This window comes from Semicossyphus pulcher, unplaced genomic scaffold, assembly GCF_022749685.1.
Source record: "Semicossyphus pulcher isolate SPU_LCO1_2020_fin unplaced genomic scaffold, fSemPul1.0.p SCAF_8, whole genome shotgun sequence".
Lineage (NCBI taxonomy): Eukaryota > Metazoa > Chordata > Actinopteri > Labriformes > Labridae > Semicossyphus > Semicossyphus pulcher.
In genome coordinates, this window is record NW_027211759.1 from 9,117,618 (window position 1) to 9,189,706 (window position 72,089).

Genomic DNA, 72,089 nt, shown 5'->3' on the forward strand with positions numbered 1-72,089 from the left:
AAGGTACAACAAAAACATTAATAAATGTTTATTATGCATTTTAACGGGCCAAAACATTCAAAACACTGTTATGGTCTATTAAAATGTGGTCTTAGAGGAAGACTGTAAACAGAGCAATAACCAACAGAAAGCGCAGACTGTGGTGGACCGGGGAGCGCAGAGATTGAGACACCACTCGTCACACAGTGCACTTTAACAGACCAGTTACCCATTTATAACTGCCATATACTTGTGGGCTTTCCTGTATGTCTGTGGTGTCCTGATATCGAGTCTTTGGTGATGTTTCTAGACCGGCTAGACCGGTGGTGGAGACATATGGCTCTGATTAGACGATCATTTAACCTCTCTCTGTCACCATGCCCAGAGTCAGCAGACTGATTGAATTTGCAGAGGGCCTTAGTTGGTACAAAATGTTTATAATGCAGTCTAGCAATTATTTCTGCACTTCTTGCCAACTCTGGTAGACTCGTGTGTGTGCGTCTGTGGCTTGTTTATACCCAGCACCCTTCTCACAGTTCATGATCACTTTGGCTGATGGTGAGCCCACATCTGTGGCAGTGTTACAAAAGCTTTAATTCATTAACTTTGCGGGAAAATGCCTCATTTTCTTTGGTGCAGCTGCAAGCTTTAGTAACCTAAGAGAAAAATAGGCTCAGAAGTGGGACCTTTACGGTAATGCCACTGTGCAGAAACAGTATAAATGGATATATTTGAAGATAGTAGTAAGTAAACAAAGTTAGTTGCAGACAGTGGCAGAGAAAATATCTTTGTTTTGTTTCCCCATATTTCCTGTAACTGAGATATCCAAAAGGTCTCGATGCTTATACAGTCTGGACATAGCCACAACAGATTTTTAAAATACCCCAAAACTGGCTCCAGATGTTGAGTAATCAGCACAGTCATTAGTCACAGACAGAAAAAGTCCATTTTGCCACTCATGGGAAGACAATTTCCATGTGTGCATGCATACCTTACAGCACAGTAGCCTGAAGACACTTCAAGTCCTCCTGCAGCCAGCAATAAAAATGATGGCAGCCCACATCTCCCAAGGTAGTATTTCAGGTCTTACACTTTCCAACACGCATAAATGAATCAATCATATCAAATATTTTAGAAGGATAGGCCCTCTGTATAAACATTCCTGTCAGAGTTATAGGAATAAAATAAAGTATAAAGTCCCCTCTGGTGTATTATAACTTATAATATTTAAGTCCTCATATAAATGTCAGCCATGTTATATTCTTAATTATAACAAACTGCAAATGAGCTCATGATTAATGACTTTCATTTGGAGTTCATTATGAAAAAAAGCTGATTTGATTAGCATTAAGTCGTCGGTGTCTGTGGCCTCAGCCCGCCCCTCACTGTGCCATAATTAGACGCTCATTCCTGCAGTCACGCTGCAACTGCGACTCACTCAACTCCATCACATCCACCTCCCTGCCTCGGACTCCGGTTTTGTTTTTCAAAGGAGCTCTGCTGTTTATTCACACCTCCTGCAGATTAACCAGCATCGCAAGGCTGAAAACTTTTCGTGTTTTTTTCAGTTTGTAGTTGAATCTCCTTTCATTCAATGGGTCCGTGTGTGGTGCTGCTCTGCTCTCTGTTCGGAGTTGTCCTTGGCCAAGGTAAGTTACCTTCTTTGCGAGAACTCTACTGCGTTACGATTTTAGTTAGGTTAGCCGAATAATGCTGGTGAAAGTGAGACTAAACGATCAGTTTTACATGAATGTATTTAAGATGTTTCCATGAGTGAAACTGGCAAAGAGTGAGACCCAGGGAGGTGATGAATCTGCCATAGGACTAGTTGGGGCATGTGATGAAAGCACAGTGTAACGAGCTGAGTGCTTCAAAGTGTTGCAGGTCTGACTTGAAATGAAGTAGGGCTCAAATTTCCCATTATTTCATGACAATGCATGTAATAACACATCACAATGACCTATTTAGAAGCGTTTTATTATTGTGTCTGTAGCAAGACGTAATTTCGCTGCTATAAACTGCTAAAACTAACTAAACTATAAACTGCACATTGCATGTGTTAGGACAAAATGCAGATAGCTGATTTAACTTGAAAATGTCATATCATAAGGTAAACTGTGTCCTAAGTTCTCTCTTTAATTCATTTAATTTAGTGTATGCCGTCAGAGGTGAAAGAAAGGCTTACATGACATTAAAATAGCCTACTCACTTGATTTGTAAGTAAGAGTTCTTACCGCCCATGGCGTCTTACTTTCTGCAAGTCAAAGGCCAAGTGCCCTGGTATGCTGTGATGCTATGGCAGAACGACCAGCATCTCACCAGGAGAGACAGAGAGGTGTGATTTATACTCAAGTGTCCACAGCAGGGTCACCCAGGCATGGTATGAGCCATGTCTAAACCCTCATGGTCCCCTGGTCACACATGGGGCAGTTTTCACAGTCAGTGGGGGTACGTTTCTTTAAGCTGCCTTCTATGGTGGGGGTTATGTCACAGGTCAAGTAACAACTCAAACTCCCAGAAGTACCCTTCTGTGTCATGTAGACATAGCGAGGTAGTTAGCTAGATAGATATTGTATCGTCATTCGATACAGCCTAAAATGCTGTTTTGGGTATCGTGAGTATGTCAATCAATGCACCATTATGATACCATACCCAAATAATCCCCCAAACAATCAACTGTTTTACGGTAGATTATCCTGTGACAATAACAAATAAGTGCAGGGCTAGACGAGAGTGTAATGTAAATCAAAGCTAGAAAAATGTCTGCAAAAAGTGTTTTATCTATACCGCTTATCCTGTTCAGGGTCGCAGGGGGGGCTGGATCCCAGCTGTCATTGGGCGAGAGGCTGGATTACACCCTGGACTGATCACCAGTCAATCACAGGGCTTCACCAGTTTTATGTAGATTATTTTAATCGCACTAGTATCAGAGGTTCTAGGTATCTAGTCTAGGTATCAGAATTGTTATCAAGGTAGATGATAGATAGATAGAAAGATAGAGACAGACTGAAAACAGCTTTTTTGTACCATTGAGATTGACGGAACCCTCTAAATACACACTGTTGTTGTGATGTCTGGCTAGGGCCATCTACTCGGTCTAGGCGGAGCTCCACCAGTGGGATCATTAAGCCTTGTTTACATGAGGCGTCTAGACGCAGGCAAGCCATGCGCTGCTCTGCCAAGACAGAATGGCCCTCACAACCAGCAGCGCCATCCAAGATGGAAATCAGCCCCCTCCACATAGACAATGCATCACAGAGAACCATGGCTGCGGCTGGTTTGCCTCTTTTGATAAAACAGCTCACAGAGTTTTTAAAGCACTTCTGGTCTTTCAATTTAGGTTTTCAGAGCAGCAGACAGTGGTGGCGTCTGTGATGCCTAGTGGGTTAGAGTTAGTTATCAGCTAGCAGAGAGCAGCAGAGGAGAGAAAGCTAAAGCACAGAGAAGTGGGAGCCGTTATGGTTTGAGACCTGTCATTTAAAAACACGTGCTGCGTCCCTGGAGAGAAAATGTTTTTGAGATTAGTTTTTTGTGAATCCAGAGAGGTGCTCTTTATGCCTTTCCAGTATCAATACAAATGTGGCATTTAGACAAGTGGATGTCAGTAGAGTTGTTCCGAAACCAGCTTTCAAAATCCCTCGGGTACGACCTGAAATGTGGCTGTCAGCAAGTACTCCTGTACCACTGATCCAACACCGTGGTTACTAGCCTCCCACAAAATATACTTGTTTCCTCTTCTCCAAAACAGTAGCCTAGACAGCAATAATATATATTCCGGCTGTAACTAACAACTCCTGTTTTAGAGCAGCAAAGCAAAAAGTTACAACGTCTTTGCTAGCAGCTAGCAAAGACGTTTGTCAAAGCTAGCACAAAGTCTGATTTCACCGTATCCAAGTTGCACATCTTGAGGCTGTATTTCTTTTAAAATCTGTAGTGATGATAATTAAAACTTTTTTAAACACAGAAAAAAGAAGTTTTATGATAAAAATCAACAATTGTCAACAGACACATGACGTCAGGAGAGGCTACAAGCCTAGCTTCTGTTAACGTTAGCTAAACAAGCACGTTAGCTTGTTTTTAGCACTCATGACATTCATGCATGGTTAGTCGTATAGTCGACAGCTGATAGTTAATAATATTATACTACAAATTTTCATTGGAACTTTTTTTTGATGTTAGCTACAGGTAAAAGTCAAAATCAAAAACTCTGACAACTTGCACAGAGTTGGGAGCTGGAAGAACTGCTCTCCATGTCATTAACACCTTTATATGAGGCTCTCACTGCAATAATTTATCCATATTATTAAGCAACTATTTTCATTGCAGTCTCGTTGGAACAGCCTATTCAAACTTGTTGTCTTTAACATTTAGAGACAGGCAGAGACTTTGAGAGGACCTACTTGGTAGTCCCATGTGAAAAGCTATTAAAATGCCATCTCATTTCATCCAGCTGCTACAAGGTTTATTGGCCAGAGCATTCTGGGATATGCCAGACTTCCACAAGAAGTGAGTCAGCTAATGTGTCTCATAATAAATCCTCAGCCCATATCTACTCTTTCTGCCAGGTGGATCATCTTACGTGTAGTAGCAATGCTCACAAAGATTTGATTATGTGCTTTGTTTTCCTGTAGATATGACTCACTTTCTTTAGCACACTGTTATACTTAGTTCTGGGTTTATAGAGGTCTGCAAACAATTCTGAGAAATTGAAAGTTTTATAGCACTGCTTGCATAGAGTTTTTACGTTCACCAATGCAGAAAACTGTTTGTAATGATGACTATTCCTGCTCTTGTGTCATATTTGATTTAATGGTTATTATAAAATTCCTCCTGTCCCTCTGGGAGAAGGCAGCAAATTTACGAAACTGAGTACTGCTCTTCCAGACACTTGTCCTCCCCACCTAATCTACATTTTATCTGACGTTGTAGATCCTTGCGAGACTTCTCACGGCAGACGCTCTGTCTCTAACACATGGATTTGTTCAGGGCATTTCACAATCACTATTCCCTGTTAATTCAGAGAATTCAGTTTAACCAGCAACAAGCGGTATTCCATTACAATGAATCAACAAAATGTCTTTCACAGGGACTTTGTTTCTCTTTTTTCTCTCCAAGGACTATTTGTTAATAACAAATTGACGCACTGATCCCGGTTTGAGCCGAAGGCAAAAAATGTCTAAGGAACCGATCTGCCAAAGCCATTTCACGTTTGGCAAATCACACAGAAACCACAGACGGATGAATGCACTTTATGTGATTGTGACGGTTGATTGTTTACAGAGTCGAGACATTCCACGCTCTCTAATCCACATGAATAAACAGCCAGATTACCACAGAGCTGGTCGTGCTCCAGGCAAATAGCTCGTCTTGTGTCTGCGACAACATATCTATCATTCACTGTCTTTGGCAAAAATAATGCCTACAGGCAGTTAAATTTGTCAGACGGATCATGAAATTAGTTTTTTCCATCTTAAGAACGGTTTATCTCAGAGGACAAAGCAACGGTGTGTCGGTCGTCATGATTTATTTTTGCCAAATTAAAACGTGTTTGTCAAGGAAATAATGGCCATAACCACAGACTGTGTAAAAGAAGTGGACGTAGCCACCTTGAAGTCACCAATTGGTTTTTGAACTTCTGTTCTGAAGCCTGAAGTTCTGCATTTGTGCCATCGCCATCTTGTTTTTTTGGGGTCAGAAGTGACAATATTCTTACGACAACGTGGATATGATGATATGATTTGCTACATCTTTATCCTGGTTTAAAGGGAGCTGTGGGACTTGTCAGTCACAGGTAGCCAGGCAATAAAGCATATGCTGCTTTATACTCAATTTTACTCAACATGAATGTCATGCTGCGATGAAAAAAACTGGCAATTAAAATTAGACCACAAGCCCATCAGGAAAACGTTTTCGGAGGTAATAAATCAACTAAGAAGTTGGGTTGTTTTCTCATCTGGTTTCATGTAATTGGGCGTGGCAACCTGAGAAGTCGCCCCCTACTGGGGGAATTAGAAAAGTGCAGGTTCAAGCAACATCCACATGGGCTTCACTTCTAAAGCCAAGAAGCTACGTCTACTCCTTTTATACAGAACACACTTATTACATTATGCTTATAACTAGTATGCCATGATATATATTCAACTATTCATGTTCAGCTTAAAGGGCAAGACAAGTCTCAAGATGAGTGTGTGAAAGTTATAATCGCAAAGATCTCAGTTTCATTCTCTTTGGCGGCACCTATGGTGGTAAACGGTAATTGCAGGAGCACACTTGGCTCCGGTTGTAACTCTTGATTTTCCTCGCTGACGGTCGCTTTCCTTTTTAGACTGTTTGTCTTCATCTGAGCATCGAATTTGTTTCTTTTTCTTTGGATTTTCACTTATTGTTGAAGTTGTATCTGTAGTCATCAATCTTTCCTTTGTTTGTTCAGCCATAGTAGACTACTGTTTACTTGCAACACCTGCAGAGACTGGAAAAGCAGCCGCTTAGCTCCGCCTACCCTCTCTGACAGACCAACCACTGCTGGGTGATGGAAAACATCGTCACTAACTGTGCGCTGCTTGTTATTTTTTTCTGCAGAAGTCGCCACAGACCCCCAGTCTATTCTGCGATAGATTATCAAACATTTATTTAATTTAAAATCTTCAAGATTATTACTGTAATCATCTTGAGTGCATGCAGGTGTGTTAAATTCAATTGCTGCATCTGGGGTCAACACAGTGATGATGTAAGAGTGGGTCCCCTCACTGCTTCAAAACAGAAACAACCAGATTAGAAAATGTTCTTTTGGCAGTCCACAGTAATCAGGATGTGCACTTTTTCATCAACATGCTCTGTGTGGTTCTTGTCCCTAGGAGCAGTGAAAATCTCGACAGAGGACTGCTGTAAGGATGGACAAAAGCGGGCCAATGAAAACCAAGACTGTGCGTCCGCCCCTCTCATCTCGGAGTCATCCACATGCATGTAAGCAGGTGTCATCTGCCACTTTGCTCTCATTGATTGAAAATCTATACGTCATCTACATCAAGATTTGCCTGGGGCTTAGTCAGATCTGTGGGTCCTTAATATAAGATTGCTTTACCTCACTCCCATAAATCTCCAGGCACATTATACACTTCACGTGAGAGCAGGAAGCAGTAATTGTGATGGGATAATAACAGGTCTGCTGGTAACACTAGAAGGTGTGCTGCCACAGGTTCAGGTCCCTTAAGCTGGTGAGATCTGCTGCTGTGAATGCTGATGGCAAACACATTCACCATAGCCACCCTCAGTGATCCCAAATTTGTCTAAATTATAGTGGTGAGGGGAAGAGAGGAAAAGGGCAGAGGTTTGTGGAGGGAAAGTTGAAGGGGGGGTCCAAAGAGAGGATGTTTCGAAACCCAGGAAATACCTCAGAGGTGAAACGCGACATAGAGGGACGATGGGGAGACGCAATAACAGGAAATCTGAACGATTACTTCAGACACCAAGGGGGAAAAGAATGAGAGAGAAAGAGTAGGTAGAGAAAAGAGAAGGAAAACAGGAGAGAGACTTTGCCCTTAAAAGGTTCTGCAGAGGAGGCGTGCGCCTTGACGTGAATTTGAGATCCCCAGTAGTTTATGTGGAAAGAGATTTCTGGTAAGAGTTGATAAAGAGGCTTGTTGGAAATGAGGGAGGAGAGGCGGAGAGGTACAATTCCAGTGAGACGGATCGAGGCCAGACAGAAACAGTCATACACGCTTAACTGATTGGACTGCATTAAGAGACAGCAAGTGCTGGACAACACAATGGAATCTGATCAAAAAGCTACAATAAATAACGGATATTTTCATAATCCTGCGCACATGTGAGGGCGTGTGCTTGTTCCAGATATTGCTTTTGACATTTAAACAGCCATGTTGGTAATAAGCAGTAATGTATTGATCCCTGTGGAGTTATAAATGTTATGATCTGTGTTCCCAAGGAGCTCAGAGGTCAAGGTGAGCTGCAATCCCTTAATTCTTATAGCAATGTTCTAAATAACATGTCAACACTCATTCCTAAGGAAAAACTGGTTCTCCAGTGATGTCACTGACCCCACGCAAACTGTTTATACTGGCAACTGTTAGTCACCCAGCTGTTCTCGCAGGACACAGCGTGCTTATTTTCAGGGAGTGGTTTGTTTTGGTGGTATTATTATACGAGTTATGCCTTCAAAAAGCCACCATGAAAACGGAGATGTGGAGGTGGACATCCTGGGACTGAAATCCTGGATAAACGAGGGTCTAAAACAGCAGAACAAAGGCCTCCGGGAGGGCTGCTCAACCCAGTTTCAATCCAGTGATGTCAGTGTTGCAAATCACAATAAACCTCCAGTGCCCACCTCTGAATTCACACAGGACCGACTCAGCCCACTCACACGCATTTTTAGTGTGACACCTCTGAGATCCCCATCAGGCGTGCCTCAGGCTGATTTTAATAGGCTACCCTTTAAGGCAGAGTTGTTCTGCACAGTGGAGGTTGCGGCTGGAGCTGGGAATAAATGCGGCGCCTGTGTTTTGTGTTTTCTTCTTGCTGACAGGATAGTGCAGGAGCAGTGCTGTGTGGCGGTGTTAGAGGATAACATGTGCACCACTGGCATCAACATGGCCAAATACACAGGAGCCTGCGATTCTTTGTTCACCAACACCTGCGAGACCAAGACGACAAAGGTGTGTTTGTACCTGCACATACATACACATACGTTTGAATGCAAGAGCAAAACGAATCGTCTTGTGCGCAGAAAATCTCCCTTTACTCAATCATATTACAGTATATCACTCTGCTGGACAGCCACTTTGCAGGCAAATGATTGATGAGAGCGATTGTGTGTGTGCGCGTGAGCAGGATGAGGCATGTCACTCTAGGGAGGAGCGGAGCTTGTTGCTGTCAGACAAATTATAAATTCACCTCTTGCTCCAGAATTTGGCAGGCACACATCCGAGCACTTTTCGGCTTTCTATGTTTTTTCTCTTTCCCTGAATGTGCCCCTTTATTCTCTAACATACTTCATATCAACACGTCGCAGAGATGAATGCTTGGCAGAATATGGAACGGAAAGGGATGCAAGTCGGTGCACTTTCTCGAATGGATGAGATAATTGTCAATGGGTGGCTTGTCTTCACTTGATTGGCTGTAAAGTGTGGGTGGTGGCTCATGCTGAAATATAAAGTAAATAAGACAAAAAGATCAAGTGAGAAGGAGATGACTTCATCTACTGGATCAAATAATAGCCAAGTTGTGTTTATTTCTACATTGCTTCACTACAGTATCAAAGGGTTTTACAACATTACAAGAAATATAAATCATTCCCCACCATGCTCAGAAATTCTCACAAAACTGGAAGTTGTTTATCTGTAACATTAGAACAAAAAGTTTAAAAAAACTGAGCTACAGCCAGGAGATGGTTAGCTTAGCTTTGCATGACGACAAGACGCAGAGGGAAATGACCCTGCCATGAAAAAGTCATGCACAAATACACTTTAAAAGTACCAGTAAACAAACAAACAAGATATATGATTGTAATTATCAAAGGTTTAGAGATGCTAGTAATCCGATTTTGCTATCTTTGCACAGAGCCAGGCTAGCTATTCCCCCTGCTTGCCCCCTGTACTAAGCTAAGCTAACCGTCTCCTGGCTCCAGCTTGATACTAGACAAGACAAGAGTGTTACTTATCAAAGTCTTTTGATAAAATACAAAACCAAAATGTTAAAGACCCCCTCCAGTGAAAATCCAGTGTTTAACCTTCTAAACATCTCCATGTGGTGTTCTTCATGTGCTACAAGACATATCAGGGACAACATCAGCAGTCATCTCCATGGCTGGGCCTGTCTGCTTTTAAACTGTAGTGTACCAAGGACAGGCTGAACAACACGTTTTCAGATTGGCAGGTTTGAGACGTCACAAACCTAAGGAGCCAATCCCGTTAATGGACGGGGTGACGCTATGCATATCATTATGTGCAGCCTATGGCAACCACTTTGGAGATGCACGAGCCAGCTGTAACCGCCATCGTAATTTTTGCAAACTCACTACTGACTACTAACGTTAACGTTACTACTGCTAATGACTACATTTCAAGCTAGCTAAGTTTATCTGAAGCCTTTTTTACACTGCGGTTCCGCCTCTGTGCCGTAATGAAGCTCCGTCCTCATGCCACCTTTGTCATTTCACATTGGACCAAGCAACGCTGGCACAAAGCTGCCCCAGTGTGTGTTTTTAAATAGCGTTCTGGCGTTGGGGAAAACGTGCAGTGTAAACAAACAGCGCCTCTGTTACGCCTCTGAAGCGACTTCGCCCCACCTTTCCGCCTCCGTGTGTTTTACAGAGAAGACAAATGTATCAATCTGGGTCCAATACTTACAGGGGTTTAAATGCCAGTTTGCTGTTTTCACTCACTCCTGTGGGATATATTTGGCTAAAGGATATGTCTGATGTTTAGTTCAAGGCAGGTGGGTTTTTGGAGCTTTGCCAAAAACACCTGCCCTCTGTAACTGAAACCAAGAGACAAGTGAGAGGGAACGAAAACCAAAACAGCGAGCTGAAAGATGCTTTAAATCTCTGTAGAGAGGAACTACAGAATCGGATGATAATTCTCCCGAGGTTCATCACTACAGCACCTTAAATCAGTTTTAAACCACTTTACTAGAATTAACAAGTTGTGACCAAACGTGACCTGCCCTGATTAAGGAACCCTGCTGATATGGTATTTTAAGCAGATTAAAACCGCTCTCTGTGTTTAGGAAATTTCATACATACCAAACCCTAAAATACATCCAGCTTTTCCCATCCAGAAGTTGCTTGTAAGCCTGAAAGTTTTCTAAGACTTTGTCAAGGTCACACAGAAACACACGCAGACAGAGAAGCATTAGCAGTCTAATATGTCACAGACTGAAGGCATGCATCCGCTTGTGCTGTCACCATCAAACACAGATTCACCACATATTGTTATATTTCATTTGAAACACAAACACACCCATCCTCCCCTTCTGCACCTTTCATCTTCCCCCTCCCTGACTGACATCACCAGGCTGCCAGAATGATTGATAGAGTTTGCTTCAGCTGTAGGGGATGATGTCATCGCATCACAGTCTGTCAGTCCGTCTTCTGACTGACTTACTGCTTCTCTTCTGTCTGTCAGTCTGTCTCAGGCCTGTCAGTCAGCTTGTCCTCTCAATCAAACTCCTTTCTGCCTGTCTGCTTGATTGAGAGCCTGGATTTGTGTCTGAATCACACCTCCCCCATTTTTCAGTGTTAAAGCCTGCAGTATTTAGCAAGCAGCAGCAGCATCCTAAAATCTGGTTAGTGTGATAATAATTATCTGTGACAGTCTCTCTTTTCTTTGCAAATGTATTAGATTTCACTTTAAGTTTGTATTATGCACCTTATTATGTTGTATTCTCTCCTGTGTTCTGCAGATGTGCTGTGACTGTTGTCTCCTGGGGAAGGCCGCCCAGGAGCAGGGCCTCCCCTGTGACCACAACCTGTCGGTGGGCTACCAGTGTGGTCTGGTATCCAGGGCCTGCTGCGAGTATGGAGCCCCAGACAACCAGACCACACCCACTGGACAAACTGAATGTGGGTGGGAAAATAATACAAGGATGAAGTAGGCTAAATATTTAATATTCCTAAAAGAAAACAAGTAGCTCAACGCCGGAAGAGCTGTGCCCAAACACATTATAATGCTCCAAATAATGGAGGAGGAACATAAGGAGGAAGCACTATTTGGTATCAAAGAGCCAATGGTGTTGTAAAAGTAGTTTAACACTGCCTCCTGTTGGATGTAATCGGTCAGTGCGTTTTTTGTCATCGGGTCGAGTTATTAAAGGAGTATAAAATAAGAAACATATTTCATGGCCTTAATGTAAAATAGAGGCGTTAATTGTAGATCAAAGCGCCACTGTTGTTGTCAAAAACAGGGTAAAACAGCCTCCTGTTTGATGTGTACAGTCATTGCTTTGAATTTTTTGAATGAGGTAAATATTAGCAACACATTTGAGGGTCTTAGGGCTGCTTCTTATACCCCCTTTTCCAACAAAATTAGTGCGTTGACGCAGGTTTTTTAGACCTGCTAATAAATGCTCATTGCCTTTTTTCCCATTGCCAGTGAAGTATAGTCTTTTCAGCTGCATCACCGTCTGATGTCACAAACACGCCGGACACAGGGTTAGTAAACAGTGAAGATGTTACAGTGGTTAGGTCTTTATTGTATCTATTACTCATTCAGTCTGTTTATCAAACTCGGCGCCAACAAATTTGGAACCATGTTCGAGCGCTGCCCGGACGGAGACAGGCGGAATTTGTAGCTGAGATGACGAGGAGTCGCGGAAGTTACTGACGGAGCATGGCATCGTGCCGGAAAGGGGGCGGAGATTAGCGTGTCGACACAGGTTTTGTGTTCCCATCAATGTCGATCGGAGCTGAGGCAAGAATTACCCAGGTCTACTGCAGAGTCATTTAACCCGGGTTTGAATGCTGATTGAAGCATTTACCACTAAGCCAAAAAGCCAGGTGTTAGCGGGATTTTTGATCAGTGGGAAGAGGTGCTTTACAGTAAAAAAGAGGAATTTAGTGTGGATATAAAAGCACCACTAGTGTTTCAAACATTGGGCAACACTGCCCCCTGTTGGATGTACATATTCATTGCTTTTCGGGCAAGACATATTTAAAAGTCTAATGGCTGCTATTTAATGTGAGATAGAGGCAGAAAGGGTTAAGGTATGAGACATAAATTGTACATATAAACATATAAGCCATGTTTTTCTCTCTCATAGTACCAAACCAGGATGAAAACACAGAAATTGGAGATAATTCAGTATTAAGTGATGATTGCAAAGGTATAGTATGAGGCGACAGAAAACAAGCTTTTCTACACCAAAATAATTTAGCCTTCATTGATCAATTATTAACATATTTGTGATTTGTTAGGGAAATGCGCTCATGTCTGTGTGGGCAATGACACCTGCGCCTGCAACAAAGGCTACAAACTCAAACCAGATGGAAAGAGCTGTGAGGGTAAGCGGTCCCCTTCCTCGTCTTAAACTTTGAATCTAATTGTTTTATTTGCCGACTTTTCAAAGAATCTCTGCTCTCAAACACTCACAGACATAAACGAGTGCTTGCTGGGAGCCAGTAACTGTCGTGCAGGAGAGCGTTGTATCAACACGGAGGGATCTTTCCGCTGCCAGAGAGAGGTCAGCTGCGGGACTGGCTATGAACTCGCTGACAACAACAACTGTAACGGTCAGTCACACTGTCCCCTGTTTCATTCTCTTACTGTGTATTCCAGACATGTATTCTCTATTGCAAATTTTTTGTGATTTCTTTACCTAGATATTGATGAGTGTGAGACCAACATCCATAACTGTGGCACAGAGTTTGCGTGCCAGAACACTCAGGGCTCGTTCCGTTGTCAGCCTAAGGTGAAGTGTGGTGATGGTTATATCCAGGATGCCCTCGGCAAATGCATTGGTAAGCACCGAATTACAACAGCCTTTGAAAGCAACGGCAAGAGCATACAAAAAAGTTAATCTTAAGTGATGCTTCTGTTGGTCAGCAGGAGTTTTTGCATAGTGGTGCATACATAGGTGCAGACTGCAGAATCTGGACGAGTGTTCAAAAGTGTTTGGTTACGAGAGAATGGCTGCTCATGATTTCCCCTGACCTTTTCTCTGAATGAAAGTATCCAAATGAAGAGTTCATCACTATATGACATCTTACATTTTTTGAGCACCCTGACCTTTCTTCTAGGTCTAAAATGTGGCCAAAATTTTCACTTAAACACAAGAAATAATTCAATATGATTGCCAAATTACAAGTTACAGTTACAATCAATTACATGATTAACAAATGTGGATCCTCAAGGATGGACCCTTTACACTACAGATACTTTGTAAACTTCCTTGTGTCTCCCTCAGGCCAAAATATCTGGTTCAAAGCATAATTAACTGTTAATAAGCGCATAATAAAAAATGTAATAACCTTAATAAGAAACTGTTCTCGCGTTATAAACAGCTATAAGAAACTTAAACTTTTATTAATGCTTTTAAAGGGCCAGTTCGCCGATTTTCAACCTCAGTCCTATCATGCTATTATGGGGAGCTGACGCCATTATGGTAGAAATAAAATGCACTTTCGCTCTGTGCCTTTGGAGGACGCTATCCGCTTCTCCAATGTGCCCTGGAAAACCTCCGCCAGAGTACGTCCGCCGGAGCTTGCTAAACTACACTTCCTCAATCTAGGACGTCCGCCTCCGATGTTGTGTCTTGTTCAAAATCGTCAGGTTTGAAATGTCGACTGCAGACCCGTTTTTTTGGAAGATCCACCGGTATATTCTCGTCGTAGTTCTGATTCTGTACCGCTTTGTGCCATTGCCTGCAGCGAAAATGGTAGGATATCACTCCAGCGTCTCTTGCCGGGCCGTTCCTTTCAGAGGGAGGGGCGCAATGCATGCTGGGTGTTGTAGGAATGTAGAATGGGCGAAACCACGAGCTGTACAACTTTCTCCACAGCTATGGCGCCAATTTCAAATATTATTACTTCTATCGACTTTGACTGACAGCGGCGAATTGCTCCTTTAAGCATTATATAAATTAATTTTCTTATAAGTGCTCATAAATGTTTTATAATCAAACAATGTACAAGATTCTGATACTATTATTAACACTTATATAGTCTTATTAACATCTATTTAATGTTAATAAGCATCTATAAGGACTTCTAAGGGCCTCATTACCTATTAACAAACGCTTATTACAAGGACCTTAATATCAATCGTTACCAAATATCTCTTTGCTAATATAAATAATCTACTAGTGAGACTAACAGATTCCCTAGATTATAATGTCATCTTTGTTAAAAGCCACCTTTAGGACAAAATTTACTTTTACAAATTGTTTATTCCAGTTTTTGTGTAACCAGTACAATGTTTTCATAATGTAATGTGTGTGTTTTCAGATATCAATGAATGTGTCACCAAGGAAATTCCGTGCAATCGAGGGCAGATCTGTATCAACACAGTGGGTTCCTACACCTGCCAGAGGAACTCTGTGAACTGTGGTCGAGGCTACCACCTCAACGACGAGGGCACGCGCTGTGTTGGTGCGGCTGAAATAAAAAGACCAATCCCAGATAACAAAGCTCACTGCAAAAATTATCAAACAATAATTAAAAAAGATCATGCTATGAGTAACAGAAGAATTGAAGAAATAAGATGTAAAGTGAAGAAGTAAAAATATAGTAATAGAATAATACTGTAGTAAACATGTAGACAAATATGGAAAGAAAGGAACAACATATTAGAAAGGCGCTGCACTAATAAATAAATATACTATTATGGTTTAACAGCTTGTAAAAAGAGAGTGAATAAATTTAGTAATATAATAATGTATAGTATATTTAGACTGTGATGCATGCAGGTATGAACAGCCGAAATACACACATATAAATGGGGATGTAAATGAGGTTCACATCATGGTGTTTACTGATGTGTGCATCCTTCTCTGCAGATATTGATGAGTGTAAGGGTCCTGAAAAGGTCTGTTCAGGTCACGGTTGTATCAACCTGGTGGGCTCCTACCGCTGCGAGTGTGAGCCCGGCTACATCTTCAACAGCATCACCAGGATTTGTGAGGGTAAGTTCTCCCTGGATGATTTAATCTAAGTGTCTGTGCAGTTTAATAGAACATAGTTTATTTATCTCTACTAGTGCTGGTCGAAATGTGTACAAGGTGTTTCTGTCATCATTTCAGCTTCTTACTGTGGTGTATTTGTGTTTTAGATATCAATGAATGCAGGCACTATCCGGGCCGCCTGTGTGCTCATAAGTGTGAGAACACTCTGGGATCCTTTAAGTGTAGCTGCACCACCGGCTTCAAGCTCATGGCTGATGGCAGGAATTGTGATGGTAGGACAAAAATCTCAGTCGAGATAATTGACATGTTTATACGCTATGTGTTGTGTATACTCTAGGGCAGTGGTTCTCACCTGATCTAGCCTCAGGACCCACCACCACCTCCTTAAAGGGGGTTAGGGTTAGGGTATTATGCTAATTTCAAGCTTCATATTTCACTCTGTGATACCAGTGGAGTAGCTTAGCATAATTTACAGTTAAAAAACTCCTCATTTTTCTCATACTGGTGCTCTGTGCAGGCCCTCATACAGCCTCTGCCTGAAACGACTCGAGTCGGCTCTGTCCCTTTAAGAAACCCCGCCCATACAAGCCCAATTTCCTTTGATTGGCCAGCTCTCTGAAGCCTGCTGAGGTCACAAAGTGCAACATGTAGACAAAACTATGTGAAACCTGGCGTTCATAGCAGCCTGCAGACTGAGCTGAGAAGCCTGGGGATTACTCCAACATACTTTTACCTACAGATATATGTCTTAAAATGTGAAACAGCATAATACCCGCTCTTTAATGAAAAATCTCGACCCAAATTTTTTAACATTTTCAACCACTTAAATTTATTTAATCAAAAATGGTGCAGTTTGGACCTGAGAATATCACAGTAAGTCAGCTTCACAAAACACAACAGTGTAATAGTCAAGCAAAATGAGCAGCAGGTGGTCCCGCATAAGAGGAAAATATTCATTTTACAGCTTTTTCTAACAGAAATAAACTAAAATAGTGAAATAATAAAACAGAAATGCAACTACAGTCAGGTTCATCAAGCTTCATGAATGTAAATGTAACTGTAGCCAATCAGTGGATACATGCAGTGTGAATAAACTACACTACTACTGCACGCAAGTCATATGAAACCCATATCCTTCAAAATAAAAGCGCAGCACTTTTTCTTAAGCACACATCTGCGACCCACTGAAAACAGTTCTGCGACCCAGTTTTGGGTCCCGACCCACCCGTTGAGAACCACTGCTCTAGGTCTTACTGTGCATATGCTGTATTCCCAGTGACTAAATCAATAGAAAGCCCTGTGCACTTCTGAGGTCGACAACCTTTTTGGCTTTGATCACAGCTGACACGTGTTTTTTACTTCCTGCTATGGCTCCAAGCTTGGTTGGTTAATTCAGAACATCCTATAATATTTATAAAACACAACTTAATTAAAAATGTAACTTAATTAATGATTTGCAAGGTTAATGCCTTTTATTAAGATGGAAACTGGCATTCAAGTCTGACTTAAATAATGCACGACTGTACCTTAACAGAGCAGACAGCATATGACTGATCCTTGTGGTAAAACTTACAATTGCCAGCCACCCCTTAATGTAGAAAAACAACCATAAGGCACTTATGATCATGCTCTATTCATAATCTAATAGATTTCAGCCCATTCCATGTAACCAGTTTGCATGAAAACCAAGTGTTAAAGTAGTATGTATTATAATAGACAACAGAGTATCCACCTCTCTGCAGGTACAGGGTCATTTCATGTCAACTCTGAGGTGTACTTGTAAATAAACCATTATCTTTTACTTCCTTATGGTCCTTAAGCATTTCTGTCTTTGTGTAGATTTGAATGAATGTGAGACAAATCCATGCAGCCAAGAGTGTGCTAACGTGTACGGCTCCTACCAGTGCTACTGTCGCCGTGGCTTCCAGCTCAGTGACATCGATGGCATGACTTGTGAAGGTAAAATGAAACCACTTTGATAACAGGAGCTTCAAGGAGTACAGAACAAAAATATCTCACCTTTTTCTCTGTGTTTCAAAGAGTCAGACAGTTTGTCTTATTCAGCTCTAGGTTTGTATTTTTTAGCAAGAGTGTGAAACAGAAGAAACTTCTGTTTTCAAGCAGATAAAGTACCCGTTTGGTTTGACTTGTCTGTATCTGTCTCTGTGACATTTTTAGATATAGACGAGTGCGCTCTGCCCACTGGAGGTCATATTTGCTCTTATCGCTGTCACAACACTCCCGGCAGCTTCCACTGTTCCTGTCCCGTCAGTGGCTACACCTTGGCTTCTAATGGGCGCAGCTGTCAGGGTAATTTTACACATCATGACCTATGTCATTCCTAAAATAAGTATTTTTTTAATGTTCTGAAACATTATCCCGCTTCTTTTTTTTGTCTCCCAGATGTTGATGAATGTGTGACAGGAACACACACATGCACAGAGAGTCAGAGCTGCTTTAATGTACAGGGAGGATTCAGATGCTTGTCCTTTGACTGTCCTAGCAACTTCCGACGTGTTGGAGAGACGTGAGTATCTCAATTTGCACAGGACGCACAGACACAAGTTAAATGTGTCGCCTATCTTTATAGCAATATGTACGGTGGCCGACTAGGGCAAATGCAATGTAAGGCCCAGAAGTTTTTCATGAGGAGAGACAGATTCAGAAGCTGTTTTTCCTGATGGAAATCTTTTGGGCTGTTGCAGTGAGTTTGCACTTGTTGGCTAACCTAAATATTACAACAATACTGATCAATTAAAAATACAAACATGCACAGAAAACACTCACAGAGCTCAGTCTCAATGATCCTTCTATCAATGCTCTGAAACTTTAAACACTGTCAGGCCTTTTAAACTGACCCTCATTCATAAGTATGGATCAATGCTCTGCATGTCCAGTTTGCACAAAGCTGCAATGACCTCAGAAGAGATTTGGCTGTAGCATGTTGTTTTAGAATGATGAAGTGCACATGGATATTTTCTCATCGGCTCAGTTTGAGTAGAGGCTGTGTATGATCACCCAGTGACAGAACTCTTTGCATGAGGACACCACGACTGGCCTGTGAAGTTTTACGCTGCAGACGGATGTTCCCTCCACTGCATGCCATGCACGGCAAATGAAATTTACACCTGGTCTCTCTTTCTCTTTCTCTCTGTGCCTGTTTTGTTCTGTCTTGTCTCGTCCTGTCCTGTCCTGCCCCCCCCCTCCACACCTTTTTCTCTTTGCAGTCGATGCGAACGCTTGCTTTGCAATGGGTCTCTTGAGTGCCTGGCCATGCCCATGAGAATAACCTACTACTACCTCACCTTCCCCACCAACATCCCCGTCTTCACCAACATCTTCCGCATGGGCCCCTCCCATACCATTCCCGGTGATGACATCCAGATAGCTATCGTCGACGGCAATGACGGAAGTTTCTTCAAGACGGAGCGGGTGCCCACCGGCGGCGTGATGTCGGTGGCGAAGCTCATCAGCCAGCCGCAGGACTTTGATCTGTCTCTGGAGCTAAGGCTGCGTCGCTACGGCATGCTTAGTACTTACCTTGCTAAAGTGCTGGTGTTTGTTACCCAGGATGAGCCCAGAGTTCCTTACAATCCTCTATTAGAATAAAGACAGGAGTTATAAAGGGTTAAATGAGCTACTACACTCTTAAAAATGATGTGTCATTTTAAAAGCACCAAAAAGTTATTGAAAAATCTGCACAAAATGCTGACAGTAAAGTAGAGTTCTGTTTGTTTTTACAAAGGAAAATGTATAGTTTACACTTTTTCACCTGAATAGATGGTAATGGCAGGTATATATAAATGATGATATCCTGTTAGTGATCATTATAACACCAGTATTTAACTAATTAACACTTATATTTCTTTCACTCATGGATTTATGCGATTATATTGTGAGTAAACTGTCTCGACCACTGGCCTGATTATCGTGTTAAAGATGACACATCATTTTTAAGAGTGCTTATACAAAAATCTAATCAACACACAAAATCAGAAGCGCAATTCTTTAGTATGTTAACATCGACATAATCAACCTTTTAACACTAGAATTAAGGATCATTGTTCAGCAGTATAAATGAGGTCCAACTGAATGTATCGTCTTGGAGGTAAGGCATCGTGATAGCCGCTAGGTGGCGTTCTAGGTCAGGGTAAACACTACAGTGGTAAAGTCCCGAGTCTGCCTACAACTGAGTGTAATCTGATGATGGTCGCATGATAAAGTCTGACGTTTTGCAGTATTTTATGGTTTATGTGTTGGATGAACAGTTTTCTATTAAAACTGAAATAGAAATAACACATGTTCAAGTCAAATCCAGTTCTTGATCATGGTGCATTGTGGGGTTTAATCAAATGCAGCAAAGGCAGCAGCTGGAATGTGAGGGCGAGATCACAGATGGAGGGATGAACATTTTCTCACATGGTTTTATATTACTATTATTCCAGCAGCGTGGATGAAGGGGGAATCAAATGGTGCATGCTTTTAAAGTTTTATTTACAGTCTTTGATCATCTGAGTATAAAAACATTAACTAAATGTCTTTTAAAAACCTGCACACAAGGTCTTTAAACCCACATACTAGCATCTTTATTGATAACATTATTAGTTATTATTGGTTGGTAAAGTTTCCTGATGATTTTAAAGTTTTTTCAATCTGCGGAGTAACCAACAAATGTAACATCTACAAGCCAAACCCTTTAGTTTGAGACTGTTTGTGCGGATACCAAGAATTTCACTACTTTTTAAGTCCATAAAGTAGCTCCACGCTTCCAAAGTCAAGTCAAAATGACCCCGATTGGGCTTTTTATTGCTTCTTACTTCCACTTCCCAAACATCGGTTACCTTGCACCGCAAATACATCTTCCTGTGGCAGTTATTTTCGTGCACATCTCTCTACCTCCTGTTATATTTTGGGCTTAATGTAAAATGCACAGATTTCCACTGCATGCTGCGGGTGTAAACCCCAAAGCAGACAGATAATCCAAATGAAGGCTGAGTAAGTGACATGCGATGGGATGCAGTGGCAAAGAAGAGGGAAATGTGCACCAGCAGGAGCGAGTATAAATAGTCTGACATGCTGTGAGGCTGCTGCCCGAGGGCTGCGGCTTATAATAACTGTAAATTCAGATGTCCTAGGTTCCTCCTGTCCTGAGCTGTCATGGCCAGTAAGGATGCACTCGGTCCCTGGTGGGGATATCCTTAAAATAAGAACATAGTGGCGCGCAGAAGGTTTTTTCCTCCCCTCTGACATTGAGTTATGGGGCTCTGGGCTCTGGCCGGTGGTCTGAACAATTTGTGGTGCAGCAACATCACCGCGCACAGAATGAATGATGCCCTGCAGTGTTTGTGTTGGGGCGTTATCAATGTGCCGACTATAAATAATAATTACCAAAAAAATAAAAGGCCTTACGCTTGACCAGAAGACTTTCATCCAAAAAGTCTGTTTTTCTTTCTGGTCTGAAAGTATTGGGGTTTTTCTCCTGGGCTGGGCCACGTGAGGCATGGCGAGATGAAGAAGACATGCATTTGTGCATGCACACGCACAAACGCACATACAGAAGCATGTTTGCATGCACAGAAGCGCACATGCACATGTGGTTACACACAAGCACAGATAGGCATTTTTATGTGTAGAGATACATATGCATGAACGCACACATGAAGTTGTAATTAGCTCCACTTGCTGCCCCTGCTTTGAAGTGACCATCTGTGTGTAAAGGGGCAGTTCACCCTGGGTCATTATCTTCTCGTAAATTTGCTCTCTACCCCAGCAGAGCTTTCACCTCGTCCCCTAGAGCCCCGCTCGGGCCTTTCTGCAGCTCAGGCCGCAGTATTTTAAACTAGAAGAACATTTTGTGGGTTTGGCCTGGGCCAAAGCAAAACTTGGACCCACCCGCTAATTGCTAATTACAAGCCCCTACCCAGCGGTGGCTTGACTTTTTGTCAGGGGCTTCTCTCCTCGCTCTCCGTGGAAGGAGCCCTGCAACCCAAGCCGGGCCTGTGCTTTGAGCTGCAGGATATAGGTCCCCTGAGGAGCTCCAGAGATCCACGGCTCACATGACTCACAATGTGGCTATAAGGCTGCCATACACATTAACTGGTCTTATACATGGCAACTTGCTGTTTTTATAACCCAATATAACCGTGTACTGACTTGTCTCCTCTGCAAAGACAAAGCTTCAATTTAAGACCCTGGATGTCAAAGTCAGGGCTTTTATTTTGTTTCAATAGCGCTCTTATGATTACAAGTTCCTCCTGGTTTCAAAGACAAACTGCTGATTTATGAGCCTGTTAATGCCTTCAAAACCTCTCTCAGAGTCTTATGCAGCAGACAGGTAGTGAATAGTGATACTTCAGGTGGCGTTAGCTTTAGGAGCCAGCAGGGGCCCTCCATTCCCTCCGACCTGTCAGTGATTAGTCTGTGGAATAAACAAAGCCCTAAATAATAGGATGAGAGCTGCCCCGGGGAGAGGCTGGGGAGTTGTCTAGTCATGTTGCTCACAATTTAGGAGTCTTTTAGAACACTCCCTCGCCCCATAAATCCTCCTCAAGAGATTATCTGATGTGAAGCCGGGGATGTTCGGCAAATCCAAATATTTTCCTGAGCAGGTTGTGGATCATTCTCTGCGAGTGTAGTAATTCATTTCCCACAATGCTTGAAAAAAGTGCATCAGAAACGCATCAATGGCAGCGCTTGTCTCCACGGGTTACAAAAGTTTGGCATCAGCCTGAGCTTTTTGGCCATTGTTGGTTTATTATTCCTCCAAGCCACATATAATACGAGTGTTTTTGATGTTGACTGCTATATTGAGGGTACATAAAGGCCATTGGAGTTCTTGATTACGCAATGGGCTGCTCCCAAAGATGCCCTGTTATTGTGAGCTTTGGAAACCAAAGGCGGTTAACTCTCAAGTCTTTATATAGGCATTTCCTAAAGGTCAGAGGCCATGTGTGTGTGTTTGTGTTCTTTTGTGGGCGTGTGTGTTTGTTCTCTCCTTTAGAGTGACGAGGCTTGAACGCTCTGACACCATCCGCTGTATAAAGACCTGTCAGCCCAATGACGTCGCCTGCGTCCTGGACCCCACGCACTCCATGTCCCACACCTTCATTTCCCTGCCCACCTTCAGGGAGTTCACAAGGCCTGAGGGTAGGTGCAAGTCATTTCTTCCTGTGATTAGATAGATAGATTAGTTTTAACAAGACTAGGTCAAAACCTAGTATGTGGCTGACCGCATCAGGTCAATGTGCACTTTTGTGGGCAATGTGTTACAAGGACTGTCCTTATGAGGCCGATGACGACGTGTTTGAAAGCAGGTGCGCGCCGCTGCGGACATAGGTGAGGATAGTGGACGAGCAGCAGAGGAGCAGCCCCGCCTACTCCCCGAACAAAGTATCCAGAGCCGTGTAGACAGAGAGTCGCGTCAGTGGAGGTCCAATATGCTCCATGATCCGCCATTGAGATGTAACAACTCTCTCCGTCAGTCAGTCAGTCACATACAGACCCGTGTGTAGGGCTGACCCCGGTGGTCAGACTAAAAAAGGGACAAGGAAAGGAAGGAAATATTCTTTTCCGCCTTTCTTTCCCAGGAGATAGTTGAGGAGATCGATACCGCTCTTTTATTTGAGGCTAAATACTGGAAAGAAAACTATTGCTGTATAACAATGCTTAAAAATTGACAGATCATCTACAATCCCCTAAAAATGTTTTATTTTTTCAATCTTCTACATTTTCACAAGCCCACAAAGGCCCATATTTTTCATTTTGTGACAGAACATCCTGTTACAATCTTTGGAAACAACAAATTTGAAGTCAATGTGGTCCTAAACCCCCTTTTTCTCCCTCTTTAGCTCTACTGTATCTCCCTTAATGTCTGCACTCCCATCACATGCATTTCCCTGAGAGTCCGTACGACTACCTCTGACCCCCAAATTAGCTCCTCCGTGATGCCCTCCGTGCAGTCAGAGAGCGGCTGCCATGCTGCTTGGTGATCACTTGCAGACAGTAACATGCTGACAAGCATCTCTTGGCTGGCATGCAGCACATGTTTCAGACACTCTCTTGTCATTTCTCGTAAGCTCTGAGTTGGGGTGTAAAGAACTGGAGGTCCTGCAGCTGAACAGTGTCAGAAAGCCTCAACCTTCCTGTGACCCCACAGTGTACAATAAAACTGTTTACATCTCCCTTTTTATTGTCTTTGTCTTAGACTTAGATTGTCATTCAAGCTACACACGACATATACATTCGAATGAAATTACTTGGAAAGCAAAAGAAAAAAAGCACTCGCTTGGCGGCACAATCCCAGAGCGATTATGAAGCTTTAGGCTGCAAACGCTTCTTGTGTCTAATTGTTGTCTCTCAACAGAGATCGTCTTCCTGAGAACGACCGTGCCGGCGTACGGGTCCTATCCCTTAGGCAGCTACGACGTCAAGTTCGACATCCTGGAGGGCAACGTGGAGAACGCCTTCGACATCATCAAGCGGGTGGAGAATGGAATGTATGTGGGTGAGTACGGGGATTTGACTTTGTTGTGAAGTCTGGATGAACCAAGCTAGAGCAAACATTTGACAACAGCAGCTTTAACGTGCAGCCTGACGGGCTCCGTGACTGGAAACTACTTTTTTTTTTTTATTAACAGAGGAGGCGTTTTCTCATTTTGAAATACATATGTGTTTTTTATTACAAATCAAACTCACATGTGCACATTGAGAAGGGACACTGAAAAAAAAAGCAGAAAAATCTCCCCTGAGGAATGTCTGGACGCCCCGACTAAAGCACATCTGACACAGCCGGTTATGGTCTGTGCAGGGTGGTGGCATCATGTAGCTGTCATCGTCTTCATGGGGGTGTCTTTCAGTGTATGCGTGTCTTTGCAGAGTTGTCCTCTGAGTGGCTCTGGGAGACAGACGCAGGCCTGTTATTGTCTCACCAAATATTTGGCCTGGATTTTCACAGCCTTGCGGTTGGACAAAGTACCGTTTAATTCACTTATCTATGGCTATGCATTTCCCAAGCAGATCGTTACTCGCCACAATAATACGACGGTCCAAATGAACAGGGAAAGAGTGTATTAAATCTGCACTTGTGTATTCAAATGCACGTATGCTTGAGTAATCGCACTTGACAAGCAGTTCATCAGAATTACCTGTTGAGCCGCCGCCAGCGTGCAAAAAAAGCCTAACTAGTTGAAGTCAGAGCAGCTGATACCATCTCCAGTGGTGTGTAACAACAACAACACATGTTTGGGTGGAAGCCGTTCCCATCCTTCAGTCGGGGGGTGACCCGAGGCTGCTGCACGCCTGTGGGAGCGCTGAGCTGAGCCTTGGTTTTGGGTGGATGTGGGTGTTGTAAGCTTTAGGATGACACATTGTTGGGTCTGTCTTGGTGTTTTTTTGTTTTGTGCTGAGATGCAGGCAGGGTGGTAGCGCAGGGACAGCGTCTGCTTCTTCTCCTCTCGCTGACGGATGAAGGGATGGCCTGTCGGTATGCACATCTGTCTTTACAGAATGAACTGAAGGGGAGGGAGGAGGAGAGAGAGTGCGACTGTCGCTGGTTCAGGCGGGATTGCGGGCGCCCGCAAGTGTTCCTCTCTTGTACACTTGTGCAGAAACAGATGTGCGCTCATCAAACGTAACCAAACTTCGCAGAAATACATGAAGGACTGCGATAAATCACATAATTCATTGTAAAAGTAGTCATAATTAAAATGGTACTGTCTTACAGTGGTTTGTTTTACTTGGAATGCACAATGGTGTAACTGTGCATGAGTGATAAGCCTTATTTTGCAATATATCGTCTGCTGCGTGTGTCTGTGTGTGTGTGTGTAAAGAGGATTTAGGAGAAATTCCCTGTTTATGGTGGTGCTCGTTTGCAAGGGCAAGTATGCATGTGTGTGTGTGTACAAGGGAGGGAGAGAGAATAAGATTTCAGAGAGAAAAAGACAAAGAGAGAGACTCAATGAAAGAGGGAAGAGAGAGAGAGAAATATGTGCAGAAGTAATCCTGGGTGCTTTGCTTCATGTGGTTAAATGTATTGTTCCATTTCCCCACGCTAGGCCTCAGTGTCTCGCCGAGCATTAGAGCACTTAAACTGACGACCACATGAAAGGCGTGTTTGTGAGGAGCCACTTCTCTCCCAAACCCATTGGATGGATTCTTATTGGACGCAGCTCTTGAATGTTAGCACCAGTTGCCCATCGCGTATCCAAATTGAGGCCCTGTGCGCTGGAGCCTCTCGGCCACTGCCTGCTCGCCGTGAAGTGTGGCGTCCGCAGCGCGATGAAGGCCCTCTCGGTTTTGTTCTAGTGGGTTGTGCTGCTGGTGCTTTGGCCCGCAGATGCTGCTGTTGCGTAACCATTGTGTGAGGTTGGCTGACGTGTCACTTAAGGAAGCTTAGTTTCCAGTATCTCCAGTGTCTCCAACAGTGGTATTACAGCTTGGTGGGATGTGAAGAGTAGCAGACATTGAGGCTCCACTAATGAACAAGTGCGTGAACTCGAGCAAACTCTGGCCATTATTTTTGGCCACTTTTTGTGTTTTCAAAAGGGACAAAAGAGGCAATTAGGAATCCCGAGAATCTGTTGCTAACTTGACAAAGTGATTTTTAAAAGGTTTGATTGGCTGACGCTCTTTTCCGTTCTGCTCACTTACACTCATTGTTTTAAAACCAGTCTGCTGCTGCACACACTTTGTATGGAGATATGCGCATACACACACATTTAGAGGCTCACAGTGCATTAAATAGTGTAAGTGCTGCACCAGTCTTTCCTCCTCCTGGTCGTCCATCACTAGCTTTCCCAGCACTGTCACATCTGGAGGACAACCCTGACAGCCTTACGCATCTGTGCAAACACAGCCGTCCTTCAGCGCTTTGAGATCGTGATCCGAACCAATCAAACGCTTACAGATTCCCATGACGACCACAGTAGCACGCTGGCGACTACGCAAATTCCCCGCAGGTATGTAGACACCGACGTGATCTACATTATCCTCGCAGCAAAGACAACACGTGTGACACATCATACACATGTTCGGAAAGACAAACAGTGGAGGAATGCATTACTCATGCTCGCGCTGTCATCCACTTCTGATTAGGGACAGGTTGTTTGGATTGGGTTGATAATAGGATGATTGATTCTGGCAGTCAGCAGGTGGATGGTTGAGTCCTCCCTTTGAAAACACAGCAGAACAGTGTGTCTCCGCTGGAAGTCTCTCACCTCTGACAAAATGCTGCTGCTTCTCCTGCTTGCTAATCTGTCAGCGACATACATCATCGCGGGGATCAATATTGTCTTTGAGCACTCCCAGTAAAGGTTTCATAAGCTGAAGTAGCTACCATCACATATCAAGGTCAGTGTAAGGAGCACGCAAAGCTTCTTTCAGCTCTCTTTAAAGTTACGTTGTAGGGGTTTCAATGTATTTGTTATTCAGAGAAAAGATCCCACTAATCCAATTTCCTCCTGTTCTCCACCAAAATTCTAAGTTAACATAAGCAATGTGCGGATCAGCAAAACGCTAGACAAAACAATACAATTATGTGAGATGTTATTTTAATTGGCCCAGCCAGTTGGCCGATCAGATCTCTATGATCAGATCTCTGCATATAAATGATTGCAGATTCTGCAAGGGCAAGGGTGGTGGTGGGGATTTGGTGTCTGAAGCTTTCTGGTTTTCATTTGTAATCGTCGTAATATTGTTCAGTGTGTTTCAGCGGGCTTTGGTTGTCTGCGAGCAACATCTGTGTGGAGAGCAGAGACCATATCTCTGAACCCATTTACCCATCTCTGATTTCGTTTCTGAACGATCTCTTTAAAAAGGTATAAGGCGCCGGTTTAGCTCGGCCCTTTGCCGCATGTCATCCCCACTCTCTCTTCCCCTGTTTCCAACACTATCCACAGTCCTCTCCCTCTCTCTCCCCTCCCCTCATTATCTATACCACTCCTGTTCAGGGTCACGGGGGGCTGGAGCCTATCCTGGCTGTCATTGGGCGAGAGACCCTGGACTGATCGCCATTCAATCACAGGGCTGACACACAGAGTCAACCTTTCGTGCTCATATTCAAACCTACCGGTAATTTAGAGTCACCATTGAACCTAACGAGCATGTCTTTGGTGGGTTCACGCATGTACGGGGAGAACATGCAAACTTGCAAAGGCCCCCTTTGTCCGAACCGGGGTTCAAACTAGGAACCTTCTAGCTGTGAGGCGACAGCGCTAACCACTGCGCCACCGTGCAGCTTCAAAAAAGGCATAAAAGGCTTAAAAAAAAAAGGCATCTTAATACAAGTACAGATAACAAACAGGTCAAAGATGCCTGCTCTATCTCAAATATGTCGTCTTTAGTTGTGAGTTGGACTGTAAACAAAGACCAGTGCACTGAAAAGGTAGTCCGAACAACCGTTGGCTACACTGGTAGCCCCGAAAAACTGTCCATTAACACCTAAGAGGCTATATAATGCAGTATGATAGCCAATTGTGTTGGTTGACCAGTATTGCATACATTTAATTTACAATACAATCTGTTGTCAACATCTGGTTTAGTTGTCCTTTGACCAAATGACTCCTCTTCATGAGTAATTCTGTGTCATGGAAGGATCATGCTGCACCATGAATCACTCTTGTCCCTGTTTTGGCAGGAAAAACTGTATACATATAATGCAGCACTTAAGTTAATCTTATTGAAAAGCAATGTATAATAATATCTTCGCTTCAGGAATGATCTCCACTCTCTGTAGAAAAAGTAAGTCTAAGACGCTGCAGCTAAATTCCGCTCATTTCTGAAATGCAGGTGGAAATATGCCTTCGTGGTTTATATCCTGTGCAGAGAATAAATTCTTTTTGAATTACCATTGGCACAGGGCTGGCAGCCAGTGAGGCAGACAGAAAGATGAATGCAGAAGGAAGTGGACAGTTTGTCTCTGTGCAGGTAGTCACTGCAGCCGTCCACAGATGCCGGTGGAATGTGAGCCGACCGTGTGAGACATGACTGCCTCAGAGCCAGTGCAGCTTGCGGCTCTGGCTTGTGGCTGAGCTGAAGACAGCAGCGGAGATAAGCAGACAACTAGCACCTCGAGTTTTTAGCGGCTGTCGTTTGGATGAATCATGACATTGGCAGCGGCCGGCCCACCAGAGAGCGCCAAACCCATGAGGAATCCTCGTCTAAACAGTACAGCTAATCAAAACAGGGTCTTCTCCTCCCAACATCCCCACAGTCACATACGCAGAACTCCCCTCGGGTGGTCCCCCCATCAGTGCGCTGATGAAGAGATAGTGGTCCAGATATTTCACGCTCCCAGAGACATACCGCATACACAGTCAAGAACACACTGGAATGTACACATAAAATATAATTCCTCGCAATAAAACTGTCTCATAACTCACAAGTTATACTCATCTCCCTTGGTTTGGTGATACATTTATTTCACGCTCGTCATTACTCTTTGCTGTCTGGCACTGTGATTTTAAGAAAATGTAACTTTGTTTAAGTAATAGCTCTAAATTAATGTTTTTTTCCTCCATGTTCTTGTAGTAACATGCCAAAAAAGATAGTAAGTACTTAACAGTCTTATTGAGATGTAGACCTCCTTCCATTTATAACAGAGGCGGAGAATATAAAATAAATTCCTGATACAAATTGCAAACAAAGCAGGTTTTTATCTTAAGTCCTATCCTTTAAAGAGAATGTTACGCTCCTCAGTTATGTGTCTTAGCTTTGAAAGGTCACTTGTAACACAGTGCAAAGGTTGTGGTGAAGATAATAGTGCATGTTATGTCATCTCAGCTGCTGCGGCCCACAACTGCTAAAACAGAAACTCCAAGAAAAGAACCAACCGGTTCCCTACGGCTGCTCTCAGTGATGTCACTGCCCAGTGCGTGTATCTGTCCAACAATGACCCACGGGCCATTTGAGAGATCTGTAACTATGACTCGCTGTTAATTGACCTTAAAATATCAAGCCACATAAGCTGGCCTTTTGGAGCGGGGGCGGGCATGGCTCCCGACCCCTCTTTGGAGTGGTCAGAGTCGTGTTTGGACAGCCTGACCTGACTGAACATCCTTGTACCAGTGACCAATGACCAAGCTGTAAATACAAATCCCATCCCTGAGGGGCCTGTGCACTTGCATGGTGGGTTTGTAGGAGTTGTATTTGAGCTGAAGGGTTATCAAAACTAAAATTGGTTGCTTTGCTAATGGGGTAACAAGGGAGCTAGTTAGCATTGTGTTTGGCGTGTCTCCTAGCTTTTATGGACTATTTGGGCCGTAAAAAAAGGGACCCTTAAAGAAGAAACAACTCTTGGTGTGTTTTTGCCAACAGTGGTCTGCTCTTCATCAGTGATATAGTTAGATACAAAACACATCACAGTTTTGGTCATAATGATGCTGCAGAATGCCCTCCAGTACCCTCTTTGCAACAGTGTAACTTTGTACACCACCTGGACGCTCTCCAACGGTTTCACTGCCGTGAGCATGCATAGCGCCACAACCAGTGTGTCATTATACAATACTGTGGTGAGGCCGATGCATATTTTTCATTTGTCTCTGGTGTTAAACCCGTTCATTTTGGATTTTGTCATACACTTCCTTCGCTGAGTTGTAGAAACCAAAAAAACCCCGAAATTGTACTGTTTACATGTAACCCTTCAATATCGCAGCCCCCGTGGCCATGAAGGATGACAAATGCCTCCTGGCACTGGCCTCACTTTGTTTTGTGGCGCTGTCTCTGCTGCTAGCATGCATTTATTTAAGGCTATTTTCTACTTAAGGGCTACTTTATGGTGTGGCGAAATTTTCTGGAGCTCGGACAGATTGTACAGCTGTTTGTTTGATGGTTGCTGTTGAAGCCAGCGCAGTCACATTTGCACCCTGCGGCAGATACCTCAGTGAGATGGAAAGACACCACAAACCTTTACAGCTCTACAACTGGATCTCCTGCGCGGGCATGGCATGACCTCGCAACCAAGTCACAGGGCAAACTGTCAACTATAGGGTTTTGTAACAACCCCATGTTTATTTATATGAATCTCAGGTGGTATGGTAGCCAATCAAAGTCAACCTGTTTTGTGGCTCTTGGCTTTGTGCCTTCCAGCCCGGATGAGAAGTTAAAGATGAGTTTGCGGTTGTGGTTTCACCTCAGGTTCACTGTGAGTATGCAGAGGCCCAGCTGTTAGCTGATGCTTTCCCCTCATTGAGGATACGACTGTGCTTCTGATGAGAAGCTTACGGAAACATAGAGTCATCATGCTCACACGCACTGACTTAAGTATCCTTTGTGCAGGATTGTGCTCATGAGGCCACATTGTAATCACATAATGACTTCTTCTCGCCCTCAAGGCTGAACGAAAAGTCGGATAAAACATGTTTTAGGTGTTTCTACCACAGAAATCATAAAACATCTTGCAGGTGAAGGTAGACTCCTTGGATTGTCATCACGCCAAATTGCATCCAGGATTGTGTTAAGTTTCAAATCATTAGCAGTGAGCTTGGAGGAAAAGTATGCATTGTGAAGCGTGATTTGGCACTTTAACCGTCACTAAGAACACAGTTTCTCTTTCTGCATGTGCTAATTAGACCACAAACAAATTTACAAAACACTAATGAGCCTCAAACACATTCCGCATATTGCATTATTTAGATGTTCCTGATACATTTTTAGTCAAGAAGCGATGTGTTTCTAAGTTTTAGTCATTAATTTATGCGGTTTAGCTTCTTTTCGTGAAATAAAATCGTGAGAATTTTCAGTGGAAAAACTTGCCTCTTAGTTGACCCTCATTATAGAGTGTTTGGTCCTCATTAGATACAGGCCGCACTTCCTGTTATTTAAAAAAAAAAAAGCCTTAATGTGGACTGAAGCCCATCCGTCCTTGCGGTGGTCCATATTGTACTCATAATGATATCTTACTCATCCTCACTGTGTGCTTGCTCAACTCAGCGCTGAAGCTTTTTAACAGATTTTCTCTGGTTTCAGAAACGACAAATTATGAACCTCCTGAACTCACTTTGAGTGTGCATCGGGCAACTGTTTGTCAGTTGTGTGCCATCGCAACTGGCGTTTGTTTGAGAATAATTTTCAGACTAAATTTAAATCTCCTTTCTTGTGTCAGTTATGTCTCACTGTTGTTAGGTTGAAGCAAAGGTCAGCTCCTTCTGGTGGCGCTGACGCGTTCGGAAACTCCATCAAGTGTCACCATGCAACAGAGTACCAAAACACCAAAACAAAGGGGGCAACCCTGGTAGAAATGGGCCTCGTTCCACACTCCTCCAAGCGCTTATCGCCAGAATCTGCTGGAATCCCATGTGCGCCCACAGATCAGACTCGGAGAGGGAAGAGAGAGCTTAAGAAAGTGACAGAAAGAGAGAGAGACAGCAGTTCGAGCTCCCATTGCTCGCCACTCCCCGAGTTAAAGATGGATTCCTGGAGGAATGCCTCCATGGCTGAATCGCGTGACTGCGACTGCTCCCCTCCATCAAACACATGGGACTCATTTACCCTTGTGGGCCGTAGTGATGGTGCCACAAACACCAGGCCCCCTCAGGAAGGGAAGCGAGGGGAGGAAGAGGAGGAGAAGAATGAGTGGGTGGGGGTCTTCAATCATACAATGCCAGTGTCCCAAAGGAGGCAGCGGATGGCGCATAAAGGATCATCATTTGTCCTGTGGTGAACAACAACCGAGTGGGTTTTACTGCTTTGTTACAAGTACCACAGAGAGGAGCCTCGTAATTCAGACCAATGGAGGCAGCGATTTGTTGTCATTTTGAGTCATCATACAAGGAACTTGACTCATTGATGAATAAGTGGAACACTAAAGGAGTTCATGAGAAACAGAAATGGATGGCTGAAGGTGTGATAGGAGGACAGAGTGTTCATTATGTTGCCTGGCTGCACTCTGGTGATGGCTGTTCAAACAGGCCAGAGCTGAAATGTCACGAGTCCTCTGCAGAGAAAAGGCCCGCTGACAGCCTGTATAAACACTTTTTTCCCCCCCTGTAATCGCATGTTCACTTAAAAAGAGCACCCAATGAATTCCAGTGGCATTCAGTAATGCTCTATATGCGCTGTATGTTTATTCTAACATCTGTTGCACCATGATGGATGGTCTCTCGTCCATGGAGCCTGTGGAAGATGGGAGTGAGGAACCAAAATCAGATGTGTTCTGACATCACTGGACTTTGTTTCGTTGTCAACATCACACTTCTTTTGGATATTAATCCAAAGATGCCAGGTGATACCAAGTCAATCAATGCTGCCTATGTCAAAGAGTTATCATTAAGGCCTTCTTCTATCCCCTAGCTTTAAGACCCTTTGCATCCACAGTCCATGGGAAAAGGAACCTTACAAATATTTTTTCCATAACCATTGCTTTAACAGATTCATTAAGGACAGGGTCTGTATTTGTTGGAACCATTTTCTACCAAATAAATCGCCTCAATGAAAAGTATGCCTGTGGAATATCTGCAAGATAACATCTACCAGTTAACCAATTAAGACAGACTTATTGAATTAAACTGAAGTATGTATGTAATTGACAGAACTGTCAAACGTGCGTGAGACAAACAATTGAAGAAAGCATCTGAAGTGCGTCTGGTTTAGACAGCCTGCGACCAGAATATTGTTTTTGAAAAGACACTTTGCCGTTGAAAATGTAATTTTTCATTGAGCTGAGCACCACAAACACAATTCCCTTGGCCTCATTGTTTTGGTTTGGCAGCAGAATTTTTAACTCAAAACTATCAGCGCTTAAAACCAAAACTAACATCGCTCGATACCACTAGGGTAAGTGAGAAAACATGTCTTTGGTGGTCTTAAACAATAGCTATACAAACCTTCACCATATAATCAAAATGAACAAGCAAAAATACTTTAATACTACCTATTTTTCAGTAAAATTTTTATTTGATTGCATAACAAATAACAAAATTTAAAAAAGACTACGGCTAAAGATTTATATCCCAACTTTACACTGCTGTTGGTATTGAATGTACGGTACAATTATAGTGAAAAGTTGTGCCACTTATTGCCTCTGATATTGTTTCTCTTCTTTATCTCCTTCAGGTGTTGTTCGCCAGGTGAAGCCTCTGATTGGTCCATTGACTACAATACTCAAACTATCTATGCGCAACCTGACAACTCAGGGTGACTCTGGCCAGAACATCATCAACGTTCACGTCTTCGTCTCCGAGTTCTGGTTCTAAGAGGCGAATGCTAAAAATCGTACCACATGTATTACGACATACATTGTCAACATTGTGCACATTGGTTTTGTTCTATCAATGCATAAATCAGTGTTGAGGTTTTAATGTTATGTTTGATTACTTCTGACAGTTTCTGAGATGAAAGGCTACAAGCTGCTTCTGATGAAAGGTTCTGAGGTTTTGACAAGCTCAGCCTGAGGTGCACTCCTGCGCTGCATCTGGCATAATGGAGCTAAATGAGGGGAGGCTTTATGTTATACAGTATAAAAAATGAGGCATCCAGAACGTATTTAAACTGAAAGTGCATGCATTTAGAAAGGATATGATGATTGAATTCTACAGTATTCTTTTTTTTTTTGACATTATAAGCTTTTGTTTTGTAACATTCACTTTTCCTTTCTTACTGTATGCATTGGATGAGGTATTTTTTTCTATGGAATAAACACTATTTTATTTACTGTACTTGTATTTTGTATTTCCATGTTTGAATCTCTTGCTGAATTTACACGTACGGGTTCAGGGAGTTTTATTAATAAAGAAAATAAATATATTAGAAAATAAAATAAGAAAATATCTTTTCTTTTATGTTATACAAGGCGGGGGCGTATTTTTTGCAATAATAATCACTTGCTGTAAATTATCCTGCTAATAACATGGCCACTTACCTAAGAAATCCTTAATTTACATGTACTATTCACTTGAAAATTGTTTTGTATTATATTATCATTGTTTTGTTTTCACAGCTTAAAAAGAAAAAAAAACTCTATGCATATTAGATTTTATGGTTAGAGCTTTCTCAATATAAAAGATAAATAATAAATCTCATTAGCCTGAAAAATGCTAACTCCCCTTGTAATTTTGTGAAAAATGAGATGTACGCCTTTTAATTACGTCATGACGTTACATGAACGCAAGCGATGATGACGTTGACCTTCCCTGCTTTTGCGATTTGATTGGTTGGGTCATATCTCGTGTATGGGATAACGTAAACAAACGTTACTCTACCAGTTTCTTAGCTAGGAGTTAATACACGTGTTGAGTAAGTCGGTGAAATATAATAGTTCGTGCTTTCTAGTTTGTTAAAGCTAACCAGCTTATTATGGGCAGCTTTACATTTTTACCGCAAAGATAGGAGGAATAGTGGATAATATGGATGGTAAAGAGTCACTGACGGCTAATTTCACCTATGAGGATGCTAACATGGTGGGGACGTCATGTTGTAACAAGTGAAGGATAATATGGACGGTGAACGGGATGAAGACGAGGACTGCCGGACCGAGCTGCATTAATACTGTAAGTTAGCTTCGTGTGCTGAAATTAAGCGACTGTTCTCATGTGCTGTGTGCTTCGGGCTAATGTTAGCTACAACTGTCAGGCAGCTGCTAGCTAGCAGGAGTTGTCTGTTGCTATTTCAATAGTAAAGAATCTGCGTTAAGTGTTCAACTCTAGACTGCGCTGCGGTCGTTTTTGCTCACAGCTGACGAATTTTGTAAATCCCCAGATGCTTTTTTGGTGACAGTGATTTGGATTGCGGTTATCTGTGGTTGCTGTATATCTTTTGCATGCATTTGTTCTGTAGTATTGCTCGGAATTGATTGTGCCTGCGTTGTATATTTAATACCGTGCATTTTGATAATATGTCCCGGATAATTGAGTTTTGTTTGTCTGTTGTAGATATAGTCACTGTTGTTGCTATTGCTTCAATAATAACCAGCACCTGCTATAAACAATTAGATGGCGCTGTTTTGTTCCCTACATGCACCATGGCAGCTTAACGGCAAAGCTTCATTGTGGCGCTGTTGCGGAATTTCAGTGTAAAACGTGCTGGAGTCTGTTGCTGGTCCTTTGGCTTGCTCAAAATTAGAAGGCTTGAGTTCATTCTATGAATATGACGTCATTATAATTGTTATGCTTGTCTGTTCTTGGTTCCTCACCCTTATGTAATGTAATGTTCCAATTGTTTTCTGGCTCAAAGTGGGGAATGGGAATCTGTTTAACAAAATAAGAGATTTATTGCTTTGTTGCACAAACTCCTGAGTCATGATAAAAGAATGAGTAAACAGGAAAATAGGAAAAAAACACTACTTTTTGCCAATAATCCCACATTACAGTGCTTTGGATTTAATAGATACTAAAAATCCTACTTGTGTGGCACTACACTTGTCAGTTATGACACCAAATGATGATTTAAAGTGTCTTAATTTTAATATACTGTTCAATATATGGAAAACTAATGAGAAACTGTTTCCATTGTAATTTTCACATATGCTTACCTACATTTTTAAATTCAAATGTGTTTAATCTGTTCTTTAAATAAGCAATTCGGTATACTCTGTGAACCCAGGTCGCAGTCATAACCCTGTGACAGGAAACTTGATTGCGATAATTGGAACATGTCAATATTAGCTAACAAACAGAGGCATGCAAATAGATCTATCTAAGCTTGTTTACTTTTATTCATTGCGGTTTGTGGGACGTCATTTTCCATGGTGACATTTAGAACATTGTGTTTATTCTACGCACAATGATATCTTTTGAGGGCCAGTGAAGACGTATATTAACAGCTTGTCCTCAGAATGCCCTCGGTTGAGTTAGGATGCACATAAGCTTTTACTCAAGATGCGTGCATGCACATGTTTACTGTGGGTTTCATTCATGGTCTTTTTTTGTCTGTCTGCGAGTTGAGGGAGGTAGGATTGTCAGGAAATCCTCTTTGGTAGAATGACTAAAGAAGGGGGGCAAGGTGGCAGCAGTAGTTAAAGACCATGGGCACGGATACCAGCGACCACATTCCTAATTACATTTATCAGTGAACCAGAACTCCTCTCTCCATCAAACACAGGGGCACATCAGACAGAAAGTGAGCTGAACACATGTCAGTAGAGGCCTAACTATGAGACTGTAATCATCACTGTGCCCGGGCAAAGCCAAAGCCTCTCAACTCTTCAAAGACAATGGAGAAGGCGGCGCATACATCAGGATTTCAAGTCGTCTGCTGTGATGGATTTTAAGGCTCTTCTGAAGGGGGATATCCTCTTCAGCGGAAATAGAGGCCAGCAGGTCAGCCTTGTGGTCGACATGAAAAGAGGGAAGAAAAGCTGTGTGTGTGTGTGTGTGTGTGTGTGTCTGTGTGTGTCTGTATGTGTGTGTCTGTATGTTACTCCAGACCCCTAAGACCACAGTTAGAGCCAATGTCTTATACGATACATGCTTTGTATTCTTAGAGTGCAATTTCTAAATTATCCCCTATGTGATAGAAATGGCTTGCTTCAGAGTATAGGTAGACATAAACAACAACTTGACCTGGCACTTGGTACCTTCGTATTAGGGCTGTGCAGTAAATCGCAATTGCATCTTTATCACAATATGAGCATTCGCAAGAATCACATCACAAAAGTCTGAAATTGTCGCAATAAATATAAACAATTATTTTTTGGAAACAAGCCATGCTTTCTAACTAAACATCTGAAAATGTTACCTACTGGATGGAGCCCTGGGTATAAAGCCATGCCTTCACACAGTTTTGATAATCAGAGGAAGCCCAAGCTAGCTATCAGCTATCCTCAGACTCATTGGTGTCACTTTACAGATAACCCCCCCAGCTTTTTGGATTTATTTAGGATTCAGGGAGATAAGATAAGATTGATCCCCAGAGGGAAAATTCAGGTGTTGGACATGCTGCAAACACAGCAAACATAGAAACTAAGCGTTATAGCCAATATGCACTTTTTATTATTTGTTTATTTCACACATTGCGATATATCTTTATTGAAATATTGCATACATTGCCGTTTTCTCCTATAGTGCAGCCCTAATTCATATATATTGCTAATTTTTTATGCTTATTAGAAAAGAAAAGTGTACATTTTTATCCTTCTTAAAGGGAAAAAAAACTGTTTAGATTTTCCAGAAAAAGCTGTACAGACCTAGAAGGAAAAATAAGTCCACTTCTCTTTGTACAGTTAAAAAAGAACTGTGCATTGTCTATATTGTGCAGAAATCTCATGTAATTTATGAAAGACAGTGAGGAATCAATTTCAATCATATTGCAGTTGGAGAAACACTTTGGAACACACTGAGTAGCTCTCAGTAGCAATCTAAAACAATGCCTATGTGGCTCCTCCTTACTACAAACCAGAACCTATAGAAAACACATTGTGGGGGCACAAAATGCTGAATATGTGCAACAAAAAAGCCATATAGCCAGACAGTGTGGGAGGACATTACCCATGAATGGCCTGGCTGGCTCTGAATCTGGACAGTAAGAACGGCTGGGGCAGCAGTCCCTAGCAGCGTTACCAAACCACATACATGTGTGGGGACAAATGAGCAAATGTCTTCTGCCAGATCCTCCATCCGAAGCCAAGAGGGAGCTGCTTGCACTGGAAGCCGATGGTATGACTAAGCCGAGTGGGCTTGATGAGTCGACGTAATGGCAGAGGAGCGGACCTGTGTGTGCCTGCACTGTTTGTTTGTGTACTCTGCTGTGGCACAATGGTGGTCAGGCCTCTCAATACAAGTGGTCATGGTGGTGTCTGGCCCAGAGTAGACGGGGTATGGGTCTGATGAGAGTCTAGCCCAGGGGTTGGTGAGGCAGACTGCTCCAGACAGAGACCAGAGGACCTCAGGAGGCACGTGCTCGGCCGACTCCTGCACTCACCCACTCCCTCTTTTTCCTGGCGTCCTACCCCGGCTCCCACCGCAACACATGTTATAGGATATAAGTGAGTTCTTTTAATAAATTTGGGGGTATTTATGTTTTTCCTCTATTTTACAAACCACTGTTCCTCATTACCATAAACACAGAAATGCTTCTTTTCAGATGGGCAATACCAACTTAGTGTGGTTTCGCTCTCGTCTCCTCATTTTCCTCATTTCGTGTTCACATAAATAATTAAAATCTTTGAAATGTCAGGAAGCGAGAGGAAGTTTTGTCTAGATTCCAATTTCTTGCAATCTTGGCTTATGTATTATCTCATACTTCAAATCTGATAACAAGTGAACAAACTTCCATTAACTGTCTCCACTACTTTGAACACAATTCACCTGTGTTCACATAGTGTGCTGTTAAATTAATTTGCAAAGTGGTGTTTCTTAGAAGTCCAATAGGTGGCAGACACATACAGCACAACGCTGCACAAGCAGAGAGTTTTAACAATGTATTTCCCTGGACAACTGTCACCACCTTACATTACAATGGCAGAAACAGCCATCATAAGAGCAATGTTTTTTTACTTCTCAGTAAAAAAAAAAAATCCCCTCATGAAACTAGCCTTCTGTCCAGCAGGACAGACTTTGCAATAAAATCCGAACTCACTAAAATTTATGCCCTTCATTTTTGAATTTATTCCGCTGGGACCTAAATAGTACAACATTACAACCCTAGAAGATTCAGATTTAAGGCTAACAACGTTTTGGATTGCACAAAAACAATGTGGGAGTCTGATGTGACTGTTACAGATACTTGGACCTTCCCTTGTAATAGGATCATAAATGATTGACTCCACAATGCTGTATTTCATTGCAAGTTCTACACACTCTTTGTGATGTGGGACTCCCTTTATTGCTGTCCCTTAAATCAATTAAATATTTTGAGGTTTAGGGTGATAGACAGTCCACCAATTATACAGGGGCTCCACCTTGACCCGAAGAAAAACACAAAGCACACAAGTGTGCCCCTCCATAACTTACAGATTTTAAACGTAACCGTTTACAACCGCTACTGAACTCGACCTGTTGCCAGAGTACACACAGGATCAATCACATTTGGGAATATACACTGAGGCTGTACTCATGAAAATTCAGCGTGCAGCCTCTCTGTTGTTACAAGCAGCTCAGAAAACACTGTGACGTCCGTAGTGCTTAAGTGTATACATATCATTGGGAAGGAAGGGAAACAATTCCGACCACATATAACCATGGTGTGATGGCCACCAAAAATAGTCTGTGACCTTAAAGTCATCTTTTCTGAAATGAAAAGGGGGATTTTTAACGTGGCATTTATTTGTTACCGTCTACTTTTACGGTCTGTCGCGGCATTTAAAACAAATGTATTCTTCATAATGACAAAAAGCACATTGTTGATCAAAGAAAATATTTCTATTCTATGACTCACCAGCTGTGAGATTTAAATATTCAAACCTGGGAAATAACCGTGTAAGAAGTGGAGCACTGTTTCTTGTCTTACACAAGCTTTTCTCTTTTGCCTTTTTATTATTTAAAGTCTGAGAACTTTGGAGAAATAAATGATTCTTACTGCCACGATAAGGCTCCCATGCCATTTCCTAGCTTTACATGTCAGTTTCAGTAGAAAAGAAAGATTTTACAGGGATTCTAGTCCCATTTCAAACCTACGTCATAAAGTAGCTGTCTTCACTTGGAAAAACTAGTTCAGTGGTCAAACTTGGCCCTTGAGGACTTATACTCTGACAATGGCTACGATTTCAAAGTCTGTCTGCGAAAGGCTTCACCGACACAAGTGGCCTTAGGACCTCAAATGTTGAAGCTTTCATTGTACGAGAAAACGAGCTGGGACTTTGCTGTGTCTGCCAAAGTGTTGTTTTGTCTGTGGCTGAGTACACACGCCCAACTGTCACCTCTCAGTGGACACCTCGCGCCGTTTCAGATGTCTCCGAGTCGCTGAGCGGTGACCAGACAGGGAACACATCAGCAGAAAGGAGATTTGCTCTGTAAACACAGAAAGTTGACAGTGGATTTTGGCACAGTCGTTAGAAGGGAAAGCATTACGCACTGTGTGTTTTGATACGAGGTGTCAAATATGTAATCATCAGGAACTTACTTTGCACTTGCCCTTTGAGTTTGACACTTAAAATCATCACTTACAGTGGTCAGGATCACGCCCAGTAATTCACCACTACATCACTCAACAGAATGTGTAATGAACCAAACTTAAAGTGCTAAGTTCCCATTAGCAGAGAGATACATTGGATAGCACCTTGAATACAAAACATCTGGCTTTGAAATTACCGCAATCATAACCCAAATGAATAAAACAAAAAGAAGCCTGCTAAGTCTGAACCAATTCTCGTCCACGAGTGACGAGAAGAATACATTTGCCATGAGACAATTTAAAATCTATAATTGCTTTTGCCTGCGCTCAATGATCTTTGATAGAAATACTATTTATGGGTTTGTAATGGCAAAGCTTGATCTCCCAGAGCACATCTGTATGTCATTGGTCCTAAACCACTGTCTCTGCGTATACTCACACTGGAAGAAAAGAGATTTAGAGAATTAATTATCCAATTGTTCAGAGGCATCATCATGGAGAAAAGGATTTAAGGCGTCAAAAGGCACATTTTTAATTCGGTGACAGTCACAATGAATTTTCCTGCTTTCCCATTAGGACCATTTTATCTCTGTCTGCTCAAAACTCCATTATACTCTGTGCATGACTATGGAGTCAATAAGGTTTCCAGGAACCGCAATGAGACAAAGGTCATCTGTGATATTAATGAGTGGAAGGCCTTTGAATCTGGCAGGCTGGCTTATTCTGTGCGACAAAACTGAGCTTACAATTGCCAATGATAATTAATATGTCACGTGTTGTTTTTCAATAGGGTGTTTTCTGTCTTTGTAGCTTCACAGGGTTGGGGAAATCTATCAAAATGATCCTTGCATTAGTACCCAGTCATACACACAAAGTAGGCTTGGTTAATGGTTACCAGCTACAGTATGGACGCCTGTACAGCAGGCTTGTGAATGTAAGGCCACTTCATCACAACAAGCCTGAGTCTGCACACCATACGTCTGTTGACACAGCCGTCACCCTTGTGAGCACACACATTTACTTCACAAAACAGAATAAAATGCCAACTTAATGGACATATGGCCTACATTGTTGGTAAACCGCCGTGATGATGTCTTTTTCTGTTTCCTCTCATGTCTGGATGAATTAAATAGATCAAGCCTTCTTGATTCCGACCTATTAGTGTAGAGTTCAGAGGAACCAGACTGGTTGTTAGACACCATATCCTGAGCGTATGATGATGTTATACAAACTATGTTTTACACAGACTTCACTTGTTCTGTGGTGAGGACAAAGCAGATGCTACAGATAAGGTTAGGGTTAAAATGTAGTTAAGCCGGAGGAGATTCTGGAAGCCATTGAGTCATTGATCTCAGGGTTCTCCAATCCGTACTGAGCCCCGGGTTGTTCTCTATCCCCTCACCCTCCTTCCTTTTTTATCCTTTGTTGTGGTCACTGGGACAATCGGTTACAGCCCAGCGGAATGGAAACCACTCAGTCAGTCCCCTGCTACAGCAAACTATTAAACAGAGGATCCAGTTACTATGACCAGTCTGGGAGGGAAGGCATCTTTAAGGGGAGATTTAGATCCTCAAAATACTTAATATAATCCCAGACATCAGAAAACGTATGCTATACAAATCATCTACAACATTTGAGCCATTGGAATTTCTCAAATTAATAAGAGCTTTTACATTTTAATTACTCTTTAGATCACTTACAGAGTCTTTGCTGTGCTTATTTCTATGTAAATGTTGTGGTTTATCCAACTGTTTCCCCAATATCTCTTTGCATTTGGGATTTCAGGTCAGGGTTGAAGTGGCTTCATTCCAAAAGCGATCAAAGAAACAGCAGACGACAAACACAACAATGATGATGAAGTGGATAAACAACATTCCCCCCGGAAACCCAATACAACTTGTTCCTGTGAATTGGTCTGTCTGTGTGCCTCACTGAGGCAACAATGGTGAGTTCTGTTTGAGTCTTGTGGGTTCCAACCCCAGACCCTGTCTCCCAGTTGGATCGGCACAAATGGAGGGCCGCGGTTGCTGCGAATGCTTTGTTTTCCACAGTCCTTTCTGACTGCTGTCCCGCCCGCGATGGGACCATCTGCCTTCTCAATTAAAAGGCATGTTTGTGCTCCACATTTGTTTGTGCTCACAGATGATTTTTGTAATAAAACTCAGACTTTCTGGTATTTCTTGGATTCCTGGGTGATGACATTGCGCTTTGCTTTTTTGGGCTTGTGGCTGTCTCCCGTGGAAAATGTAGCTTGCAGAAACTACTAGCTGTTTTCTGGTGTGTCTGTGGGATGAAATGAAGAATAGAATGAGTCTTGCTGATGTTCTCCCCGCCACAATTAAGAGCAGACCCGCTCAGTGCTGGGGAACCCACAAGTCGATGAAGCAGCCTCTGCCATCTCCTGAGACATGACTATTAGGACAAACTCTTTGAGCCCAGAAAATATCATCATCCAAGTCCTGTCTATTGTTCAGCCTCATTATCACATTTATTGGGTAAATAATCCTCACAATGTAGATTTAATATCTTTGTGAGTTAGACTTGAAGGTGATTCTATTAGGATTGAAGACCCAAATGTTTTCCATATAGGTAGAATGTTGATTACTGGATTTGGATAGCACTTAAAGTGTCCTTTTGTAGAGAAAGAGAAAGAATACTTTAACAAGGACATGGACATAATGAAAATACCTGCAGTATATTCCAGGAGAGTAGAATTATTTTTGTATATTCTTCGTAATATAATTTCCCTGTGTTGAGGAAATATTAGGCCTACATTTTTACGTACACTGTGGATTTGGCATTGGCTTTCTTTTTCACAACATTAGACTCTCGTGGGAGCTCCATGGACCACACACAACCCTTTGCCCAGAGCTTGTTCTGGCCAGTACCCACTCGCCTACACAACAAGTGTGGGAAGAAGGTGGTACCGACAGTGACCACCAGTCATCCTTTTGGGTCAGAACTGTCCAACAGATGGACCTGCCAGGAAGCCATCCATTGGCTCTGTGAAGGCTGAGAATAAGTTTGAGAACCAATTTGACTTTGTGACGTCTGTTATCATCTATATTGCAATCCCATTAGACTGTCAAGGCTCTCTAGTGTTAATGACTACCTGAGCCAAAGAGCTTATGGCCAATCATTCAATGGTTTCTACAATTTATGTATGCAGGTTGTGTTTTGAAATGAACTTTGTATCTGTTATAGTGATCGAAGATTTGAGCGAAAGGCCCAATCTGAACGCATTGTGGATTCTGAGAAGCCGTTGCATTTGGTTTGCCTTTGCTCCATAGCTTGATCTAAAGTGTGTGCAAGTGGGCTGCAGGGTGATGAAGCAGAAGTAGTTCACACAAGGGTTTGTCAGCAAACCTCCAACCAACACCACTCAGTGAGCAGCAGCATGGATTGATTTTCGTTAGGGCATGGTTGCAGTGGTAAGGGGTCTTACTCTGTAATGATTTTAACATATGATTCCAGAGCTGTGGTTTTTTGCTGGGTTTTCTCAAAACAGTCATGGGTGTAAGATCTCCCTCTACAATTTGATGCTTTGAGTCTCTTTTCCACCATTACGAATGAAGCATGGCACCGCTCGGCGCATGGGATATATTTTTGTCTCCGTTGTTGTTCATTATTCATTGTAAACCCATTCTCCCTGCTGATGCATCATCTATGATTGACTGTATCCACTTCTTAAAGGCTCATGTTTTTCTGTTCAGATGCTTATAAACCTTAGTTCAAGGCCCTTTAACCTTTACCCTTTTCATTGATATTGATGTAAATATTATGTTTATCCATTCATTCATTTTATTTCACTTGTTAGTGGCTAGGTTGCATTGGCTTCCCAGGTCGGATAGGATATATAATCCCTCAAGTGAGGTCTACCCCGGGTCTCCTACCAGTTGGACATGGCTGGAAAACCTCCAAAGGGATGTGCCCAGGAGGCATTCCTGTATCACCTTCCACTTCACTTGGCACCTTTTGATGCAAAAGAGCAACAAGCTCTCTCTGGACGTATAAGCTCCTAACCCTATCTGGCTGAGCCCAGCCACCCTGTGAAGGAAATTCATTTCGCCCCGATCTTTCTCTTAGTAACCACCCAAAGCTCATGACAAAAGGTTAAGAGTTGGAAGGTACATCCACTGGTCAACCGAAAGCTTCGCCTTCCAGGTCAGTTTCCTCTTCACCAGGATGGTTTAGTACAACGCCCGCATTCCTGCTGACGATGCATCAAACCATCCGTCGATCTCAAGATCCATTCTAACCTCATTTCACATCATCTGCAAAAAGCAAAGAGGCAGTTCTGAGGTCCCTAAACAGGCCGCATCTCCTCCCGCCGCTGTGCCATGGGATCCTGTCCATGAAAATCAGAGCTAAAATCATGTATAAAATTAACTTGAGTTATATACCAGAAAAATTTTAGAGATGCTGGCCTATTTCTGCATTTGACATCAACCCATGCCATCCTTGAATTAGCTGTGTCAAACACCTTTAAGCCAAGACACACATGTCTCTGTAAGCTCTGAGATTACCATCTGGGGCATCAACTTTCATCATTGCATGTAGCAAGTCCTTCCCTTGGAGAATCTGCAGTTACATAAACCTCTTGTGGGGTTTCATAGATTTGTTATTCATATTTCACGATACAATTAACCATAAGCCAGGTTGGGTGCAGTGCCATGAATGGCAAGAAGAATATATGAGCATTAAACATGAGCCGGTCTGCTCCATTGACAGGAATTCCACTTTCTGCTGCTGCTGTGAAACATGGCATACCTAATTGTACAGTGGTCACCCACTAGGTCTAAATAGGGTTCAAGACCACACAGTACGATGCAGGCCCACTGTAGGAAACACTAAGAGACACAGGAAGAAACTGAGCTTTCTTCACTGATTGTTTTACTTTAGGGTGATCCATCTGCGTAAGGTCTCAAAATACACAATTTTCCATTTATATCTGTTTCATTGCTACATCTGTTTCATTGCTACAACTGCAGCTTAGTGTACTGTGTGTGTGTATGGACCCATGTGACCTAGGTGTTTGCTATATCAAAACATGCATCAATGCCTGCAGCTGCTTTATTTCTCTTTGAGGTAACGTTTACACGACTGTATGACAATAATATCAATCAAGATAATACCAATACACTCTTTTACACTAAATATGAGGACCCAGAGCAACAAATAACAGAAGTCATAGAAGCTTCAAGAAACAACAGCTTCATGACTTGGACAAGTGATGAGGAGATGAGATTTATGGGGTGATAAGTAGTGTGCTTCCTTTCGAGGTTAAGGCCCCTATGTTCCCCCAAAAACCCCTCAATAAAAATGGAAAAACAAGTGGTGTCTTTGGTAGTATGTGGATTTTACTCAATCACTGGCCAGCCCAAGTTTAGATCACCCCCCTCCTGCTAATGACACATTCAAATTAGCTGTGGTAAGGGTTTTCTTCAAGTACACAGCTAGATTCACACAAATTCTTCTCCCCACCTCACCTCTCTCTGGTCTGGCCTAAGAAAACCACATGCCGGGGTCACTGCGCTCTCCTAAAGCCAAACCAGACCCATAATTTTGCTTTTGTTTCAGATGTAGCCTCAAAGCCTGAAATATAAAGACCCAGGCCAGCCTGGGAAGGTCAATATAAAGAAGAAAAGACCGAGATAGAGGAAGAGAGTAGGAATGATAGAAACAAAGCAAGAATGGAAGAAAGCACGAGAGAGAGAGGGAAAGAACTCAAGAGTGCTGGTGAGAGTGTAGTGGTTTCCAATCTGTTGAGGAAGTCTTTATTATACAGTATGTGTGTGGACAGGAAGAGCTGTGTAACAAGAAGCAGATCTTGCCAAACCACTGGCCATTACTGACCAATGTTGACCATTACACCCAATGAGCTTTAACTATTTCAGAGCTATGCTATCTCAAGGTTAACAGAGTACATTCACACTTAAATGAAATCTCTCACTGTGACATGAGAACACCTTACAACTTCTTCCCCGTTATTTTCCCTTGCAATCCACTGATTTTAATATAGCTTAGTAAAATCAAATAAATGTCTTCTCATATGTGACCTTTTGAAATGATATGACACTACAACAACACTGTATGAAAACTGAAAATTATTTTATGTCTCGTTTCCTCCTGGTGCATGTTGAGTGATGTTTTTTGTCTTCAACCAGTTTGTGAAATGCCATTGCCATGCAGATAAACTTTTACTATGTCCATTCTTAAATTGGCTATGTTCTTCAGGCCCAACTTACAATATGTCGTTTATTCTGTGTAATATTTTTAACGCCAAAAGCCTTTCCAACAATGGCACTATATACTCAGTCCCTCTTTGCCAAATTTATACACAGCTGACATTTAGGTGGGCCAAACCAGAGTTCCAGTCATGATGAAACAAGTTTTCTGCCAATCACCACCTTGTGTTAAAATCAAAAAGGTCAGTATGCACACACCATAAGGCTTCCATTGTAACAAACGGAGAGAAGTGGAGGTGGTGTGGTGTAGGGGGTGATGGACTGAAACCCAAAAACCTCAACCTCCTTTTAAGAAAAACAAACCATTTTTATTTGAGAGAAAGCTAGTGCAGAATACTCCCCTGACCTCAGGAAGCTTTCCCTTTCAGTCCAGCTCTGGACACATTGTTCCACCGTGAGGGGACTAGGCAGATCTATGACACATGTGATGGGCAAACTATAGTGTGGCCCTGGCCACAAATGCAGCAACATTTGGCCTCTAGAGTCTTGTTTCATGGGAAGCGGAGGCTCTAACCACAGATGGACAATAACATGGTTAGCTTGGCGCACATTGGAGCTTTGTGTATTATGTGACATATTGCTTGGCTTAGCATTGCCTATTGTAAAACTATCCATAATCATTCAACCTCATGGGGAGATGTTGAGTAATGACAGACATAACTATATAGAGTGACATTTGTATTAGTATTATTGGATAATAAAATAGAAGAATGTGGCAAGAAAATAAATAGCCTAGAACTTAAATGTGAACCACTGCAAGAGTTGGCATTATAACACATAATATAGCAGCATTGTATGGCCAAAGACCATCACCTACCTTTGATGGGACTGGTTTAAGTTAAATAATGTTGGTTTCAAATGTTGTCTTTTCCTTTTTCTTTTTCTTGTCAGTACATACAGGGCAGAGTCTCTAAACTTGTTGTGGTGGCCTGGTAAGAAGGAATTGCAATAATCAAGTTTAAAAGTAACATTCATGGGCTTGTTTTTGTACATTTCTTAAAAACAGGATGTGTGCATCCTTCTTGCAAAATAAGGCAATCATTATATTTTTATGTGTGGGTGTTAAAGATATCCTAAGCCAAAATAACTCCCATTTCAGTGCCACAGAACTAGGTTGTAGTTGTTGTTAAAATAATAAGTTCTGTAATTTACACTCTGAGAGAATCCAGTTGATACCAACAACAAGATAAACTTTCATAATAAACACTACAGATATATATATAATTCCCCTACTATAATAACCTCAATGACTAAACCTTATGAAAACAGCTTCCTTGGAAACCAGCATTTCAAAGAGACAACATCCAGAAAGCCTTGGTTTTGTTTTTTATATAAATTCTTTTTGTTTTGAGACCACCTGTTAGCCTCATCTTCTCATGTATTATCAAGACCTGTGTCTAAGAATAAACAGTGAATAGTCTATGACAGACCTGCAAGATACCACTATGGGGAGATCTGTAATGACTGAAATGAACTGAAAGGAATTTTCTGTTCTCTTGCTGAATGCAATCTACTCACAGCCCCCGATATTGAACATGAAACACAGAAATGCTTGCATCTGGCTGGTCAGGCCATGTGTTATATCCAAGGTCAGTAAAATTGCCAAATCTAAGACATATTATTGTAACATACTGTACAGATTTCAAAGTAAACAACCTTAACTGCAGCCCAAAGGGCAAGAATTTCACCCTGAGTGCATTGCTACCTCTGTTGTGAATTGTTTACTTCTAAAACGAAGGTTTGCTGTACGTAATTGCATCTGACAAGGTGCCCTGTGACAAGAAACCGCACAGAGGCATGATATGCTCGTAGTTTGGAAAGAAACATACATTTGTCAGCATTATGATTTATTTTGCCTGGATACGGTAAACAAGACGAGACAGGCGATTCCTTCTTCTCTGAAACCAAGCATATCAGAGTGGATTCCATTCCTCTCTCATTTCATTTCAGATTTTGTACAGCCCATTTGAACAATTGTGTTATTATGGCAGTGTAAATAGACCTTTGCACTGGGCAAGACTTCAGGAATGCTGATGATGTGTTAGCTAACACTATGCTAACCGCAGGAAGCTAAAGCACCGTTTATTGTGCATTGGTGGCTCCTGTGATAGGTGGGTGGTGTTTATTGTCAGCCAATCGTCTGCATAGGCTGTCGTAGAAGGACTGGTTAATACTGAATTAGTGTCAACATGGATTGAATATAATGACCAGTTTGGAATTGCAAGTATGCATGGTACCTCATTCCAGTAGCTGCCCCCTGAATCCAGTACTTTCAAGGCTCAAAAAATGTGTATTTATGATGTAATGTGACGTGCAGCTCTTATTTTAGATTAACATTTCTACTTACCCAATACTATGTAACCACACGAACTTTGTTAAAGAGACAGACCAGGTACATATACTGAACAATCCGACCAAGTTTAACACCCTTTTTGCCAATTTCAATACCGATATATTGCACGTTTTTCATTTCAGAACATCAAGTCTCCCCTGTAGTAATTGATATCATGCCTACTCTTATTGAAGTGGCCAAAAACTGCCATACCGCAGACATCTTGCACCCTTCTTCACACTTGAATCACGGGTCTGATCACTCACATTTCTGAGCGCACCTGAATGCAGCATCCCCACGAAACAAGGCAGCGAAGGAGACATGCCCGGACTTGTTTACTGCACCTACTACGGAGACATCAGTGATCGCTGATGGACTCTTTTCATCGTGTGTGTTTCCATGAAAATGTAAGTTAGTTTTGCACTGATGTTTGTGTTGCACTCTGTTAACTCTGTTTGGTGTTGTTAAGTCCGGTAAAATGACGATTTTTTTAGCTAGTTAAGAGTTGTTAAAGTTGTTTAACTTCTATTGATTGGCTCAAGTTTCTGTGACTTTTTAGTCTTTATTTGTTTTTGATAACTTTGCTCAGGCAGTGCGCGTGCACACTTGTGCCAACATATTTATTTAGTCTTAACAGTTAAAACATATCTGCCAATGCCGATATGTCATTTTCAAGCCCTAATCTGCAGATACCGATAACATGCTGATAACATCGTGCATCCCTATGCAAAACTATGACCTATTTATGTCTTATATTCTGTGATTCTTTACTGCAAGTCCCTAGATCCAGTAAAGTTACTTTATATATTATTTTAAGTTACCACCAACGTTAAAATCAAATCTGAATTTGTAGGAGGTTGATACGGTTGTGATATTGCCAGTAAACTGTTCACATTTCTAGAAATTCTTTGAACATGGGTACCAACCAAGGCTATGGGCTGTATTTCTTCACTCCATAAATTTCGCTTACACAGCTGCCTTAAGCCACAATGATCGAGGCCAAGAGAATATAGTTAACCCGGATCATGTGCAGCCTTTGGATTAACCTCCTCTTTCCCCCCGCTGCTTCCTCCCGTGTCCTGGCCTTGGCTGCCCCCTTCAACTTCCCATTAACCTGCACCAAAGACCCCAGTGTCTTAAAGAATGAGTCACTGCACTGTGGATGGAAGTTTCAAATTTCTGTGAAAGAACTAATATGATTTCATACTTCCACTTTTCCCTTTCTTTCCATGGTGTCCATTTGGCTGTAAACCTATATTCAAAAATCAGGGGGTTGTAAGTGTAGAGGCTTTAACGCTGAGCTCTTATGGTGTACCTGAAGGACAACCACAGTGTAAATCTTCTCCCCCGAGGAAGGAGATTCAGGATGTGGCTTTGAAGAAAAGCAGAACTGTGTGTGTGTGTGTGTGTAAGAGAGAGAGGTGTGTGAGGGAGAGGAGAGATTTGAACTCAACACGCATGCATGCATATGTGTTGGTGTGAGTGTGTGTCTGTGTGGTCCTCTTAGTGAGGTTGAAAATTATTTTTAAGTTTCAGTTAAATATTTGCTTTTCCTTCAAGTTGCCAATGGCGTTTATAGAATTAAGGTAGGAGTTAGCACAGATGAGACGTGTTTGAATAGAATACTGAGAGTGGGTTTTAATGTGGGATCTTGTGAATGGAGGAATGAAGGATTAAACAAAGGGAGAGGGAGATGCTGAGGCTTATTTACTACATGAGAGGAGAACGTATTTGCCAGCAATTAAAATCCTGTTTATTTTCATCCCAGAAGTGTTTGAACCTTGCCCCATCTAGGATTTACATTGTGAAAATACACAGACACAACTGCAGACATCACAAATGAGTAACTTGGCATCCATGACACGATGGCAAAACCCAAACAAAAACCCAGGTCTGTTTAGCAAACCTGACCAATACTTTGTGTTGTGGGCGGCTCTGTTTAGCTCTTTCACTGCAGTACAACAGTTGATGTTGTCTACCAGACTTGTACAGAGAGTGCTCTCAGAGCTCGACCTGTCGAAACTCTGCCATGGTGATTGAACATTGCACTGTTGCATGTCTCGACCAGAGACGTGGCTTTCTTTATGAACCGTTAAAGCCACTGGAAACTCAAATCCACAATAGCCTTTGAACTATGTAATATAGGGTCTTATAATAGTAGGCATCTTGAAAGTGTTGTTGTTACAATCAAAATTCAAAATACTGTCATTAAGTTTCTGTGAGCTTTTCTGTATTGGGTTAGAATTGGCCTTGAATTGTTAGCATTGTTTGCTGGCCATTTATTTACAGTGATTACTGACGCCGGTGGTTGTTGAGTGTCGACCCTGCTTGTATGTTTTCGGCTGGGGGAGTTCACTATGGGCGGTTGATTATCTATTTTCCCTAGTGAGCGTTATGTGTTGGTGGGTGGATTTTAGCTCCATAACAATATAGAACTAGCTAACTCTACTTAGCCATCATTAAGCATTTCATGTATTGCTTTGAGAACATAAAGGGGCCTCTAGGCAAACATTGCTTGTATATGCTAACAGGTAACAATGATAAGGATAGCAGAGCATTCTGTAATTTACCATTCAGTTTTTTTAGAAAGTATCTTGTGGGAACAAGTTATTATCTCTCTATATATATTCACCTTTTTGGACTTCACAGGCTCCGTAGTTTTCTGATCTAATAGTTATGAAAGTTTATTTTAACTCAGATTTATGTAGATGCTCAATGATACTCTCACTCTGGATATCGGATATGCAGTTTTACTATTTCAAACCAAATTTCCAGAAGTTTTAAGTGAATAAAGTTGGAACAATGCTGAAGATTAATGAAACCTACAAACACTCCGCAACCCACACATAAGTCATTTCCTGCAAATTTACAGATTTATTTAGTCTTAACAGTTAAAAAGAAGCAAAAAATGTATTGAATGACTTGGTAAATGCAGTGAACCACAGCAACAAGAAGCTTATGATTACAGCTGTGTCACAAGGCATCCCCCCAAAAGCAGCCACAGCATGAATTCCTGCATGTGCCTGAACCAAAACAGAACCATCAATAAAATTAGCATTGCTCATCTAAGCAACAGTTTGCAACATTTGGATTAAATGGTTTGCACTGGCAAAACAACGTCTGAAACCCCATCCCCCACTCCTTTCTGATGTCTGATTTTCATCTGTGATCTTGCTTAAACCCATTCTATTCACATAGTGATTGTAAAGGTGTGGTGGTAGGAACGCTGGTAGGAATTGACCTTCTTCTAAAGTTCTGTTTTTCTTTACACAGCTCTATCTTTTTTTTTTTTGTGAACGACGGAGGGAAAGACCAAGAAAGACTTTCTGAAAGTGCACCCCAGTATCCTCATATTTAAATGATTAATGCATCTAATGCATCTCTCCGTTCTCTTTGGGGGTCGGCTTTTCAGACTTCAGTAGGTGCCTAGGAACTTTTAGTTCGAGGAACTTTTCTTCAAGGAGCTAAATGGTTCCTGTGGCCCATTGTTCCCTGGAAAGATTATGCAAATCAGGCTAATGACGTATGGAGAAGCAATCAAAGTAACTGCACTACACCGCCAGTCCAGTATGACTGTTTGGCGGTGTGGACAATGTTAGACTTGGACAACCGTAGAAATATCTTGCCGTACACTTTCTTGTTGCGAATCACAGTTTCCAATTCCTGCTGGATGCCCTCTTCCGCATAAATGCTCAGCAAGGTCTGCACCACGTCGTCGGTCCATCTGTCGTAAGCTTTTTTCTCTGACTCCATCTCAGAGATAAACAACCTCGAAGCACGATGATAACAGTGAGCTTGCAGCTGCAGTCTTTTAAACATGGAGGGCAAAATAAAACGCAGCAAGTACTCAACTAATCAGAAACGATCAGCACTGCAGGCCCTGCCCTGAAAGTTCCTGGACCTTTGGAACGTACTACCCCTGAGCATGGACTTTTCAGGGGGTAAATCAATTGCCCCGGAACTAGATTTCAACCCTGGTTCCTGCTATCGAAACGCAAATTCCTCAAAAGGTTCCTCGTTCCTGGGGAAAGTTACATCTATCAAAAAGCACCTTTTGACGTTGTTTGTATGAAGTAATTTACAAAAGTTTAAATATTAACTCAGTCAATGACGCCTTGTCCTAAAAAAGAATGTGAAAGTCATTTTGTCCCTGGAAACAAAAGAGGAATACAATAAATTCTTACCAATTTCCTAGCTGTGTCGCTTGACCACTATTTTCCATTACTGATCCTGTGATGACAACAGAGCTATTACAAGCTCCATCTTCTGAGAAACACCAACATGTGGTTGCTTTTTTTGTTTGCTCTTTGTTTGGTCTAAGTCCTCAAGTGTCTTAGGCTGGTAATGTGTTCACTCAACATAGATTCATTGAGCTGAGTCTCATATTTGACAGCATTTTCAACAGAGTGGATAGTCTTCACCCATGTCCACTAATAAAAGCAATCTGGTGAACACGTAAGATCTGTCACTCAGCCAATAGGAAAATCACATATCTGGTGCTGAGAACATCTTACTCAGCAGTGTGTTGCTTTATAGGCTACATTGAACAATGTGTAATGTGTCTAAAAATGTTTCAAGTAAAACTCTCCTCACAGCCATCACCAGACTGCCTGGGGTAGGCCCAGTCGGCTTAGAGCCGTGACGCATGTCTGATGGCAGAGGTTCATAAAACTGTTGATGTTGCTATCCAGTTTACTCAGCGTCCAAGACCTGTCCCGCAGAGCAACGTGCAACTATGTATTTGTCAGTAAAATCAAACAGAATAGTGGCGCCAGTGTACTTTGATACAAACAAACAGGCGTCCATTGAGTGAGTCAGGGTTGTAGAATTATGATGGGTCACCAGATTATGACACTGGAGTTTGTTCCTGGATAGAGAAACTAGCAAGATTGCAGTAACTTCAACTAGACCTCAGCTAATGTTTGACTCATCGTAGCTGAAACATGCTCACAGTTGCTCCAGATTCTACTCAACTACGACTCTTTTTAAAGTTTGATTCAGACACGTTATATCCTACAAACCACAACGATGCAAAAAGAAAGAAGCTCTTGAAGTAAACAACTTAAAATCACTTTGACAGAGATAGAAAGACTCTTTACTGTCATTATTTAATTATCAAGACCTGCTTTTAGTTTAGAGAGGTGGTTTTTGCAACTTTTTTAATGTGGATTAAAAGAAAACTCATAGTTTATAAGAAATCTTGCTCTGAGATAAGAAGTATTATAAGAACCATAAAGTATGTGGTATTTGAATGTAGCAAAAGAGGTTAAAATGTGTGTTTATGACAACTTAAGAGTCGCTGGCATAACAGATTGTTCCAGTTTTTTTCCCCAATCGCCACAACAGTCTTGGCGCTGTCACATTGCGAGGAATGTGTACTGTAAAGCCTGGTCCATATGTTCGATTAATAGTGGTGGCTGGTTGGCCAGCTGTGTAGAATTGCTTTTAAAAAGAGAAAGAGGTGTTTCTTAGCATTTGATCCACTAACATTTATTTGCACCATAAAAGAAAGGTCTGTCCAATCCTGATACACGACTGAGTGACATTTCTTAATGAATTACTCTTGTTCGAAGGGCCTTTTCAAACCTGAAGTCCACACAAAGCTTTGCGTAGTTTTTTTTTTTTTTTTTCATTAGTTTTCGGCTTTTTATGCCTTTTATTTGAAGAGAGGACCGTGGATAGAGGGGAACAGGGGAAGAGAGAGTGGGAGGATGACACACAGGAGTTGAACCCGGTGCCGCCGCATTGAGGACTGTAGCCTCTGTATATGGTCGCCGATTTAAACGATAAGCCAAACTGATGCTCAGATTTGTGTTTTTTACCTTTGCATACTTTCTGGTTAGTTTTTGTTTCATATTGCAATTATGCAAGGCCACTAAAAATGTCATCGAAACCTTTGCATAAGCTGTTTCTCCAGCAGATACCTGATCATAAGGTGCTACCTTTGCCCTTGTCGTGGTTGATTCTAAATCAGCAGTTACTGAATTTCCTCTTGTATACCTTGTTGCAAAATTTAACCTAAATTTCATGTGGGGATAATCCCGTCTTCATCATACTGTATTTGGCGCATTTCACTGCAGGGGTCAAACCTTTTTCGTATTTTCAAGATAGTAATCAGTTAAAGCAGGTAGAGCAAAAGCCACCAGCCTGAAGGTCATGCATTCTTGATGTTTTAGAACACAACTGAGATCCCTTAAGCAGAAATACTTTCCAGCTACCCTTCCATGGCTCGAGCACCCTTCCTTCAGCTCTCCCTGAAATCCCCACCTGCAAGAGGTACCAACATCTTCTCTGCCTACCTACTGCCAAAGACTCCCCGGCTCCTCATTCCAGCGCTTCTGTCATCACGGACTCTCTTATCCTCATCTATACTCTGCCAGAAAAGCACCTGAGGGCCTGCACTCCTCTGCAGGTATTTCTGCTGAAAGCTATAATAAATCATTTGCCTTTTGTGTCTCGGCTTTCTGCCTATTTCGCTAATGTGTTTTCTCTCCTCTGTCCTGGTTTGGGAGTTGAAAGAGGCTTACTTTAAATAGGTGCAGGAGTGTGCTAAGACGGATTCAGTGCTTGCAAGTGATTCTTTCTTCTTGTCATCACTCCAATGCCCCATTTCCTTAGGCTGAATAGCACAGGAAGCATAGTGCTGGAGACACATAGTGACAAGTAACAGGTAGAGGAGAGGAAGAGGAGGGGGAAAGAAATGGCTTTTGTCAAAATGTAGTGATTGGCTATTTGATTCATTGTCCTGTGCTGACTTTTGTTGCAGTCCACAAGTGTTTTGACCATAGCTCTATATCAAATGCCATTGACTTTGGTTGTGGTAAAGTGACCCTGCAGGGAAGAAAGCATCGTGTTTATTCAAGGGGGAGAATTTCATATTTTGACCAAATTGACTCTGTGTAGCGAACAGCTCAGCAGGCCATGTAAATATCACAAAAGGTTTAATGAAACCATGAGGGATGACAGTTTCCAAAGTACATATTATCAATGGAGAGGTCACAGCGGGAAAGCGGCCCGCCATCCGTCTGCATTGCTTTTGGTGGCCAGAAAGTCATGAGCGATCACTGGAATTTTCTGGTCAGGGCTTCACGTTTGAGCCCAAGCCTTCCTGACAACCCCTTCCTCTGTGTGTCATCCCGCCATGCACACACTGACACACACAGTTACACGTGAACACACAAACATAGCAGACACACATGCACACTCCGCCATCCAGCTCAGTGGCTTGGAGCTCTTGCAAAGTTCCTAAATCCGCCTCCTGCATTCTGGGTCGGTGGGAGCGGACTTCCTGAAAACAATGGAATGGACTAATCTGCGGATTTGCCAGTGGATTTGATAAAGGCCCATGTTCTAAGCCAAAGTTTCTCTGACCTCTTGTTAAAAGCGTCTCATCTCACCCTGCCCATCCCTCCCACCCTTGTTCTTTTTGTGAATAGGGAGAGTGGATTACCAGAGGTGCTGTGTCTCTAATTAAACTCTACTCTCTGTTTCATCCCCCTTTACTTATCCCTCCATCTTCTGTCCCAGACAATCCTTTCATTCTCTCTTTCTTTTGGCATTTTTGCACAAATGTTAGTTGTAATGAATAGACTCATGCTGGTGACTCCCAGCAGGAGTAAGGCGCAGCGGTGTCGGGGTCACAAGTCAAAGGTCAATCCTCAGAGGTCAGGCAGAGGTTAATAAGGTGTTTTGTCACTTGAAGAAATGTCTAATCTCCCTGAGACTCAAAAGGATGCATCTTTCCTTTTCACAAGTATCCGCCAACCCCCTCCTCATTCTCCCTCTAACCTCTTCTTTCAAGTCCACTACTCTTTGTAGTGCGCCCTTTGTAGTCCATTTCAACAAGGAAGAACTTTCAAAAGCAGTGGCTTGTCCAGGATTAATTTACGGCAACATTTCCTAAATCCTTCCTTTCTATCTGCTCATCATCTTTCATGGAAAGCTGTCCTTCGCCAGCCCGTTTGAATGGCTAACCAGTTGATTCCCGTGAAACAATTAAAATTCCAGCCTTTGGCCCTCACTCTCTGAGCTGTCTTGAAGCATGGAGCTCAGTCGGGCACAGAGGGAACTTTGCTGACAGCAGCCCACTTGATGAGGGTATTATTTTAATGGAAAAGAGTTGCCTATTCATTACGAGCATGTGGCCATCACCGAGACACAAAGCACAGATAATGACAGGAACCAAAAGCTGGCAGGGCGCCAGATCTGCTAGAAAAGCTGCCCACTCGCCAATCTACAGTACCAGTTACTCAACCAGACAGCTGCAGACAATAACAGTCTTAACTGAGCTCACACATTTATGTATCTATTGTCACTCAGTTTGTATTTGACTCTATGATATAATATTTGATTGTATTTCTTCAGCAGCGATATTCTGCCGGCTGTTTTCACAATCTTCCCCAGGAATAGACGCCTCTCTGCTGCGAGAGACTGGAGCTGAAACTGCAGAATGCATTTGGCATTCTTACGCCCATGTTTCCTGTTTACCATATTATTTTCTCATGTGGTGCTTACTTCCTTAAGGGTGGGCGGCGGTATCTTTGGATGCATTTCTATATGGGTGTGTGTCAGTGTGTGCGTGCTTTAAAAGCATCATCCCAAGGAATCAATCCTAATGTCCAAAAGATATTTTTTTCCTTCAAACTTAACATTCCACAAAAATTGCTCTTATCAGTGCAGCACATGTGTGTGTGTGAAATGAGTGTCGGTGAAATATTCTTGGCTACTCGGAAGAGGAAACCCACAACATTAGGTCAAGGCCATGTGGTGTGTTGTGCCACTGATGGTTGAGAATGTGACATATTGAGGACAAACAGGCTTTTCCACAAACAAAAATATGGGGAAAGCCCACATTCGTGTTTTCCACTTGTTTGTGAAAGAACCACACTGTTATTGTTTTCCTGTCAATTTGAATTACAGTCGTGTGAGAGGACTTTCGGCCTCCTCTATAATCGTCCATTTCTCTGTGAAAGGAATCCCCGGACCCTGTCGGACTTTGCGGAGGGTGTAGTTCACTGAGTGACTTATGCGTGTCCATAATCTTTTTGGTTTTTCAAAGAAGAATATGTTTTTGCAGTTTAAGTCATTTCATTTCAGTCATGCGATTCCATATGCAACATTAAGAAAATATAATAAAACGAACATGAAGGCATAGTTGTAAGTATCAATTTGACATGACATACAATACAGTATTGATTAAATATACCACATATGTCTTGTAATTTGTTCAAGTTTCATGTAAGACAGGAAGAAAATTTCTTCTGGGACGAATATTTTAGTGTTCATTATGCTTCATTGTAAGCACATAAAAGTTAATTGTATCTTTTGCACAGACCACTCTGAAATGTCTAAAAGGTCCCTTGCTATCTGTATATTTTTCCACTGCAAAAAAAACATCAGTGTTAAGTCAAGTCAGCCTTTGTCAGTGGTCCTCATATCGGTGTTATAGTACTCTAATAATGCTGTACTTTTGTTCAGAGGATGGGGATGAGTTTTTATGTTGCCTTGTGGTTTTGGATATTTCCATGATTAAAATTGTTTCCCTCCTGTAAAATATCCGTAACTAATGCACTGGGGCATACGCTGTTTATAGACATTAAAGTAACAGACCACAGATAGGATGCAATGAGAACTTTTATCTTTTGGTATTGTCTGGAGATGGTGAAGTCCACTGTCTTTGGACCCTTGATTTACTACTATTTTGCACAAGGGAGAAACTTCCATAACGATGAAGACTCCCGTTGCTTTGTGCCAGGGCGCACTTAAGTTTTGCCAAGAGACATACTGTAGGTGATCCCAGAAACAAAGAAAGAACATTTAAGCTTGGGTTAGTTTGGGGGTCAGACAAGTGTTGCTTGTCGGTTTTCAACCTTATTATCTTTCTGAATTAGGTACCCAGTATGTAAACCACCCTCAGTTGATGCCAATGTTCTCATTGGAGCTAATATGTCTATTATATCAGTCAAAATTGAAAATTGATCTACCAGGCTACATCTCTACTGTTTGTTGTGATAGAGACAGGACAGAGAACTATGAAGGTGCTGGTTTTGAGCTAGTTTGCAACACAAGCAAAGGCTGAGAATTGGCAAAAAATGACGTTCAATTATTCCTTCTAAAAAAACACATAGGTTCCAACTATTAGAATATCTATTTTTGCGCAATAAGTCGACAAGAGGGGATACCAATTCAACAAGAGACATGCAGTATATTTATTTAAACATAACCCTTTTAAAAGATAAACAAAGGCTTCCAACACATGCAAAATAAACAAATCAAATAATTAGGTTACGGTAGAGCGAATGTTCAGCGCTCCGAGCGAGCTTTGCTGTGACAGGTATATTTATTTAAATATAAACTTGGGGGGTGAGAATGTCTCGCCCCGGGCCGGGATTTGAATCCTCCGCCATCATTACCACACACCACACGGTAGTTGTATTAGCTCATTTCAGCTAGACTTAAGTTAATTATTAACTTACCAAGTGACGTGTGCATTCAAAGATGCTCCGTAACCAAGAGAGTGCGCGCACGGAAATACGAGAACAAGTGAGAGCTCGCGAGACATCTGCGTTAGTGCTGATTTTTTTCACAACGAATGTTCATTGCCTGTTGGATTTTAATGACCGAATATCAATTTTTTCTTACAATTCGGTTCTCTATTCGAATTTAGAATATTCGCTGACAGCCCTACCAGCCACAGACCTTTCTGAACCCTGTCAAATGAGAGTGCTGTGGCTTGAAGAACAGATGATCTTGCAGCTGCAACGATCTGAGTTCAGAGACACCAAAAACAAATTGGCAGCAACTGCTCATGTTTTTCATATTAAATATCTAACTCAGAAAAATGGAGATATGGTTGGAAAGTGGGCATACAATTCCTAACGAAAACAAAGGTACACTTTACTTGGAGGATGTTTTGTGATTGACAAGAGAAAAAAACCCTATCATGGTTAGATTGGCAGAAGAGAAGATCACCATTGTTGTTTCTGGATTCTTCTTTAGTATACTTAAACAATACAGATTAGCAAAAAAAACAACCAAACCAAACCAACCCTGCTTGGCACAAGGCGACATTACTCTTCGTCATGCTAGTTTCTCCCTGGTCACACAGTAATAAATTAACGGTCCCAAGGCAGTGGTTTTAACCATCTCCAGGCATAACTCTACATATTTTCAGTGACATTTTCATACATTAAACGACTAACCCAAACAGTGCGTGTTTTATCCGGCGACAAAATGTTAATGATTAACTGTAGTACCACAGATTCAAACACAATACGATGTGGTTTCCTTTCTGAACTCTCTGTCTTATTTGGCAGAAAAGCCTTTAATAAAGTCAGCTTTTCCCTGTTTTTGCAAGACTATTTAAAACCATAGAAAATACTTTTTATATTGAAAAACTGCCTGAATGTCAACCAGTTGTGTCAGCAGTCAGTGAATCCTTTGTTCGTCCTCTATTGCATGTTAAAGTGTAATGTATAGAGTGCCTTACAGTCAGCGGTGGGACGGTTGTTTCTTCACTGATGTTCTCTATGTGGTCAGTTATTTCAACGGTGGGTTACAGCTGCTCAGCTTGTACCGTGGCTCCCAGGCTTTTTGCGCGTCTCGCGGTTTGGTATCACCGAAAGGTGTCTGATGCATTTGGCCGTCGTGCTCGGGTGGCCTGCCCTGCGGTTGCCCTCTGTTTGGGTTTCTGCTTCATGCTCAGATTAGCAGCTATCTCCACTGGGCTCCGGCTTTTCCTGGAAGCTGGCTCATTCATTGAGTATTTGCTTATGTTTCAGTGTGAACTGGCACACTCTTCCGCGTTCCATAGCCGAGGCTCTGAATGGTTCAGCTCTGTGCCAGGAGCCATTGTGTACTTCTCGAAATCTCTAACTATTGATTTACAATTTCAACTATGGATGGTCGGGCCACTTAAACCTGTATCTGATCTCTTCAAAGTAAACACATTTCTTAATCACAGAATATGGCATGATAATACTATTCTTTGTACAGAGAGAGTTTTGTTTATAAATGTAAATTACACAATTTCAGTCGATGTGTTCGGTTTGGACCCAGTTTACTCGCTGTCATCCGTTTGTACGCTACATATTGTGTCGATATGCTGTTTGTGGGGAGGCAATTTATATGTTTTTATTGTCAATATATCCTATTGCATTGCAAGTACAACAATCTACAGCAATAATGAGGAATGCCAGGTTTAGAGCTTGCAGCTTAGCATGAGATGAAGCAATATCAGTCGCACTGCCAGACTCGAGTTAGTGATACCCCTCTGGAGGTTCCACCACACAATTCAAACATGATCAATCCCAATAAATCTGTCACGTAGCACATAAAGATTTCTTCCTCACGGCCTGCTCATCTCTCCAAAGCATTTTGTCAAGGACCAGTAACATCTTTCCTTATAGTGTACAGCTTTACAGCACGCTCTGCTTGTTAGGTTGTTCCTTAGCTAATGAGTGGATCTGGTTGCCTCAAGCTGCAGCGAACAAATTAGCGGAGATGATTACACTGCCTTTTTAGCAAACGTTATCTGCTAATCTCTTGTTCGCTCGGTTTCATTTACCCTCTCCCTCTCTGTCTCCTTGGTGGGAATACATCATTGTCTCAGCAGCTAGTGTGTTTCAGTCTCTCTTTCAGTGATAAGTAGAACCCCCTGAGACGTGCCAAGTGCTGTTTCCCAGAGGTTTACCAAAGGACGTCGCAGCACCTCTCTTGCTCTCATTGCTTTCATTGTGCCTATTTGCATTCATGATTAGTCTTGCTCTACTGGAAGTGTGGCCTCATCCCCACGGCATGAGTCCAGGGCCTTTGTCGGGCTCCCGATAATAAATGCAAAGCCTGGCTTTCTTGATTGGCTCTATCATTGTCTTGTTAGCTGTTTGTGGTTTCCTCCATTTACACTGGGAAACAGAGATGCAGAAGCTGCTATTCTGCCTCTCCAGGCTGAGTTAGATAGGTGGAGATGCAGATAGCTGCAGTTTCAAAATATGAGTCCAGTCAAACACGACTACAGTGTGGTATCCTTGGAAATTTTCCAAACAGCAGCTTTGATAAATCATATTCAAAGCTGCTCTCCAACATCACTTTTCAAGACATCTTTAAGTCACTGAAAAAGCAGATTTCGATATCTTGATGAATGAAAGAGACACAGGGTGAGAAAAAGAAGAATGCGGATGAGGCAGTTGCCTGGCAGAGGTAGAAGGGGGGGTGAAAGCAAAGTCGGTCCAAGCCCCGTCATTCTCACGAGAGCGCTCCTGGTTTAGATTTGGAAGCCGGGGCAAAGTGCCAGGGGCTCTTTTCACCGGGGATGAGCCACTAATCTGAGTTTGTGTCCCACTGATGGGGCTTCCTGACCAGTTGAGGATGTTGTCATCATTGGTTAATGTTGAACTTGCTCATGGGGGGGGGGTCGCATGAGCCGCAGCCAAGCAGCCGCTGCAGGAAGGCAGGGGAGGAGGGGGGACTGTTAATGTGCAAACAATGTGATGAACCATTCAGAAACATTTAACTTCTATCTTTCTTTCAATGTTTTAATTAAAAGTTTTTCCCACTGTTTTCCCAGTCAGCAACTCTTGGAAAAATACACTTATTTCCTCCCTTGCTGAGAGTGAGATGATACCACTAACGTACTATAAATGTGTAGCTGGAGAGGGCAGTCATTAAGCTTTGCTTAGCAAACACTTTTAACAGGGAACCAGCTAGCATGACTCTTTCCAAAGCAAAGACTGTATGTAAGAAGTGGCCGTTTCCACTGTGACGTAATCCACTGGTTTGTTTACTAACATTTTGAAGCCTCATTAATCGCAATGGTTTCGCTTGGTGTCATCGTCTTTCTCACACAGGAGGGAAAGACGATACTTCCTCCTCAGTGTTTACCGTCTTTCTTGACCTTGAAAAAAGAACCTACAGTAAGTGACCATAGCACCTTCTACATTCTTCTTTTAGGTTTGAGTTCAGTGCATCAACCATGACGTAAACTGTTGGAAGTGGTTTGACTACATGAGGACAACACACCTACCCACAAGCACCTGGTGGCTGTTTGCAGCACAAATCTCAGGTGTCTCCAACAACCAGCACTTCTAAAAATAAATGATTAACTGTGTGGAAGCTTCTCTCTTCCTTTGACGCTGCCAGAATAAGAACACTTTGTGTAAATCCCCTCTACAGAGCAGATGTGATATTAGCAAACTTGTGTTTATTTGAACAGTCACAGAGACCCAGGTGGCTGGTGGTTATACAGATAGTCTGTTAAGTTGTCTTTGAAAAGTGTATTAAACTTCTTCCAAGCACTTTCCTGTGCTTGTCTAAACATCATTGGATTCATTTATTGTCCTGTGTGGCGAATCCTAGAAATCTGGCACCTCAATAGGCAAAAACAAACAGTAGCACAGTACTTTCAACACAGTTTGACCCACGTCTGCTCCAGAGGAAGAGCGGCTACAGTAGAAGGGCTATATTTACTCCCCTGGTTCCAACTGAGAGGTTTTTTCATAAGGAACTAGCTCTTACACCACAGGAAAGGTGTCATGGTTTAGCAAGGTGTGGGCACAGCACATTCCTCGCATGGCATGCCAACCCCGCGGGTGGAAGCCACCCTGCTACCGGCCCTCATGCGGCTGCTGAATGGAGGCTGTTTGGATGGCGGATCAGGAGCTTCAGGGATGGGTTCACGTTGAGGTAAACAGAAAGTGTGACTCACTGCTTGTCCAGACGAATGCCACCCGAGACCACAGACAGATAAGTCTGCCACACTGTCTGTCAGCCGCAGATGATGTAACAGGAATCAGATCCCCCTCTCCACCGCCACCGCCCCCAACACCACCCTCCTCTCCTCTCATCTTCTCTTCTGTGTTTGTCATCTAGCTCTTTGCTGACAGCTTGGTCCAGGCCAGCTCCCTCTTCCGTCTTCTCCCGGACTAAACCAGCTAATTCCTGCTAGCCACTTTGATGCTAAAAATTGTTGCATTATGTTATTGCCATCTGCGCAGCCAGACATGAGCTGTGTTCAATAAATTCTTCCTTTCAGCATCCCAGACACCCGGCTTTAAGATGCAGATGTGAATCCAGGCTGATGTTTGTCGCACCACATTTTCTCTTATGTATTAAGGAAGGTAAGTGGGGTGCACAGACGCCCAGAGGTGTAGCTTTGGTGTGGTTTTGCAGCACTCACATTGCCTTCATGCTTAACATTCATCAGTCAGGTATAGGGGGGGAATGTGTTCATGGCAGTGCTGGCTCATTGCACCTCAGATATCACACCACCACCATGCCTACCAGAATAAACATACAGCAGAGAAGGAAAACATGCTGCTGTAATTCCCATGGGAGGAAATGAAGCAGTCAAAACCTCTTGCTGTGGTTGTGGTGGTCGTGCTGACCTCATGGAGGACTTCATGGGACGATCATTGAAGGAAGAGGTCGGCTTGGTCATTCCGTGGCACCTCATTATTGTGGGTGTAGATAGATAGAAATGAACGCTTGGACAAATGTTCATTGCCTGTTTACCATCGGTTATACAGTGTTTTAATTTGTCATGAGAGGGTGAAATGCTCGACCTTTGAAATGGTCAGACATGAGACAGCTGTTGCAGAGTTTCACAACAGAGTACATGGTTGCTATAAAAATGATGCGTTCCTGTTTCTGTGAGTTATATCCTGTTGAATTAGTTCACAGTAAGCCAACAGAGAAAACGCCAGATACATCACTGCAATATGGGTAATATACAGTATGGGAAACTCTTTAAAAGCATATGCCAGTAAACTGGATACAACAGTTTCACCACTGTCTTGTGTAACTAAAGATATCCATGCGAGTAGAAACATCTCCCAAAGATGGCTCCTCAGAACAAGAGGCACCGCCCAAGTAAGTCACAGAGCATTGGCAACTAATAAGTAGAGTTATGTGCATTTGCAAGGAGACGCGTGGCTCTTTAAAAACCAAGATATTCTCAGAATAGTCTCTGGGAATACTTAAGGAAGTACATTATACATCTTATTGTCTTAAATGTAGCCCGCCTTTTTATAATGCCCAATAGTACAGGGGAAATATTTTGTTAAAACCAACATTGAAAATGGCACTTCTCCACATGTAATTCACCTACAACCTACTCAAATCTTTACATTCATTCAACTCCTTTATTTAAGAAACGTTTTGTTTTTTAAATATGTATTCATACATACAAGAAGAATTCGGTGAGGGAGTTGTTCCTGTTTAACTATTTAATTTAATTTAATTTAATTTAATTTAACTAGTTTAAGACACTATTTGATCTAAAAGAGGCCCTAACTTATGGATTTTTGATTTTATTTCAGTTAGAAAACATATTCCTTTTATCAAAAACCCTGTTGATTTTTTTAACCTCACCATAACAGTCTTCCTTATTGCATCATGTTTTTTTTGTGTGTTGTTGTTTGGTCAAAATTAATAGAACTACATGGTTGGAAGCTCCAAAAACAGTTTGGTATGACTTAGAAAAAGAGGTCATGAGTTATGACTTTTGGCTTCTTCTTTTCTTCCTGCACATTTCTTTCCTATCGTTTTTGTTTCTTCACTTGATGTAAACTTGTGTAATTAAAAAGTAAAAATAACATCTGCCTGCGTCAATGCCTGTTTCCTCATCAGTGTGTTCATGTCTGCAGTGCTCATCCTTACTTTACATCCTGCTTTTTTCTGCTCCAGCACTCACACCAACACAAATGCACACATTTGTCTTCACGTGTCTGTATACGAGGTTATGCCAACACTTCAGCCATGCAGTGAAAGTGTATGATAGGGGTGCTGGAAGCAGTGACAGCCGGCTGTATGTGGGTTACCATGACCAGCAGAGCCAGTAGGACGCAGCTCTCAACACCAGCCAGCAGAGCTGCTGAGAGGGGTCCTGGAATTTACACGCATAATTATCACTCTCTGCTCTCTGGCTTTGAGAGGCTCACTGTGCGTGTGTGTGTACAGTAAGTCTGTGAAGGCATGTGTATTTATCTTTGTGTGGTTTTGGGAACAATGTCACGTTCAGTTGTATCAGCATCACTCACCTCTTCCCTTAATTTATATTTTGGTTCCAGCCTCCCTTCTGTTTGTTTTGACAATTCAGCGTGGGAAACACAAACATACAGTGAGCTGCTACCTCTCTGTTTGTGTTTTTCATACCTACATGAATCCCCTTGTGTTCTGGAGTAACACTGACAGGCACTGTCTTGGGTTGCTGTTAATACAACCATTAATAAACTTGATGCGGGCAGCCTGTGAGGTGATCTCTTGAGTTGCTTGCTCTACCACTAGGTGTCAGTATTGTGTATAGGTCTCATCGTGAAGCGAGTCACTTTCCATTTTCACTTTATTACTGACTTTAAAATACTCTAACTGAACGGCTCATTAAATGACAGAGACTGGATAAAAGTTATAGATGCTCTCTTTAAAATTCCTTTTTTTTTTTCGAACTTTTTTGGAGAAAAATAGGCCAATGACATGGAAATATTACGGCTATTCATTCCACCATATTAAAAATCCCTCATAGAACAAAGAATTTTCAATAAAGAGTTATATATACACTTGGTAATAAAGTTTTTGAAGTTTCATGTTTGCTGATTAATTCATCAATTAAGCCTGGACTCTTCTCCGTCTCAAGTTTTATGAAACACCCTATAAAAAGCCAAACACATCTTTAAAACAAAATTCCTCTATTAAATCTCATTTATAGATTAATACAAGTGGTTCACTTTCTTTTCAGAGTTCATAAAATAGAACCACATATCATGGCTTATTTGTTACTGTACTGTTAAAAGAGGTAAATCCTAAGCAGGGCAGGGAAGTGCGTGACCTGTTGATTGTGCTCTTTTTCAAAAGCTGTAACACACAGTTTCGCACCCCAACTAAGGGCCTCTCAATAAAGGCCTCTGTGTGCTGATAAGGATGGAGGAGAACACGTTGCTATACTTCATTGCAGAGGGAGATGGGTCTGCAGAATGTCAGAAACCTAATGGTGACCTGTGGAGCAACAGAACCCTGCACCAACACGGGAAAATATGTCTGACCTTTCACATCTGACTGCCTTTACTTCCTCTCTTAATCTCTACTACCTTCACCACATTCAAATACAGCCCTCTGTTTTTTCTGCTTCCTCATATATACACCGATCAGCCATAACATTATGACCACCTACCTAATATTGTGTAGTTCCCTTTTTTTGACGCAAAAACAGTCCTGACCTGTCGAGGCATGGACTCCACTAGACCTCTGAAGGTGTGCTGCGGTATCTGGCACCAAGACGTTAGCAGCAGATCTTTTAAGTCCTGAAAGTTGCGAGGTGGGGCCCTCCATGGATCAGACTTGTTTGTCCAGTACATCCCACAGATTCTCGATTCGATTGAGAACTGGTGAATTTGGAGGCCAAGTCAACACCTTGGGCTCGTCGTCATACTCCTCGAACCATTCCTGAATCATTTTTGCAGTGTGGCAGGGCGCATCATCCTGCTGAAAGACGCCACTGCCATTAGGGAATACCGTTTCAATGAAGGGGAGTACTTGGTCTGCATGTCAAAGTAACTCAAGGTATCCCAGTAGAACATTGCCCAAAGCATCACACTCCCTCCGCTGGCTTGCCTTCTTCCTCATAGTACAACCTGGTGCCATGTCTTCCTCAGGTAAGCGATGTGCACACAAAGACAGCCATCCACATGATGTGAAAGAAAAAGTGATTCATCAGACCAGGCCACCTTCTTCCATTGCTCTGTGGCCTATTTCTGACGCTCATGTGCCCATTGTAGGAGCTTTTGATGGTGGACAGGGGTCAGCATGTGGCCACCCTGACCGGTCTGCAGCCAGGCAGCCCCATACACAACAAACTGATGCACTGTGTCCTGACACCTCTCTGTCAGAACCAGCATAAACTTTTTCAGCAATTTGAGCAACAGTATCTCCACTGTAGGATCAGACCACACGGGCCAGCCATCACTCCCCACACTCATCAGTGATGCATGGCTGCCCATGACCCTGTCGCCGGTTCACTGGTTTTCCTTCCATGGACCACTTTTGGTGGGTATTGGCCGCTGCAGACCGGGAACACCCAATAAGAGTTGCAGTTCTGGAGATACTCTGACCCAGTCGTCTAGCCATCATATTTTGGCCCTTGTTCACATCCTTACACTTGCCCATTTTTCCTGCTTATAACACATCAACTTCGAGGACAAGATGTTCATTTGCTGCCTAACATACCCCACCTACTAACAGGGGCCATTGTAATGAGATAATCTATGTTATTCACTTACCCTGTCAGTTGTCATAATGTTACTGATCGGTGTATATTTTTTGCAGTCTTTAGTTTGGAAACACTGCACAGTTGTTTTAGGCTCTGCAACTGCTGGTAGCTCAGCTTATGATGAGTATGCAGATTAGTTCATTCTGAATGACAAGTTGTTGTTACTGGAACAAGGAAGACGAATGGTGTTTCCCAGCTTGGCAAACCAAACCAGCTTCAAGGCACTGCAGCCAAATCTGCAGTAAATGTAGCACTTTCATCTGTGTATGAAAGAGGTGCTGAGCTGGTGTATTGTTGGTGTAGGTGTAGGTTTGTTGTGCATATAACTTCAGAAACTTAGGTATTCATACTTGTTAAAAAGTGCCCTAAAAATTGCATGTGTGCATTTTAGCCAAACAGGAGCTGTTAAAGGCACTGGTCAACCCTTTTGTCCCAATTCTTTCCCTGGTTCTCCACATTATATGATTAAATTGACCATTTGTGGTGCTTGAACATACTACTGTTGGCATCTAGGACAGCACAAGTGAGTGACAAAGCTTCTCTATCTGCACCACAGGACCGGAAACAGGGGTGCTTGTTGGAGCTAAGACAGCTGTTTGCTTTCTCCATCAAAAGGAAAGGAAGAGTTTGTCCAACTAATGCATGTACAATTGTCAAGTCACAGGTTGTCAGTTGTCGTATTGACATGTCAAATGTGAAATAATGAGATCCTGTAAAGTTAAAAGGAAGAGAAGGGTGGCACAGTGGGAGAGGAATCAAACTCAATGGGGTTCAAGTAAGGTCCACATTCTTAGGTGTCTGCAACCAGTGGCACTAGGTTTATGTTGTGGCCTGTCATAGTATATCTGAAGGCTCAATGTTAATACTGTACATTGTCCTTGACTTAACAACAAATTAATTCTAAAGCACAACCTATGTTGAGATCTGGAGTAGTCTGTGTCAAGCTTGATCATGCTAGGGACTAGAAGTAAGAGTATTTCTTCCCCTGCATCAGTGTCTTTTATAAATAAGACATTTACCACTCTACTCAATAAAATAAAATGTGTTTTGGTTTTTATATACTTCATGTTCATGTGGGAATAAAGAAACCTACTTGACCTTGGGGTCATGTGGTTCAGCTAACGTTCCACAGTGATGCAGCAAGGTGTGTGATGTCTGCTGAGCGGGAAAACAAATGGTCGGTAGTCATGACCACGAGGAAATGAACCCACATAAACAGTGTTTGTTTTTCAAAACACACTCACACTTGAGGTAATGGATAATCTCTTATCGGAAGAATCACAAGTATGTACTCCAAGTTTAAAAAGAGCATGGGGATCCATGTGGAGTTGGGTGCCTATATGGAGTTGCATGCTTTGCGCGTCATAGAGGAAATTGCAAGATTATGCCTTAGGCCTGGCCAGTAGTAATTACTGAAGAAGTGGCCTATAATCTGTGGTTGTTCTGTTATGTGTGTGAGTATTACTGTGATTGTGAGGAAGCTGGGATGGCATTGTTGCACATATTTTTGCACTCTTCTGTAAAGGTAGTTTGTGGCCAAACACACGAAACAACTTCACACTTCTCTTTTAAGATAAAAATAATTCAGATGTATGATGTAATTTTAGATATGACGGATAAAATAAGAGCTTCTCATAATAAAGCTGATTGCAATATAAAATGACATGCTGATGACATTATATTTTAAGGCTTTTGCGATAACTGATGAAGCTTTTTGGTTTATTGGTTTTAAAAGATGAAAACTGATTATTGCAGAAATTACATCCATGTATCAGCGGATGAAAGGAACTACATAGACTAGTAGTTACAAATTTATACAACATAAAATCAAGCTGTTCATAAGTAGCCTGCGGACAAAAAAATCCCCTTTTTTAAAGTCTCACCTTTGATCTCACGAGTAACTGGCACAAGTTTTATTATTCATCAGTTTTGGCTCTTTCTTTGTCTGGGCTTTCGTCACCTTTCCCCTTGGCACCCGGTTCCACATCAGGATTAAAGTTTCGCTGAAATCATTAATGAATAAAAAGTTAAAATTACCAGCCAATCATAATCTTTGTGTCATTAATGCTTGATAAAAGCCGTTGTTTGGAGGAGAGCACCTGCTCTACCTGCCATCAGCTCCTCATGTGCTGGGTGCAGCTGCTGCTTTGGCTGGCTCATCGCTGGTTCACTTCCAGACCCTGCAGCCCTTTACCATCAACGCTCACTCAGAGCTACCGCATTAAGGTTGGTGACAAATGACCCCCGAGGTCATGGCCAATCAGAACACCACATCATAACACCTCAAAGCGGCTCATGACAGCTCAAGGCAGCTCAGAACATCTCGTTCCAGTCAAGTCTTTGAAGCATGCCAGCCTTATTAACCACAAATAGAGGCTGAGTGTTGGATGCTTCTGCTGATGTTGCAATTAGGGATTTCCCAGGAAGACAGGTAAAGTCATTAGGTCAAAACGATTCCGAAATTACAGGAGAGATGAATGGATGTTCCTTTTGAGTCACACACACCTGTCTAATTTGAGTTGCAAAGAAAAGCAAGGCTTGTCCCAAATATATCATGTGGGAAGATGCTGTCAGTTGATAGAAACCCTTAATGTCTGAGTAATCTTACCCAATAACTAAAACATATGTGAAACAAATAACCTCATGCATTCGTTATTTTTGGAAATTATATTTTCCAGTTTGTGCACTCGACAGACTGGACAAGGAGAAACTCTTACAAGTGATCCAGATTGTTGCTCTGGGCCGTTTGACCAGTTGCTCATGTTAGACTTTCACATTCACAGCTAAAGTCCGTTTGTTTGGTCCAAATCAAAGACCAAAATGTTACAAAGACGAGGAGACTGCTCTCTGATTGGTAAGAATTTCCACCTGGTAAAACTCCCCGAAGTAAACAAAACGAGAGAGCACACTCTTCAATTACACTCAACATGATCGCGGACTTTAATGTGTTGATGTGGAGTTTTTTACTTTTAGCCGACACTGTTCCACAGGTTGATCAGTTCCATCCTCCTTTAGTTTTTCACTTAACAGTGTGAATACCTCTGTGTTCTCATGCGTTTCCACAAGCATTTGTTTAGTCAGCTCATATTACTATTAGTAATATGATTATTACTATTTCCTCATTGCTCATCTGTCCTCTACTCATCTGACTGCGTGTCTCTGCAAATGTCAGCACCCGTAAACATACAACAATGCACAGTTTTATGGTTTGCTTCCTTTATTAGGTCCTGCTTTGAGTCCGTTTACGTTCTCACAAGAATCAAACCGGACCATGGTTCGTTTGGAAACGGTCCGAGACCTTCTTCTCTAGCGGACCACGGTCCAGTTGTTTGGTCGGCACCAGAATTTCATTCCGGCGTTCACACCACCTAAACGAACCGCACCGAGGGGACAAACGCTCCAGGGTTCGTTTCAATCGGACTAAACAAGGCTGGTGTGAACCCGCACTTAGTCATAGTGAAGTTGTTGTTACCCGAGCTGCCACAGTCTCAAATTGTTCTCAAGTCACTACAGTCTTCTGATCAGGTCTTGTTGGTTACTTTACTGAAGGCTTAAAAAGAAGAATGCATCTTGGATTTTGTGCCTTCCAAAATTAACTCACTTTTCAAAGAAAAAAATATCAAGTTGTACAAATTTCAAATGAGCACATAATTTGTTCAAATTAATATTA

At 42.2% G+C, this 72,089-nt stretch overlaps 1 protein-coding gene across 2 annotated transcripts; it reads left to right on the forward strand.

Annotated features, from left to right (window-relative positions):
* The first annotated feature begins 1,511 nt into the window (after positions 1 to 1,511).
* Positions 1,512 to 34,232, forward strand: fbln1 (fibulin 1). 2 transcript variants are annotated; one of them, XM_069686877.1, is made up of 17 exons: positions 1,512 to 1,628; positions 6,834 to 6,942; positions 8,519 to 8,648; positions 11,395 to 11,554; positions 12,751 to 12,813; positions 12,905 to 12,991; positions 13,082 to 13,219; positions 13,310 to 13,447; positions 14,933 to 15,076; positions 15,484 to 15,609; positions 15,756 to 15,881; positions 17,449 to 17,568; positions 17,788 to 17,919; positions 18,013 to 18,136; positions 22,610 to 22,755; positions 23,972 to 24,112; positions 33,655 to 34,232. In XM_069686877.1, the coding sequence occupies exons 1-17, from the start codon at positions 1,574 to 1,576 to the stop codon at positions 33,792 to 33,794; spliced, it is 2,079 nt and encodes a 692-aa protein (XP_069542978.1). In that variant the 5' UTR covers positions 1,512 to 1,573; the 3' UTR covers positions 33,795 to 34,232. The 2 variants fall into 2 exon arrangements, with proteins under 2 accessions (XP_069542978.1, XP_069542979.1); XM_069686878.1 differs by lacking the exons at positions 22,610 to 22,755; positions 23,972 to 24,112; positions 33,655 to 34,232 and adding an exon at positions 18,837 to 20,182.
* Positions 34,233 to 72,089: the final 37,857 nt, after the last annotated feature.

Bases quoted from the DNA above. Each gene is read 5' to 3' on its own strand.
- fbln1 (XM_069686877.1), top strand. From the start codon at position 1,574: ATGGGTCCGTGTGTGGTGCTGCTCTGCTCTCTGTTCGGAGTTGTCCTT. The intron at 8,649-11,394 runs GTGTGTTTGTAC...TGTGTTCTGCAG, and splicing joins GCGAGACCAAGACGACAAAG to ATGTGCTGTGACTGTTGTCT. The intron at 17,920-18,012 runs GTAATTTTACAC...TTTGTCTCCCAG, and splicing joins TAATGGGCGCAGCTGTCAGG to ATGTTGATGAATGTGTGACA.